General features: G+C 40.1%; 3 protein-coding genes and 1 pseudogene across 4 annotated transcripts in view; 2 read left to right on the top strand and 2 right to left on the bottom strand.

Annotated features, from left to right (window-relative positions):
* LOC131524952 (uncharacterized) overlaps positions 1–174 on the bottom strand; it is a 12,195-nt gene extending 12,021 nt beyond the window's left edge. For both annotated transcript variants that reach the window (XM_058752403.1, XM_058752404.1), the window contains exon 1: positions 1–174. This exon is cut by the window's left edge. The gene's annotated coding sequence lies outside the window, so the exon portion shown is untranslated.
* LOC131524072 (uncharacterized) overlaps positions 1–3,587 on the top strand; it is a 3,634-nt pseudogene extending 47 nt beyond the window's left edge.
* Positions 3,588–5,159: 1,572 nt separating this feature from the next.
* Positions 5,160–5,732, top strand: LOC131524071 (ribonuclease H-like). The gene has a single exon (XM_058750814.1). It carries the CDS (start codon positions 5,160–5,162, stop codon positions 5,730–5,732), a length of 573 nt encoding a protein of 190 aa, XP_058606797.1.
* Positions 5,733–14,549: 8,817 nt separating this feature from the next.
* Positions 14,550–70,105, bottom strand: gas8 (growth arrest-specific 8). The gene is given in 12 exon segments (XM_058751016.1): positions 14,550–14,911; positions 16,487–16,552; positions 16,699–16,908; positions 17,224–17,310; positions 17,431–17,598; positions 18,386–18,591; positions 49,014–49,068; positions 52,029–52,235; positions 56,708–56,729; positions 56,731–56,903; positions 57,055–57,147; positions 69,966–70,105. Coding segments are annotated over 12 exon segments (1,437 nt in total). The 5' UTR covers positions 69,969–70,105; the 3' UTR covers positions 14,550–14,764.
* Positions 70,106–72,089: the final 1,984 nt, after the last annotated feature.

Genomic DNA, 72,089 nt, shown 5'->3' with positions numbered 1-72,089 from the left:
GAGGCCTTAGAATATAATGGAAGATTAAATAGATATATTAATAGCAAGATTCACCTTGATTAATTCAGATCTTTAACAATAAAAATCTTCTTCATCGGCCACTGGGAAGATCTGGAAACATGGCTAAGTGTTGCGACAGACAGCCTCCTCCCTAAGGCTGCTGAAACACTCAAACATCAGACACAGGACCAGGTGGATGACAACATAACAAGTCTCATGGCACAAGACCCAAGTCAAAGCTACACTCACAAAGAATTAGCCAAGATCACTGGCTCCTTAAGTCACACACTCATCGCCACCCTTAAGTTGAGCAACAAGCACGCTGCACAGCTTCAGCAGGAGCTGACACGCACACAACGATGCATCGAGCAGCTGGAACTGGAAGCTCAGGAACGACGGGAAAGGCCTGAGGAGGTGGAACAAGGCGCCAAGGAGGAGATCAATAGGCTAAAAGAGACCCTAGCAGCTATCGTCCAAGAAATGGACCAGCTAACTGGCTCCCTCTGAAGAACTTTACCTCACGACAAAGCTAAAAGAACCGGCTGCAACCAGCCGCAGATCATCACACGGTTTGGACCTAAAAGACCTCAACAAGCTTGCCAGGAACATTGGCAAATTCACCCCAAGTGTGCCAAATAGCCAGGATGTCCAAGTTTATCTGCAAGATATCGATTTCCATCTGGACTATATTTGCTTTGAACAACGTCCAGCTCTGAAGTGCGCAGCTTCCTGGACCGGCAGCCTGCTCACACAAAGACTGATTACCAACTGCTCCAAGAAGCCCTCATTAAAGAATTCAACGACCCTGAGTCCGAACAAGGATTAGTGGCTGCCCTGGAGACAAGACAAAGACGTCATGAACCTCCTCAAGCCTACTACAGCCGACTCAGATGAGCATACTTCGGAACTCGCAACGAACCTGACATGGAAGACGATCTGAACTTCAAAACTCTCTTCCTAAGGAACCTTCATCTTCATTTAGCCAGCAATGCTTTAATGTCCCTCACAGCCAAAAGTTTGCCCATTGTCTCTTCTTCAAACACTCTTATCCATTTTCCAGCGCCCTCATGAATAATCAGGGAGGCGAGTGACTAGCCCCTCGAGGTCCTGTGAACACGTAGGCACTTCTACATCTTGGCGGACTTGCATGTCCACGAACAATGAATGCTCAGCAGTTGCGAGACTTGGTGCAGAAAGCCTACGGCAAACAAAAGATGGCCTCAGAAAAGGGCGCCAAAAGCCCAGCAGTTCTTGACTTCAACACTCAAAGTCAAAGGCTGACTCTAGAGGGCACCCAACGCCAAGACAGCGCCAAGCCACCACACAGAGAGTGGAATGAACCCCCTTCCAACAAAGAACGGGACTCCCACGCTAGTACCCGACTTAAACAGAGGTATGACCGCTGGGATGGACTGCGTGGACAACAACGCTCACCTGGACAGCACTGGGAGAAGTTATAGGACCAGTCAAGGCCTCATGAGAACCATTGGGAGAGATCGTGGAACCAGCCAAGCTCATTTGGAAACTCAAGAGGAAAAAGCTCGTGGGAATCCAACGGAAATTCCAAGGGAAAACGACAAACTCGCCCTGGAGCAACCAGCCCAAGGAATCGACGAAAGAATTCACAAAGATTCCAAGCTGACCGAGCTCAAACCGAGTCCACGCAAGAACAAAAGACACCACCGTGTTTCGACTCACAAGAGCTGATGAAAATGATGGTGAAAGTTCTTCCAACGAAAACAGGAGGATCGGAAGTGGGAAAAGAAAGAGAAACCGGATTCAGCCTGACTAGCAGCAGGACGAGAAGGCAGCGACCAGCTGACCCAACCAGCCACAGAGAACAGCACTCCTTCACCTCACTCTCAGAGAACCGTAACTACCCTAACTTCAGATGGACACTAAATCCCACCTGAAAACCCAGTAACACTAGCTCAACACCTACTGCTCCAGATCACAGCAGCGTCCAACCAACACCTGCTGACGAAGCCTCTCAAGTTCCTGAAAGTGCTGTCTTGGTCGTCTGCCACTCCTCCGACGAACACCACATCAGTCCTGACATCAGTCAGTCCTCCCAAACTCCAGTACCTCAACTCCTAGGCGATCTCATTGAGAAAGGTATAGCAAGAAGGTATTACCTCTCCATCATCACTGAATGACACAGAGTCGAAGCCCTTCTCGATACGGGAGCTGACATTACTCTAATGTCTACCGAACTCCTCAAGGAAGTCCAAGAAAGAACGAAGAGGTCTAACAGAGCCCTCAAACTCCAAAGGTGCGAGCTGAACCTCCAAGCATACTCCTACATGGGCCTACAATTAAAACACGTGGCCCCAATTCACCTAACGGTGGGACCGATGCACCTCGTTCACCCAGTATACGTCTCACCACTTAACACGTATCCAATACTCATTGGGAAAGATCTGCTCAATCGCTTTGAACCTTTAATAGACTTCAAGCACCTAAAGCTGTAGACAAGTCTGTGAGCCTCTGCCCTGCCAGTCAGTAGACCCAAACGAGTCGCAGTGTCAAGCCACAGACACTGCCCCCAATTCACTGACTGATGATGCAGCATCAAAGCCAAGGCCTGGACCAAGCTCCAGCAGCAAGGACCAGGACCCTCTCCTCTGCTCACTGCAGGAGCCCAAATCAAACGCAGGCCCCCTTCGAATCATGACTGCAATAGATGTCCAAGGCACATCAGTGTCCGACGTGGCACTAGCCCTGTGGGCAGAGAACTCAGCCATCAGCCTGAAGCTATTCAGAGCATTGAAGCAAAGACACCAGAGTCTACCACATGTCGCTAAACACAGCTGCTTTCCTCTCAGTCCCTGGTCGACAACCATGGCCACCTCCAAGATCTTCTGCGCTGCGGACATACGATGGAACAACAGACATCTGAGTCACTACTTCCTCATTGTCCCCAACCTGCCTCACAACATCTACATTGGAGCAGATATCATGGTCCGGCTCAATGCTTGCATTGATACTGTGAACGACATCATATGGGCTCCCCCGTCCCACCAACTGACAACTTCACCTTTAATCTGGTCAAACCATGCCAGACGCATGCGCGATGATCACTGAGCAAGAAGACATGATACCTGCCTACAGAGTGTCAGCATCCACCTCAACATGCGACCTGGCCAAACTCTCAACAGTAAGCTAAGCTTCTTCCAACCTTCCAGGACCTGCCTAAAACTCGGACTGACCCTGGAAGCCACACCTCTCATTGAAGTGTCATCTCGTGCTGTGTATGTGTTGTTCAACAACTGTACGGCCAAAAGACATCCACGTTCCCAAAGCTAGTCACTTGGGATGGCTCATCAACCAGGCGTTCCACGACTTTGAACTAATGGTACCTGTCATAGGCCCCATACCAGCCCAGCTCACATCAGACGAATACAATGACACCTTAACATTCACAACACCTCATGAAATCATTGCCCTTACTTCCATTCTGCCGGTGCCCAGAGAAAGCGTCTGCCATTCAGAACTAACAGATGACACTCACCTCACTGTCTATGCTGTCTCAACACAGCCTGTGACAGAATCACCTACACAGGTGACCATCAGGGCCCAAAGCCTCTCAAATGACTCAACTGCGGAGGAACCCTACCCATCTGTTCAATGCACAGATTCAACAGATCCTGAGTGAGGCGGATGCCCTCCACAATGAATTGGATCGCCAAGGACTCAAAGAGGTTCTGCACAAGTACAAGGATGCCTTCGCAAAGGATTCCCTGGATTGTGGTCTGACAACATCCACATGGTGCGCATCCCAACAAACCCAAATGCGCCACCCACATTTGTGCGGCAGTACAAGATTCCAATAGCGTCATACGAGCCAGTGCAAGAAATTGTTGACTCCATGCTGGAAAAGGGGGTCATCCGGCCCTGTAACAGCACATACTCTGCCCCGATATGGCCAATCCTAAAACCCAACGGCAAATGGCAGCCCACCATCGCAAGTTGAACCAGCAAGTACACTTGTCACGATGGCCTAAGACCCAGTTGGACCAAGAAATTCCAAAAATCAAAGGCGCAACAATCCTTTCCACACTGGACGTCGCTTCCAGGGTCTGGACAATCCCCATCCACCCCGATGACCAACACAAGCTGGCATTCACCTTCGGAGCAATCGACAATACACCTTCACACCGTGCCCCTTTGGGGCGAACTCACCAGCAGAATTCAACATCTTCCTGAACAAAGCATGCCCTGACGCCAGAACCAGAGGCATCCTTGTCTACGTAGATGATGCTTTAGTGAAAAGCTGAAGTGTGGAGAACCACCTCAAAGAAATAGATCACATCCTAAACCAGCTGACAACGGCAGGAGCCAAGATCGCCCTTCACAAAGGACAGTGGTGCAAAACTAAGATGAACTATGTCGGCCTGCTCGTTGGACGAAACGGCATCGAACCACAGTCCAACCGCACCCAAGCAATCCAAAGCATAAAGACAATGACTAACATCTATGAGGTGCGAAGCTTCTGGGAGTGTGCAATTACACACGACAGTTCATTGAGAACTACACTGACATCGCACGACCACTACCTTCCCTCCTAAAAAAGAATGAACCCTTCATTTGGACGGAAGCCCAGGACACGGCTATGAGCCAGCTCAAACAGCGTCTGTGCTCTGCTCCGTGCCTGGCCTACCCAGACCCAGGAAAAGAATTCTATCTGGAAGCTGGATTCTCCAAACATTGCCTCAGCGCAGGCCTATACCAGCTCCATGGCAAAGACAAGCGAGTGGTCACTTATGCCAGCAAAACGCTGATTCCCCCAGAATGCAAGTATTCAAACTGCGAAAAGGCTTTGCTTTGCACTGTGTGGGCTATCCAGCGTTTCTCTAGCTACATCCGTGCACAGAAAGTCATCATCGAGACTAGTCACCAGCCAGTCAGCTTCCTCAACAGCCAACGAATCAGGGATGGCATGGTGACCAACGCACACATAGCTACCTGGTTAATGACGCTCCAAGGATGGGACGTCAAGGCAAGATATGCCCAAAACTACAAATCCTCACTCGGAAACGGGCTAGCAGCCTGCCAAAACTGTTCAACGGACACGCTGTACACATCAGCAGAACCCAAAGAACCGCCACAACCACAACTAACGAGTCACAGGTACTTTGAGGAGAAATGTGTGTGAAGGGATGCCCACAGCATATGTCGATGGCTGCTCCTACAATCACAAGGGCAATTTAAAAGCTGGAGCGGGTGTGGTCTGGCTCAACAACGACCCTTGCCCACCACAACAATTCAACTTAGGCCCTCAGTTGTCACAATATGCGGAAATAGCGGCCATCCTCATCACCCTACAACTGGCTGCATCCCACAACATCAAAGAACTCCTCATCTGTACCGACTCAAACTACGCCCGTCTAAGCTTCACCTGCCATTTAGCTGGATGGAAACAGAATGGATTCAAGACAGCTAACAACAAGCCTGTCAAGCATCAGGAACTCTTCCAAGCAGGCGATGCCATTGTCTCCGAACACGACATGATCGTTTATAGGAAAAAGGTTCAAGAACATTCACGTCAACCAGGACAAGACAAAGACTTCAACGACCAAACTGATGCCCTCGCCAAAGCAGGTGCAGTACATGGAGAGTCCTGGACATTTGATGCCCTCCCACCCAACCCATCAGTGGCAGCCGTAACCCGCCTCCAGCACGCCACTGGGAAGTGTGGAAACTCCTTGGTATACAGGCCAAGCTCCATATAAGCCATCACCTAATTTCCTGGGGTCAAGTTGAACAGGCCAATAGGACAGTGGTCAGCATGTTGAAGAAGTATGTGTCTGCCAATCAAAAGGATTGCGATATTAAACTTCCTCTGGTACTGATGGTCGCTCACCCCTCACCGGTCTACCGGAGTACCTCCGTTCACGATGATGATAGGGAGAAGTATGACGCTACCGCTACACCTGCTGTACCAACCCAGTGACATGAATCTAGTCACCGCCTATACTACTCACCAGTACCTGGAAGAGTTGCATCAGCACCTAAGAACAACTTTCGCCTTCGCCCAACAGCAACTCCAAAGAAGCGCGGAAGGTCGTAAAGCCTACTGTGACCAAAAGGCCTCTCACCATGAGCTTAATGTCGTAGACAAAGTGTGGTACTACAGCTTCACCGAACCAAGGCAAAATGCTCCCCATCGCCTGTCAAAGAAGTTCCTACCTCACTGGACAGCACCCCATGAGATAACAGACAAGCTCTCACCTGTCGCCTACCGAATCAAAATCAGACAAGGGCGCAGCGAGCCAGTCCTTCGATGGGTCTATCGAAACCAGACATGTGACACTCGTTTGCGATCTCACCTCATTTGGTGTCCTTGTGTCTCTTTTGTTTTTTTTCCCCCTTGTGTCTCTCTTTGTGTTTTTCCTTTTTCCTCTCTCCCTATAATTTCCTTTCCCTTCTAGTCCCCTCATCAGGGAACTCCCTTAACCGATCCTCAAATCCAGGCTGAAATGGCCCAAATTGTAAGTCGCTTTGGATAAAAGCGTCTGCAAAATGACTAAATGTAAATGTAAATGTAATGCCGGGGATACGACAACAGCTCTTAGTCCAGAGCCACGCCCTACAGACCTTCGGGAAGTCTCTGAACGGCACCATCACAATTCTAAATACCCATAGCACCCTTCTAAACCAAACTATTAAATCCATCAACAAACTATTTTCGGTCATGCAAAACGATTTAGCCCAAACACAACTCCTGCCAACCCTCATGATCGACATGCTACGGGAAGTAAGCTCCTTGATCGATAACTTAGCCATGGGTAGGATTCCACACTACTTGATACCTCTTAGCCTTGTCCAAAACATCCTAACTTCAGCCACTGCGGGCCCTGCTAGTCCCATCCAAACCCATCTCGCCTTTTCCTTGGGTAGCACTATTCCCTTATACGTAGACCCGGAAGCAGGCGACTTGGCCTTTCTCCTCAGTTTGCCCATTATCGACTCCAATAACATTTACCGGCTCAAAGATGTTGTGAATGTGGGATTTTGGCAAGGGAACACCCTTGTCAAAATCCACACTCCTGAAGTCGTTGCGTATCACAATAACAACGAGCAGTTGTATCTGGCCCCAAACCTAAAAATGTGTACGCTCACTAAGGAAATTACCTCTGCCTGAGTAAACCCTTCGTCCGCAATAATACCGAGGGCATCTGCAGCCTAGAATCCATTAGACCCGATACTAGCTGCCCTGCCGAAGCTACACCACGGTCTCAAATTGAGGTAACACAACCTGATTGAGATCACGCCTATACCGCCTCGTCAAACCTCTGTCAATTAAACCAATCAAAATGACCCAGTTACAGATAATCCTAAAGAATGCACCAATATGTCTTCTCAACTTTCTAACCTGATTATTCCCAAATTACCCTGCACCAGGATTCAGTCAGTGATGGAGATGTTGTTTGTGTCTTGTGCGTGCCTGTTCTCCCTCTGCCTCTTGTTCCAGTGCCCGCTGACGTTCGCAATGGGAACCTCACCGAGCAAAAGGGGGATGTGTAGGATCTCTGTAAGAGAGGTAATAATTAACTCAATCAGGAAACAGAGGCCTTTTGTATCAACACTGAAAGAGTCCTTTCGCAAACCCAGAGGAACCTCGTGATTGCGATGTATAGATCAATATATCCAACAGGAAAAGGACATTTAAATCAACGGATGCCTTCGGGCCTGCAACATGGGCTCTGCAATGTGACCGTCTCATGACTCCTGACCAAGTTCAGCTCAGTCTTCAACTTTTCTTCAATGGACAAAGAAACTCAAACTTGCATGAAGATTTCTCAAAAGGACAATCATTTAAAATCATTTAAAGTATTGGAGCAATATGCTTATTAATAATTGTGTTCTATGCCCTTTTATGCGTGATGTGTTTTATATGTGTCTTTGCCTTTATATCTTTTCCCCTTTTAAGCAGATAACCATTGTTTCGTATCGTTGTCATGAGTTGTCAACTCAACTTGAACACAGGTAGCAAGCAAAATCTCCATATCTCTCTTGGCTGGAACTGGTGAATTAATCTTTAAAAGTAAAGATACTCAAGTTCTCTGCTTGTGACTTCCTCAGGTTGAAATTAAAGAATTCTTGGAAACGAGTGTTAGAACTTTGGGAAATTCATGCAAACGCAATGATTCCGAAACCATGTGTATGTGTATATATATGTGTGTGTGTGTGTGTGTTTTCAATAGTTATTCAATAGGTGTGTTTTCGGGGGTTCATGTATTGTAGACTAGCAGTCAGCAAATAAACATGCTTCGTTTATAAAGAATCCTTGTCTTGTGTTGTGTAATTTTAAAGTGAACCTTTGCCCTGATCCTTGTTAACTTGCTCGAAATTTGATAAACTACAAGTGTTTTGTTTGTGTTATCGTTGGCCACATAATAATATAAACAGAATTGTTAAGATATACTGATTTTAACGCTCGCTGGACGAGTCGTTAGTAACGTTTAACTTACAAAGTTGGAATCAGATCAATCTGAAGAAATCAACATCGTATATTTAATAAACAATTCCCCAAAAGGACAAATAAGAGCTAAAATTAATAAAGTCATTACAAACCCCTCCTTCTCAGGAAATATTAAAAGGTTCTTTTTAAGACAAAAAACAAAACAAAAAATGGTTCTAAGTGGTGTGCTCGACTGGTGAGCTAAGTAAATTGTATAATCAGCGATCCTTCCTCCCAGAGCATGTGAGCGGAGCGGGAAGCGAGCGGGGAGCGGAGCGTGCGAAATATAGTCGGAGCGCGCAGCGGGTTTTTATCCAAAGGCCAGAGCAATCGCTCTGTCTCGCTCCGGTTCCGCTCCGATATCGCTCACACCACGAGTCTAGGGCATGCACAAATCCACCCAGAATTCACCTGTGCCTTCAACAATTAACAAAACTGTCAGCCTACACTTCAAAAATCGTTCGTTGTGAAGGAGAGATTGAGTTCTTGAAACATTTCCAAAAGCAAACCGACAGGTCATACAGGTGCACAATTCCTGTCAAAAAACTAGATGATGAACATGAACAGGAATGTGGTGATACGATTTCAGTAAGTAAGGATTCGTATTTTAATCTAAAAAGACACATCATGCGGAAACATGACAGTGTGCTGCGCGAACATGGGGAGGCCAGAGCAAAACGTGAGCATTTTGAATATGGTTGAAATAGGAAATATTGGCTAATAATCAATTAAGTAAGTTTTGTCATACCAATATTTTAATGTAGCCTACTTAACCCTGTCCGTGATTTTTTATTTAATAGAGAAAGAGATAGAGCAGAAGCAGCAACAGAAACAAAGTGAGGAACTTAGAAATTTCTTCACTACAGTCAGAGCCCCAACCATAACTGGGTCGAGAAAAAGAGAACTGGATACAGCCTTCTTTAAAATGATCTATATGGACTATGAACCGCTGAGTGCAGGAGAACGAGAAGGGATGCGACACTTTGCCGGCGCAGCCCAGCCAGGCTACACACCCCCATGCTATAACACTGTGCGGGACACACTCATGCCTCATGCTCTGGAGGAGATGGAGGATAGGCTGGGAAACCTGTTAAAAAAGGGGGATGGGTTTGTTCTGTCAGCAGACAATTGGACCAGTAGAAGAGGGCACAGCTTTCTTGGCATCGTGGCCAGCTTCATTGATGGGACATTCCGGGGTCACACGGTTTTGTTGAGCTGTGACCACATACAGGGGCACCATACCGCAGATCGCATTTACCAGATGTACGAAAGTGTTCTAAAATACTGGAATGTGGAACGACGTGTGATAAGGGTCATCACTGACAGTGCCAGCAACATGGTCAAGGCATTTAACCTCTTCCCTGTGACTGAAGAGGAGGATGAGCTCATTGATGAGGGGACCGCGGGTGCCAGCAGCAGCAGTGCTGAACATGAGGAGGAGGATGGACCACCTGAGCTTTCGCAGATCGAGGTGGAAGAGGTAGCGGCCAATGTCGAAAACATGATCAATCAGTACTTTACTGTATCCAGTTTACATTTGAGGTGTCCCATTCACATGCTTCAGCTGGCAATCAAAGACGCCATTAACGAGCATGACAGCATTAATAGGCTGCTCGTGAAAGTCGGAAACGTGGTGAGAAGTGTGAGGAAAAGCACCCTGAACACTGAACAGACAGACCGTTTAGGTGTCCGCCCCACAACTGCCTGCATCACTAGATGGAGCAGCCAGTTACAAATGATTGATTCGGTCCTTCGACTGTTCCAAAAAGACCCATTGTGGCAAACAAAACTGAAGACCACTGCAGCTCACATCACCCTCAACGAAGTACGGCAGCTGACGGACCTTGTGTGCTTTCACCACTGGCAGACCTCACGAACAATTTACAAAGGGAGTTGGGAAACCTGGAGATGATTCTCCCTGCTGTCAGTGAAATAAAATCCCTACTCACTAATGATGCTGCCCTGCCCATGATGATTGCTGCCTTTGGTGAAACATTGGCCAACAACATCTCATCTCGTTATGACAGATATTATACCTATAAGCATATACTTTTAGCATCGGTATTGGATCCACGTTTCAAAACTGAATGGGTAATTCGTGGCGGGTCTGTGTGCAACAGGCTTGGGGAGATCCGCAACCTCCTTGTGGAGGAAACTGAGCGACTAAACCCTCCCCATGGGACGCCGGACACCGACACCTCAACTGGCTCTGAGTCTGAACCAAAAAGGGCTCGACTGTTTGGTTCATATTTCAGCGAGCAGTTGCGCACACCTGGAGCACCAAAGGTGAGATTGAAAAGTTCCTTTCATCCCCAAGGCAGAACCCAGACGCAGATGTCATACAGTTTTGGAACGAAAACTCCAAGTCATATCCCCATCTGGCCAAAGTAGCTCGCACCATCTTCAGCATCCCTAGTGGCTCTGCAAGTGCCGAGAGGGTGTTTTCTGCTGCCGGCCTGGTGTCCAGAAATCACCGCACTAGTCTGAAGCCTCAAACATTGTCCAGACTTGTTTTCTTGAAGGTGAACTCAAAAGAACTGTAGATAAGGAAAGTTTTTTTTATTTTTTTTTATTATAGGCTAATATAAGGGATGACAATCATTTAATTATTTAGCATTATTAATCATATAGTTATTAAGTTAATGTAATGTTTAAAGTGCGTGAAAGGCCTACGGTTAGTTCGAGGTTGAATCGATAATTTATGTTCCACATGAATGTTGTTTACTGCTAGCCTAAGCCCAGGCTTACTCCCCAATATGTTTCTTTGAAGTCTCATTGTCCAGATTTGTTGTTTTCTTTTGAACTCAAAAGAACTGTAGATAAGGAAAGTATGCCTAATTGTATTTTTTCATTATAGGCTAATGTAAGGGACGACCATCATTTCATTATTATTTATCATTATTAATCATAGGCTATATAATTAGGCTATTAGCCTAAGTTAATATAATGTTTAAAGTGTGTGAAAGGCACATAGCCTAAATTTCTTGTAGGTCTATGGTTGGCTAGTTCGAGGTTGCATCGATAATTTATGTTCAACACATGGATGTTTAGTTTAGCTTTTTAGTTTGTTTGAAGCCTCAGGCTAACATCAGTCCAACTTTTAATTTATGTTCAAAACATTGATGTTCGCTGTTGTGTTTTAAATAAATATATGATCTATTTTGACTGGTGTTGTTGTGAGTTCTTTATAGGATATAGGCTACGTGGTGGATGCGTCGCGGAGCGGGTTTGCTGCGTGTTGATTTTCCTTTCTGCGCCTATATTAACAGATTAGAGCGGCCCCGCGACAGAATAGAAGTGAAGCAGATTTTTTCCGCAGCAGTCACTCAACAAACCCGCTCCAATTCCGCCACGCAGGCAGTGTGTCCCAGGCGTAAGGCTTCGGTTGAAAACTGCAGGTGTTAGGCATGCAGAGGAATTTTACATTTGAGCGAGCGTTGAGCGATTTCACCGGAGCGGGATGAAATAGTAGGTGAGCGGGGAGCGGAATTGAGCGGAGCGGTCTGGTGCGACTTTGAGCGGTGGAGCGGGGAGCGGAAATTCTGACCGCTCAGCTCCGCTCACATGCTCTGCTTCCTCCTGCACCTGCCAAGTAGTCCGGATCTTCTGTACAGACTTCAGAACCTTCACCCTCAAGACTCCTCCGTTTATGTGTCTCCAGACTAAAGACCTGCTCAGTGCTCAAGAGTTCATTGTTCATCAGTGCTTCATGTTCAAGACTGTGAAAAGGATCCAACTCCTTTTTTCCCACTGCAGCATGGCCCAGGTCAACAAGTGAAAGACATTGCAGCCCAGACACAGAACATAAATATACCACTCTTTCCAAACCTCTTTTGAGAGACTGTTGGTATTAGTGTATTGTCAGTTTATGATTATCTAATTTGCATTAGATAAACTACCTGTTTTTAAGGCTTCTCAGTAATCGGCCACTGTTATGATTGGCTAACATCATTGCATAGTAAACCATAAAAATGCCCCCTCGCTATTGCATGTGTGTTTTGAAAACATAATCAAAATAAAACGGTCATTTCCAGACAAATTATTATTAAATCATTTACTTACGGATTGTGATGCAGCTCGCAGTCAGATCTAGTACCGAATCATCTTTCAATTTTTATGTTTCTCTGTGAACTCTCCTTAACACTGTGCCTCATTTATGAAACAAAATGCTCCGATCAGTCCTCTGACACGATCTGAGGTGCCATTAAAAATATACTATCCACTTGTTCCTTATGCTGGGATCCTTCTGATATCTGTACAAAGACGCGAACGAGCTGTTTAAACCAAATGGGTCAAAGCAAACTTTCTTTCACTCCATTTGTCCTGAAGACAGACTCAAGCATGTGGACTGTGTCAGAAAGCAAACATGCATCTGCATACTGTATCCAGTGTAGACAAGACAACGGCAGTTATTGTAATTTCTATTTGCTTTTGACACTACGTGACACTTGCATTCAGCGTGATTAAATATCAAGCTGTTAAGCCTACATCGATGCCTTGGCAGTGTTTGTGCAAATGACTGTGCCCAAGTGACATCACCTTGCCCCTCGGATTCAAAATGAGCCGTTTTTGGAGCTTGATTAAATAAATGCTTTGTTTATAATGAGGAGGACGTTTTAAGCTATAAAACTTGCAGGATGTTTTAATGGTACAAAGACCTCTTATAGACCTTCTTTTTTTTAAGCTAAGCTTATGTTTGCAGAGAGAGGTAATTCACACACAACTTTAATCTCTCTCAAAATGTAGTTTGCATTACTGGATATAGATGTCAGTCATTTAACATTTCTATCGTAAAACAGTTGATAGTAAATAGTTTACTATAATAGTAAATGTTTGCATTTTGCAAATTTACATCTTGCCTCGCTCTGGCATTCGTGCTCCGCTTCTGTGAACAGTAAACCGCACCTACTTTGATTTGATTGGCTATCTCAGTTATTTTGACATTGATGAGCACTGTTAGCCACGCGCATCTGTAGACTATTCTTTTCACACTTTAGTATGTCGGTATGCAGTTTTCCCTATTGGTCACATGCCAGTGATTATCCCTCTGTGTGCCATAGGTAGCCGACCCCTGCATTAGAGTTTGGTTCAAAAGGTTTAATATGGTTACTAGGTTTATTGTGCGTTTCATCATATTATTATGTTATGTGTGTGTTATTTAGCATTTTATTTAATGTGTGATTGTACAGCACATTGTTCAACATTGTTGATTTAAGTGTGCTTTATAAATAAACAAACATAAACAACCAATGATGAAATACCAAATGTTACTTGTTAGTTGATATTACTCAATGGCCTACTATTTTAACTAAACACAGTCAAGTTGAAATACTTATTTTGAGTTGTCAGTACTTAATGTGGATGTAGCATTACTGAGAAATATTAAGTCAGTGAAAGCAGACATTACTTAGAAATATCTCGGCACGGTTAGACAACAGTGCTGAACCGTGCTGGTAAGAGTGCGTGTGCGTGACTTCGCCAATCAGGATCTGTCACTTGTCTGTTGCCTGGCTGCTAGTTTCTCCGTAGCTTGCTAAGCGCACTATTTTGAGCAATGTAAACACAAATTAGTAATAAAATCTAAAGAAATTTCTGATCATCCTCCATAACGCGGTGGTTATTTACACCTCATATCATATGTAAACACTTGTGTTACCACGGCAACGACTGACGCATTTGAATTACATTCCAAAGAGATCCGTTATCAGCCCGGCAGTGGAAAACGAAACCGTATCCGTGCTGACTGGTCCGGATCGGCACGGAACGGAACGGTTAAGCAAAGAGAACCGTTCGGCCCGATAGTGGAAAAGCGGCTTAATATATCCTTTTTTATATATTGTGAAATAAATACAATGAGTAACTAAATATGTGTAGTATAAAATACTAATACTACGTTTGTACAATTAAGAAATTGATTTAAAAAAATATAGTATAACATTTCGTGGAACGTATAACGTAAGGTAAGGTGAAATAAAAGGAATTCACAAAGTAAAAAAAAAAAAGAAACATGACATCTGTCATATTAAGTATGATAAAAACATTATCATTACCTTTTCATGAGAAAAAAAAAAAAAAAAAGGTTTTTTTGACCCTCACAAACTGACATAGTGGACAAAGTGACTTCCATTTACACTGAAAATGATTTATACAGAGAATCTCATGCATATCCATAACATATAATGAATTATACATACAAACCTTAAAGAATATGTCTTTAGTGTATTAGAATTTCATAAGTGTCTGTGCATGTGGACGTTATATGTATCACAAGTTTTAAGGGTGTATATTTTCCCTTTCTTGCTAATTTGAAGCATAAACGAGGGCAGCAGGGCTCTGGCCAAGACTCTGTCCAGAACTGCTTTCGAGTGGCTTAAAGCCGAGTTCTTCCACAGGGATCCCAAATGCCTGCAGCTTTGCTACAGAAGTCTTCAGGAGGTCATTATGGGCCTGTGGATGGAAACAGACAGCTACACTTAATCACGACAGGGTGTCGTCCATATATATTGTATTATATTTTTAAACTGACATGCTATTTTTAAACTAATAACAATAAATGTTTTATTTGGTAGTGTGCCTGTGTCATATGATCAACATTTAGTCAAATTTTAAGATTAATTTAAGTTTCCATTTCAACATCCATTCACAGAGACACATAAGCATTCTGTCATGCTATTCTAACATATTTATTCTAGTTTCAGCCCAATTTACACATTAACATTGATTTTAAGGATAACACTTTACAATAAGGTGTCATTTGCTAATATGAACAAACAATGAACAATACATTTATTACACTATTTATTCATCTTTGTTAATAGTTAATAAAAATAGAGTTGTTCATTGTTAGTTCATGTTAGTTCACAGTACATTAACTAATGTTAAAAAGCACAACTCGTGATTTTAATAATGCATTAGTAAATGCTGAAATTAACATTAACTAAGATTAATAAATGCTGTAGAAGTATCGTTCATTCTTAGTTCATGTTAACTAATGTTGTTAACTAATGAACCTTATTGTAAAGTGTTACCATTTTGAGACTGTGAATTTGGGCATAATGTCTTATGTGTGTGCCTAGTTTGTGTATGTGTCATAAGTAAGGTGTTGTCTAAGTGGTCTGCTTTTTACATTGGTTTGTATAATATGTACTGTTTGAGAATTCCATACTATACAGGTATGTGTGATTACTTCACATTTGTGTATACCAGTGCTTCATGTATTTATGTGCAAATAAAGATTTAAATCAGGGGATTTAAATCAAGTGCCCTTTAATAAGCACTTTAAATGCATGCAGTACGTAATCACATAATCATATTTAAATTGTTCAGATAAAAAAATATGTAATTATTTTCATGCATATAGTGCAGAATCTTAAATATTTCTGAAGCAATTTTCAGAAAGTTTTTTAAACTTTTCAAAATCATAATGGTTTCTTAGTGTGACAAGGCAAATTGTAAATTAAAACGTAAATATTCAGTTTAATTCTATATTAATGCGCTGCTTTAATTGACGTGCACACTCACACAGATAACAGCGCACACATGGAAACATTCAAGAGCACATCACTGGATATAGCTGTCAGACATTTAACATTTCTATCGTAAAACAGTTGACTAATAGTAAATGATTTGCATTTTGCAAATTTAGCAAATTACCTCGCTCTCTTTCAACGTTAAACTGACGTTTCGTGCTGACATTCACACTCTGCTTCTGTGAACAGTAAACCCCACCTACTTTGATTGATAGGCCATCTCAATTATTTTGACATTGATGAGCGCTGTTAGCCACGCGCCTCTGTAGACTAGTGCAGGTTAATTCTCACACTTTAATAGCATTTATAGCTCCTAACTGGCTGTGTGACCATGAGGAATGATTACCTCAAAATGTACGTCAGTATACAGTTTTCCCTTTTGGTCGCGTGCCAATGATTATCCCTCTGTGTGCCAATGTTAGCACACGTGTCATAGGTTGCTGACCCCTGATTTAAACCCTTAATGGAGACTTATACAGGAACCGTTTCTTACCTTGCAAACTCGTGCCACTTCATACTGTAGGTCTCTGATAGTATGATTTTTGGACTCCAAAACTTCCTAGACAAAAATAGAACTCATGATTGTAGAGACACATTAACAAACACTTCTGTAAAACTGACTTTTATATTTCTAATTCTGTCATATATTATTATAGATGTCCTCTGCAAATGCTTGTATGTAACTATGTACGCACAGAAATGTACCTCTAGTTTATGGGTGACCATGTTTAGGGTGCTGGGGTCCAGGTTGGAAGCAGACAGCACCTCACTGAGCTGTGCTTCCTTCTTCTTCAGTGTGTCATTGAGTGCACTCAGTTTGCACTCCAGTAGCAGGTTTTTAAAGCCACTTTTCTGCTGAACCTCCTGGATGACTTTAGTGAACTTCATGTACAGCTCGTCTCGCTCCAACTGAACCTACAAAACAAAGTGTCTTCAGTTCTTAGACATGCAGCAGTCCTAATGGATCAATATGAACACATTAAAAAAAATCTGAACGATAACTGTTAAGCAATATAATAATGTTGTAGAAAAATACAATAAAACAAATTAAAAATGATCTGGCTGGCATGTAATACTATAATGTGTACACAGAACAGAGATTATTTTCATGTCATGGCAGACATGTTATCAAGATGAAGATAAAACATTTTTTTCTACTAAGCTGTCATTAGACCATTAAGGCTACTAGTTCAGTGTGTTATAAAGGTCTGATGCTGTTCCTCCCATCACCTTAGTAAATCTCTGTTCCAACACTTCATGCACCCACTTAAGCTCCTTCATTTCACTTTCAGATATTTTGAGACGAGCTCTTGTTCTCTGACAGCAAAACAAAGAACAAAAATTCCATACATTACTAAGATTTATTAAAACCATTGATATAGTTAACATTTAACACTATCATAGTTCAGTGTCTGCTATGGTAGACCCTGAACATACAGCTAGAGCACTCCTGTCCTTCTCATAGTTGGCGAGCCGTTTCTGAAGTTCTGCAACTTCCTCTTTGGCCTTTTGTGGAGACTCTCTAAGGTCCTTATTCTCCTCAAGCACTTCAGCCATCTCTTTATTTCTCTTCTCCTCCTTCCTTTTCATCTCCTTTAACTCTTCCTGTATACATTTCACCAGAGAAGAAAATGAGTAAGAACTGACAAATAAATCATACAAACATACTTAAATATAGTTTATTTGCCAGATACATAAACGTAGATATAATAATTGTGAAGATGCAATGATGACTATGAACAAAGTTCCTAAAAACAGCCTAATGAGAGAAACTCTGTAATTTGATTTATAATTAGGGCTGTCAGTCGATTAAAATTTTTAATCTAATAAATTACATGATGTGTCGATTAATAAATCTAATTAATCGCAAATTAAAAAAATAAAAATACCCCCAAAATATTATTTAAAGCTATTTTTGAGTTAAATGAGAAAGTATTTAGTATTAAGTAGGCTAGATATTACAAATAGTAGCTTTAGAAAGAAATATTTTATTTGATTCAACATACAATTTATTACACAAACGTTTAGGCCTAATATAAACTATGGGATATAAAAGAAGATAATTTGAGAAACGTTTTTTTTTTTTTTTTCCATTCATGCAATGTAAGTCGTTGATAACCAAAACAGCTTTGTTACCAACAGTCTTCAAAATACCTTATTTTATGTTCCACAAAAGAAAGTGGCCTAAGTCATTCAGGTTTGAGTAAATTATGACATGATTTTTTGGGGGTGAATTATCCCTTTTTTCTTTAAAGTTTCTTATTTGAATCGAGTTATTTTTTCATAACTAATTAATTAAGTTAACGCGTTAAACTGACAGCCCTATTTATAATTACAGACAAAACATGCATGAATGCGCTCACGTTAACATCCAGCAGCATTTTGTTTTCACCTTGAGTGAAGTTATAATGTCCAGATTCTTGTAGACAATGTCACTGAAGTAGTTCCTGATGTCTCTGAAAGCTTTCTCATGATTCATCATCAGCATGTTGATGTGACTGTTCTTTCGTTCCTCGATCTCATGAATCTCTGTTTTGCGTCTTAGTTGTTCCTCCTGCCGTAGTTTCTGCATCCTTTTCTTGTATTTGGACTCAATTTCTGTGACAATATTTTCACTTCCATGTTAAATCATTAAAGCAAATTGTTACTGCCTTTACTTCCCTTCCCCTTTTATTTTATGCCACATTATCCTGTGTTACAGTATGTTGACCATCATTAGTTGACCTGTGTGCACTTGAGATGACTATTTTCATAAACCCCATGTAATGCTTAATTGGGAAATGCTACAGCCATGAATACCGATGTCCTGGGGCCCGTTTCAATAAGGAGGTTCAACCAACTCTGAGTTAGAACTTGAACTACCCTGAGATGGGAAACTCTTTGTTTTCGGTTTAAAAACAGCTGAGTTAGTTCATTCAACTCTGAGTATGCTGACTCTGAGTTAAGCGCGTCCACCACGACTATAAAAAGCCATGATCAAAGGAGCTTCAAAATTACGATTCACCATGGCAACAGTACCCAACAAAGAGAGGTCTGCATTCCTCTTTGCTGTCAACGTGTAAGTTTAATTCTTAATCACTGTTATAATATCAGAGGTGAAAACTGGCAGAACGGTAAGTTACTGAATTAAAATTCATTTATTTTCATGGTATCCCACAGGCAAAAAATAAATAAATAAATAAATAAAAATAAGATTGTAGCAGCAGCTAAAAGTTTGAAAACATAATTCAATCAGGTAAAGCTTTAAGCATAAAAGCTTCATGCGTGTAGCCTACATGACTTTACAAACATTTGACATATTAACAGCTTTTTCCTCATTGTCTAATGTTCTCTAAACATTCTCTAATCCATCGTGTTACATTTCTTAATTAGGGAAATTAAATTAACACTTGGCTTCTACTCAGCCAACAGCAACAGCAACAGGGGCAGAGGCTCACAAAATGGGAGGAGGACCTGCACCAGCACCACTGACAGATGAAGAGGAGACAGCCACAGACAAATATAGAGATGCATATAGAACCTCCTAGTTGTAGGGTGGAGGAGGGATGCCAGAAAACTGTCATGGGACAGAGGCAAGTTGACTGTGGTCAGAGACGAAAAGGGTGTTTCAAGCATCAAAAAAAATAAAAATAAAAATAAAATTGTAATGCAGCTTTAAATTTAGTTTTTTCCCCATAGATTAGAATGTATCCTGTTTAACTTTATATTTGTCCATGCTTGACAGAAGATGCACACTAAAATGTCATTCAGTGTAACAATATTTTATACCAAATAATCTTGTTAGCCATATTTAAAACATGAATCATTTGATGACATATTATAAGACTCTATTTAAGCATCACAGTGCAGCCCTCAAATTTAAATTATCTTTCATTTTTAAATCTTTGTACTTTGCTAATGTCCATCAAAACACTAGGCTTTTTACAAAGATTTTGTAAGGAAGTAAAAGTCATTTAAAATATAAAAAAAAATAGTATGATCACATAGGCTATTCTTTTTTGTATTTTAATAAGTACAGGTCAGAATAAGTATATTGTTTCATTTTTACACAAATATATGTTACGCTAAATGACCATGGTTTGTTACTCAGAATGACGATTTGCCAAAAGAGAGATAATATTGCCATTGTTCCCATAACTAAAATGTTTTTGTATTAGTCTGTGTCATTAAATTAGTTTTAATAATATTCCTGAGTAAATGACTCAGAAGCAAATGTTGAAATATAAGCATTTTACTGATGCTCCCCTGCCATGCTTACTTGGCTTGTCACTTTGTTTCTGACCTGCTTGGCCTTAAAAAAATAAAATAATAATAATAATAATAATAATATATATATATATATATATATATATATATATATATATATACATACAGGTGCTGGTCATATAATTAGAATATCATCAAAAGTTAATTTATTTCACTAATTCCATTCAAAAAGTGAAACTTGTATATTATATTCATTCATTACACACAGACTGATATATTTCAAATGTTTATTTCTTTTAATTTTGATGATTAGAGTTTACAGCTCATGAAAGTCAAAAATCAGTATCTCAAAATATTAGAATATTTACATTTGAGTTTGAATAAATGACCATCCCTACAGTATAAATGCTGGGTATCTCTTGTTCTTTGAAACCACAATAATGGGGAAGACTGCTGACTTGGCAATGATCCAGAAGACAAACATTGACACCCTCCACAAAGAGGGTAAGTCAGAAGGTCATTACTGAAAGGTGTGGCTGTTTACAGAGTGCTGTATCAAAGCATATTAAATGCAAAGTTGACTGGAAGGAAGAATTTGGGTAGGAAAAGGTGCACAAGCAACAGGGATGACCGCAAGCTTGAGAATACAGTCAAGCAAAGCCGATTCAAACACTTGGGAGAGCTTCACAAGGAGTGGACTGTGCATCAAGAGTCACCACGCTCAGACGTCTTCAGGAAAAGGGCTACCAAGCCACTTCTGAACCAGAGACAACGTCAGAAGCATCTTACCTGGGCTGTGGAGAAAAAGAACTGGACTGTTGCTCAGTGGTCCAAAGTCCTCTTTTCAGATGAAAGTAAATTTTACATTTCATTTGGAAATCAAGGTCCCAGAGTCTGAAGGAAGAGTGGAGAGGCACAGAATCCATGTTGCTTGAAGTCCAGTGTGAAGTTTCCACAGTCAGTGATGATTTGGGCTGCCATGTCATCTGCTGGTGTTGGTCCACTGTATTTTCTGATGTCCACAGTCAACGCAGCCATCTACCAGGAAATTTTAGAGCACTCCATTCTTCCTTCTGTTGACAAGCTTTATGGAGATGCTGATTTCATTTTCCAGCAGGACTTGGCACCTTCCCACACTGCCAAAGGTACCAAAAGCTGGTTCAATGACCATAGTGTTACTGTGCTTGATTGGCCAGCAAACTCGCTGACCTGAACCCCATAGAGAATCTGTGGGGTATTGTCAAGAGGAAGATGAGAGACACCAGACCCAACAATGCAGATGAGCTGAAGGCCACTATCAGAGCAACCTGGGCTCTCATAACACCTGAGCAGTGCCACAGACTGATCGACTCCATGCCACGCCGCATTGCTGCAGTAATTCAGGCAAAAGGAGCCCCAACTAAGTATCGAGTGCTGTACATGCTCATACTTTTCATTTTCATACTTTTCAGTTGGCCAAGATTTCTAAAAATCCTTTCTTTGTATTGGTCTTAAGTAATATTCTAATATTTTGAGATACTGATTTTTGACTTTCATGAGCTGTAAGCTCTAATCATCAAAATTAAAAGAAATAAACATTTGAAATATATCAGTCTGTGTGTAATGAATGAATATAATATACAAGTTTCACTTTTTGAATGGAATTAGTGAAATAAATCAACTTTTTGATGATATTCTAATTATATGACCAGCACCTGTATATAGTCAAGTCAAGTCAAGTCAAGTTGAGCTTTATTGTCATTCCGCTACATGCGGGGGCATACAGTGGAACGAAATGTCGTGCCTCACAGGATCACGGTGCTACATAAATACAGGAATACAGCAGTGAAGTAAAACAATATAAACCTATACACAACTATCCTACTGATAGATTTGACTATAAATATGCTATATATAAAATAATTTTTTACCTATACATAAACTAAAAAATACAAACAATACAAACTATACGAGTGCTTCAGATAAATACTGTACATGTGCGAAGAGAAACATTGTGAGTCAGCAGCTGGCTGGGGAATAGTGCAGGATGATTTGTAGTGCATGAGCATGTAAACATATGTATATTACTGAGTCTTTTGTGGATTTGTATACACACAGCAGTGTGTGTGAAAAGTGACTAGTGCGCATAGAGGAGGAGAGTGTGCTACTACAGGTGGTTTGTACAGGCCCACTCACCTGTGTGTAGCACACTTCGATTGCACAAAAAAAAGTTCCATAAGTTTCAGATGGTCCATGTTTCAGGAGGTAGGGGGTTTGTATGGGGGTTCAGAGAGGGGCGGGGTGATTTGAGTTCAGGGCTCTCACAGCCTGGGGGAAAAAGCTGTTGAGCAGTCTGGCAGAGCGGGCTCTGATGCTCCGGTACCGTCTTCCTGATGGTAGGAGCTGGAAGAGACTGTGGAAGGGATGTGTGGAGTCCTTCACGATACTATTTGCTTTGCTGGAGCATCGTGTAAGGAAAATGTCCAGGATGGAGGGGAGAGGTGCACTGATGATCCTTGCAGCTGTGTTCACTGTCCGCTGGAGGGTCTTGAGGTCTGCTGCGGTACAGTTCCCGTACCAGACAGTGATGCAGCTGGTCAGCACACTCTCAATAGTGCCCCTGTAGAAAGTGGTGAGGATGGGTGGAGGGAGATTTGCTCTTTTCAGCCGGCGGAGGAAGTGTAGGCGCTGTTGTGCCTTCTTGGAGAGTGACATGGTGTTGGTGGTCCAGGTGAGATCCTCTGTGATGTGCACCCCCAGGAATTTAGTGCTGCTGACTCTCTCCACAGGCGAGCTGTCGATGGTCAGTGGGGGGTGATCACCGGAGTTCCTTCTGAAGTCCATCACAACCTCCTTTGTCTTACTCACATTGAGGGACAGGTTGTTAGTGCCACACCATTCAGCCAGCTGTGCCACTTCCTCTCTGTAGTGCGTTTCATCATTGTTGCTGATGAGACCTCCCACTGTTGTGTCGTCAGCAAACTTGATGATGTGGTTGGAGCTGGACTTTGGCAGTGCAGTCGTGGGTCAGCAGCGTGAAGAGCAGCGGGCTGAGCACACAGCCTTGTGGGGCACCTGTGCTCAGTGTGGTAGTGCTCGAGGTGTTGTGGCCGACACGGACTGACTGAGGTCTTCCGGTTAGAAAGTCCAGAATCCAATTACAGAGGGAGTTGTTAAGGCCCAGCAGGTTTAGTTTATTTATGAGCTGTTGTGGAATTATTGTGTTGAATGCTGGGCTGAAGTCAATGAACAGCATTCTAACATAACAGTCTTTGTTTTTTAGGTGGGTAAGAGCCAGGTGGAGGGTGGAGGAGATTGCATCGTCCGTAGAGCGGTTTGGACGGTATGCAAACTGGAGCGGGTCGAGTGTGTTGGGGAGGCTGGTTTTGATGTTGTGCATGACTAACCTCTCAAAGCACTTCATTATGATTGGAGTCAGTGCTATGGGACGGTAGTCATTTAGACAGGACACAGGTGATTTCTTTGGTACCGGTATGATTGTTGTGGATTTGAGACATGTGGGGACGACTGCCTGGCTCAGCGAGGTGTTGAAGATATCTGTTAGGACATCTGTCAGCTGTTCAGCACAGTCTTTCAGTACACGGCCAGGTATGTTGTCGGGACCCGCAGCCTTGCGTGGGTTGATCCTAGATAGGGTCTTCCTTACGTCAGCTGGAGACAGACAGAGCGCCTGGTTGTTGGGAGGTGTGGGCAGTTTTTGTGCAGGTGTGTCATTCTGCATTTCAAACCGTGAATAAAAGTGGTTGAGTGTATCTGGGAGGGATGTGTCATCATCACAGGCCTGTGGCGGGGGCTTGTAGTCTGTGATGGTCTGAATGGCTTTCCAGAGACTCCGTGTGTCTCTGCTGTCTGTGAAGTGATTATTGATTTTTTGAGCATATGACCGTTTTCCATTTTTGATGCTTTGGGACAGATTGGCTCTTGCTGTTTTGAGGACTGCTTTATCTCCTGATCTGAAAGCTTCATCTCTGGTCTTTGGCAGCCCGCGGACCTCTGCTGTCATCCATGGCTTCTGGTTGGCGAGTGTGGTGATGGTCTTGGTGACTGTCACATCATCAGTGCACTTTTTGATGTAAGCAGTCACAGTTTCAGTGTACTCCTGCAGGTCTGCGTGGTTGTTGTAGGTGGCCGCCTCTTTAAACATGTTCCAGTCTTTGTCCTGGAAGCAGTCCTGCAGTGCTGAGGTAGCATTTTCTGGCCATACCGTGATCTGTTTTTGAACCGGTTTGGCAAGTTTGAGAAGTGGTCTGTATGCTGGGATTAGCATAACAGAGATGTGGTCGGAGTACCCGAGGTGGGGGCGGGGTTCGGCTTTGTAAGCGTTCTTTTCTGTTGTGTAAACAAAGTCCAGTGTGTTATTTCCCCTTGTTGCAAAGTTCACATGTTGGTAGAACTTTGGCAAAACTGTCTTTAAGTTTGCGTGGTTGAAGTCACCGGCTATGATGAAAAAGCCGTCGGGGTTATTTGTTTGTTGTTCGCTGATGGCGCTGTACAGTTCGCGAAGCGCGTCCTTAGCGTTTGCACACGGGGGAATGTAAACCGTGACAATAACAGTGGCCGTGAACTCCCGCGGCAGATAGAACGGTCAACACTTCACAACCATAAACTCCACCAGCGATGAACAGTGTTTTGATACTAACGCAGCATTGTTACACCATTCTTTGTTGATATACACACACAAGCCACCGCCGCGAGTCTTACCAGACAGTGATGAATCTCTGTCCGCTCGGTAGCAGGTTAGCCCGTGCAGCTGAATGGCGGAGTCCGGGATGTTGTCGTTTAGCCATGTTTCAGTGAAAACAGACACACAACAATCCCTTGCCTCATGGTGTGTAGACCGACTGAGTTGAATTAAGTCCAGTTTGTTTTCCAGAGACCGAACGTTTGAGAGCATGAGTGTTGGAAGAGTCGGTCTTGTGGGGTTAGCTCTTAGCCTAGCTCGTATACCTCCGCGCTTACCGTGCTTCCGTCCTCTCTCACACCGCTTGCGACGCCGCCTTGTGCGGGTAGTGTCAGTAGGCGAGGCAGCGGTCTCGAGGTCCGGCTCCAGCAGTAAACAAAGGCCTCGTAGCTTCTCAGTAGCCGCCGGCGAGAGTTTGTGTTTGTATGTGTTGTTGATATCCAAAAGGCTTTGGCGATCATAGATGTGATCTCCCGATGAATTAGCGGTAAATTGACATTGTTTGGAGACGAACAGACGACATTAAAAGACATAAAAGCACCGTCTTTGGGACCCGGAGAAGCCGCTGCGTCTGAGCGCGCCGCCATCTTGGACCTATAATATATTTATTATTATTTATTAATACTTTCTGCTTTCAAACACAAATGACATTATCAGGATGAATATTTGGGGTGTAGAATCCCCTCAGTGACCTCTCTTGAACAACTCTTGTGAAAAACTCTTGAAGTGAGGGGGAACTCTCTGTCTCAGCCCAGAAATATTATTCGAGCAATTACAATCCTGAATAACTTTCTATTTTCCTGGCTAAATGCACATTCACACCAAGTACGATAATGATAATGATGATAAAGATAAAGTTGAAAAAAATCATTCTATATCAAATAATAGCAGATTCCACAGCACAACTAAGGATAACTGCACAGAGAAACAATACTGTTGGAATCTCAGATTTTTTTTTTTTTTCAGCTGATGAATCATAAAAGCATTGACAGAATCCATTCCAAAAGCCAATCAGAATCCATTCAACTTTAAAGAGCTTGAGCATTTAAAGCAGCAGATGATAAACCTGCAGCGCATGCTTAGAATGAACAATGCTATTGTTCATTGGTGTGGAGGCTAGCATAGGTACTGTTATAGTTATCTTTATTGTTTTTGTTCTTGGTGTGAACAGGCTTTAAGGCCGCGTGTCCACCAAAGCGTTTTTAACCAGCTGAAAACTGAGAGCGCTTGAGAACACAGAGTTTTTATCCGATAATATGGAATGCCAATCCTGCCATAATTAGAAATAAATAAATTAATAAATAAATGTACAAAGAAATGTAAAAAAAACTAAATAAATATATAAATAAATATACAAAGAAAAGTAAAAAAGCAAAAATAAATAATTATTTATAATTTTATTTCCTTATGTATGTTTTTATTTTTTTTCCACATTTATTTATTTTTTACTTATACATTTATTTATTTCCACTTTTATTTATTTTCACATTTATGTATTTATTTATGTCCACATTTATATATTTCCACATGTATTTATTTCTACATTTATTTATTTCTACATTTCTTTGTCTGTAGGGTAATGAGGGTCGAGGGGTAAGCTTTGAGGCCACAGTGACACCTTGTGGTGCCCAAACAATGTACAAGAAGTGTAGACTACATGATGCGCCTGTTGATAGTGTGGGATGAATGACTTAGATGGGCGATATGGCCAAAATCTTATATCACGGTTATTATTTCAGTTTCACGTGGGGGGTTGTTTCGGCTGGGAAGCGTGCAATCTGTGATCGCGTACATGTGCTGAAGCTAGCGAAAGCGTGCAATTGCTCTCTTATGCGCGCTGTTTTTTGTCCTGTCTGTTGTGCTGCTGAGAGGTTTGCGATTGCAGCTCTGTGTAGCTTCGCTTTTTATTGACTCTCTACCTTACTTTCACTCCCTGTTGTTTAACTCCCTGTGAGTAATGGCTTCTTCTCCTGCTATTGTTGTTTGCACTGTTTGCCACATGTACAGTTTATCTCTCTCTGTCAGCAGCGAGAGATTCACATGTGATAAATGCAGGGAAATAGTTAGGCTGACAGAGAAGGTTTTAGAACTAGAGACACGCATCCAAACTTTAGCTGAGGATAGTAAGAATGTGAGGACTGTAGATACTGCTTTGGATGCGACTAGCTCAGGGAGTCCTAAAACCAGATGATTACATTACTTTAAACGAGTTTACACCCCAAGATTACTATTATAAACATGAACCGCATCCAAAAGGTAAAGGGGGAGGTGTTACTACTATTTAAAGTAATATTTTCAGTATTTCTCAGAGGTTGGGTTTCAAGTATAATTCGTTTGAAGTAATGGTGCTTCATATAACGTTATCCAAAGAAACAAGTGTTTATGATAAATCCCCTGTGATGTTTGTACTGGCTACTGTATACAGGCCACCAGGGCACCATACAGACTTTATTAAAGAACTTGCTGATTTTCTATCGGAGTTAGTGCTGGCTGCAGATAAAGTCCTAATTGTTGGTGATTTTAATATCCATGTTGATAATGAAAAAGATTTGTTTGGATCAGCATTTATAGACATTCTAAACTCTATTGTTGTTAAACAACACATGTCAGGACCCACTCATTGTCGAAATCATATTCTAGATTTAATACTGTCACATGGAATTGATGTCAGTGGCACTGAAATTTTGCAGCAGAGCGATGATATCTCAGATCATTATCTAGTTTCCTGTATATTCCATATAGCTAAAGCTGTAAAGCCAACTCCTTGTTACAAATATGGTAGAACCATCACTTCTACGACAAAAGACTGCTTTATAAATAATCTTCTGACTTATCTCAGTTTCTCAGCATATCCAATAGCTCAGAACAACTTGATGATGTAACAGAAACTATGGACTCTCTCTTCTCTAGCACTTTAGATACGGTTGCTCCTTTACGCTTAAGGAAGATTAAGGATAAGACTCCAACACCGTGGTATAATGAGCACACTCACGCCCTAAAGAGAGCAGCCCAGAAAATGGAGCGCAGCTGGAGGAAAACAAAACTAGAGGTATTTCGTATAGCTTGGCGGGAAAGTACCTTATCCTATAGAAAAGCATTAAAAACTGCTAGATCTGATTACGTTTCTTCTCTTCTAGAAGAAAACAAACATAACCCCCGGTATTAATTCAATACAGTGACTAAATTAACGAAAAATGAAGCATCAACAGGCTTTTGGCATTTCCCAACAGCACAGCAGTAATGACTTTATGAACTACTTTACTTCCAAGATCGATACTATCAGAGATAAAATTGTAACCATGCAGCCATCAGCTACAGTATCACATCAGATCATCATCTAAACCAACAACATGTATGTTAGACCCTATTCCATCTAAACTACTAAAAGAGCTGCTTCCAGAAGTCATAGATCCTCTTTTGGCTATTATTAATTCATCATTGTCATTAGGAAATGTCCCCAAAACCTTCAAATTGGCTGTTATTAAGCCTCTCATTAAAAAAAAACAACTTGACCCCAAAGATCTAGTTAATTACAGACAGATCTCAAACCTCCCTTTCCTGTCAAAGATACTAGAAAAGGTAGTATCCTCACAATTATATTCCTTCTTAGAGAAAAATTGTATCTGTGAGGAATTCCAGTCAGGATTTAGACCGTATCATAGTACTGAGACTGCTCTCATTACACTGTAAAAAAAATTTCGTAAAATTTACGGTAAAAAACAAGTGGCTGCGGTTGCCGGAATTCTACCGTAAAATATACGGTAGCAACATTTTAGGTTTTAACTTAAATTTATAGTTAAATACCGTAATTTCATTAACTGATATAATGTTAATATACCAACCTATTGAAGTACTGAAATCTGTTTTGTACCTTTGAAATACACTGATAACCACCAAATACAGAAGGTGATGAGAAAGTCACATGATGAACCAAAGCCCATCACAAGTAGCTTTTAAATAATAACATATATAGAAGGTGCGCAGTGTCATTCATTCTATTACAGCTTTTCAATGCTGATGATACTCAGCTCTATATTTCTTTGCGGCCCAGTGTAACACACCAAATTGAGAAACTAACGGAATGCATAGTCGATATAAAAAACTGGATGACGAGTAATTTCTTACTGCTAAATTCTGAAAAAAAACTGAGTTGTTAATTATCGGACCTAAAAACCCCACATGTAATAACCTAGAACACTATCTAACACTTGACGGCTGCTCTGTCAATTCTTCTTCATTAGTCAGGAACCTAGGTGTGCTGTTTGATAGCAATTTTTCATTTGAAAGCCATGTTTCTAGCATCTATAAAACTGCGTTTTTCCATCTCAAAAACCTATCTAAATTGCGACCTATGCTCTCAACATCAAAGGCAGAAATACTAATTCATGCGTTTATAACCTCAAGGTTAGACTATTGTAATGCTTTATTGGGTGGTTGTTCTGCACGCTTGATCAGCAAACTATAGTTGGTCCAAAATGCAGCAGTTAGAGCTTACTAGAACCAGGAAGTATGACCATATTAGCCCGGTTCTGTCAACACTGCACTGGCTCCCTATCAAACATCGGATAGATTTTAAAATCTTGTTAATTACTTATAAAGCCCTGAATGGCTTAGCTCCTCAGTACTTGAGCGAGCTCTTATCACATTATAGTCCTCCACGTCCACTGCGTTCTCAAAACTCTGGCCGTTTGATAATACCTAGAATATCAAAATCGACTGCGGGCAGCAGATCCTTTTCATATTTAGCACCCAAACTCTGGAACAATCTACCTAACACTCTTCGGGAGGCAGACACACTCTGTCAGTTTAAATCTAGATTAAAGACCCATCTCTTTAACCTGGTTTACACATAACACACTAATACACTTATATTATTCAAATCCATTAAAGGATTGTTAGGCTGCATTAATTAGATCAACCAGAACCGGGAACACTCCCCAAAACACACGATGTACTCGTTACATCGTAAGAAGAATGGCATCTACGCTAATATTTGTCCGTTTCTTTCTTATTCTGTTTCTCAGTCCGTATCCGATCAGATGGTGGATCAGCACCAAAAGATGATGTCTGCAGCCCTGATCATCAGTGGAGACCAGGACACCTAGATGAGCCCCAGAGACTTAAATTTAAATTATAATAAGCAAACAAATATATATTATAAAAGATCAAGAAACAATAAATGCATTAAACTATACATTGCAATTATAGCAAATGAATAAATCATATAAATGAAAAACTTCAAATAATGAATAAAACACAAATATAACAAATACATTAAATTATAAATTAAAATGCTCCATTGGGACAAGACCACGGGAATCAGATAAGCCCTTTACACAATCTGACATGGCTGAGGTTGGAATTGAACAGCGGGTTTCGTCTGGCCAGAGGAGAACTGGCCCCCCGACTGAGCCTGGTTTCTCCCAAGGTTTTTTTATCCATTCTGTCACAGAGGGAGTTTTGGTCCCTTGCCGCTGTCGCCTCTGGCTTGCTCAGTTGGGGACACTTAATTTCTAGCGATTATTGTCGATTTGATTGCACAGATACTATTTAAACTAAACTGAGCTAGACAATGACATCTCTGAATTCAATAATGAAATGCCTTTAACTGAAAATCATTATACATTACCGACACTCTATCCTCCAATTTGATACTGTTAAGTGCTTTGACACAATCTGTATTGTTAAAAGCGCTATATAAATAAAGGTGACTTAACTTGACTTGACTTGACAAGAAAGAACCACTGTTTTCACAGTGTTTTTTCACTGGTGGAAGTGTCGGTAAAAGGACAAAAAAGAAATGTTGTACTGGCATTAACTCGACAAAAAGGCTAGTATATTATTTCTGTTTTATGGAAAACTGAGATATTTTAAGATGTTTTCACTTGTTTACAGTTAACATTATCCATCATGTCGTTTTTCATGTCGGGAGTTGGAGCCACTGATCTATAATGTTCTCTATTATAGATCAGTGCTTGGAGCCTTTTTTTTTCTGATTGATGGTCGGAATGCCGCCATAATGGTGATAACGTCTACTGGTGAGTAAGTTAAGGTCACTTATACTAGTCGAAATAAACTTTAGTTAAACCAATAAACACATTATAGTTCTACTGTCCTGTAATGCAAGTTAACTAATCTGGCGAGTCGTTAACCTTAACAGCGAACTAACGTGAAATACTGAGGTAAAGTGTGTTAGGCAACACCACTGTTTCAGTGCAGATTTTAAACAGTATTTTCAAGTACTTCTTTTGTTTGTTATTTTCAAGTTTCTAGTCTGAATGTCGTCTGCAACGTTGGAGGTGTATTTTGGATCCTCTTCTTGTGAATGCCACTGTATCGATGATAACATCAACTGCTAAGTTAATGTCAGTTAGCCAAAGTTAACTAACTTAGTTGAACACAAAGAAGCATAATAACTTTTGTGCACTGCCTCTTTATTGCAAGTAAGGTAATTCTCTTCTAATGCTATTTAAGTTAGAAACGTGCACCAATGTCGTATGTAACGTTAGAGACAGTCCCTAAATTCAGTGACAGACGTAACGTAACATAAACCAGCCAGCTAACATGAAATACTGAGGAAAACTGAGTTAAGAACACCACTGTTAAGAACGTCTTTTGTATTTTATTTTCAAGTTTCTGGTCTTGTGGTCATCTCGTCTGCACCGGAGGTGTTTTGGAGTCTTTTCTTGTGATTGCCGTCTTAGCGTAGCGGTGCTAACAACAGGTGAGCTTCCATCAACTTAACTAAAGTTACTAAAATAGCCAAATTAGCTCCACTAACTCACAGAACATGTTGACTTTTTAAAGAGAGGAACGGGCTAGCAATATCTTAATATATCAAGTTTTGCTAAGAAATATGCTTTTATTAAACATGTAAATTCTATTCTGTTGATTAGAGTGATCAGGTTTTAGATTTTTAATGTTTTGTTTGTATGACTATGTAATGATGCTGGAAAGCACTTTGGGCAGTTGTTTTAAATGTGCTATAGAAATAAAATTTGTATTGTATTATTGTACAGTAGTTTTTTTCTGATCATAATCTATAACAACATAAAAAGGGTGTTGTGACTATGTCTGTTACAGGAGATTTCTCCAATCAAAAACAGGATGCTGACTATGAGGGGCAGAATCATCATACAGCCAGCTGTCCATTATACAGAAATGCAGAATTATGTAACCTAAAATACATTTTGTTTTACAATGCATTTACATTCATGCATTTGCCAGATGTTTTTATCCAAAGCAAGTTACATTGTATTTAAAGAACACATTTTATTGAGCTATCCATTCCCTGGGAATTAAACAGGCTGGGTGGCGCTAGGGGTGGTTAAGGGGGCTGAAGCCTCAAATGTTTTTATTACCTTGTCTTGTGCGCATCAGGATTGAGTTTTCATGTGCATTAAAATTATTTCACTCAAAAATGGAAATTCTTTCATTAATTAATTCATCTTCAGAACACAAATTAAGGTGTTATTGATGAAATCCGAGCGCTTTCTGACCCTGCATGGACAGCAACACAACTGAAATGTTTCTAAGCCCAAACGTAGCAAGGACATCGACAAAATAGTCCAAGTGATACAGTGGTTCAATTGTACTGATAAGCTACAAGAATACTTTTTGTGTGCAAAGAAAACAAAAATAACTTTATTCAACAATTCTTCTCCTCCTCACACCATCTGCAGCAGTGCGCCGCCATTGTTGAGAGAGTATCACGACGCATACGCTTGCTTCCACTTGATGTAAACAACGTATGTGTCACGAATCCAGTATGTGCACTTCCGTTCGTTCACCACCAGAGGTCACTCGCTCATCATATTGACTTTCACACCACACATCACATGGACTGTATTTCCCATCAGCCATCTCACCAATCACACGCACACAGCTGTCACCAATCACTCATTGCACTAATCACACGCACACCTGATCACACAGCATCACTAATCACACACACTATTTCAACCCTGGACATTTTCTCCCTCGTTGCTGAGTATTGTACGCATTATTGCTGCCCTACAGAGCCCTATTAGTTTTCCTAGCCTAGCCTTGCCTTGCCTAGCCTTTGTCGGATTGTGTTTTCCCCTGCCTGGACTATCGTTTTGGATTACCGCTCTTGTCTAGCCCTCTTGATACTGTTCGCTGTCGCCTGACCCACGCCTGTTTCAGATAACTCTTTGCATTGCCTTTATATACCTGTTTGCCATTGTTTGACCCTGCCTGTTTGACCACGTCTCTGTTGCCAATAAAAGTCTGCAAATGGATCCGCACGCCTCTCGTCTCGTCAGCCCTGTTACAGAATACTCGGCCGCACAAGGATCCAGTGGCTTTTCTAGTGGACATTTGCCAGGTATGGACGCAGCGATCTTGTTGCTAGCCCTCAAGCAGGGTACGCGATCACTCGAGGGTTACATAACGGAATATTTGGCTTTGGCTAATGGCTCCGAATTACCGGACCATATGTTAATAGATTTTTTCTGTGAGGGTATTAACCAGCCACTCAGATCTCGACTAACCCTTGAAGCTCCCCGTTCGTCTCTAAGTGACTTTATGGAGTACGCTTTAATGACTATTGGTTCAGCGTTTACTGTGGGTATCGCGGAGGAACGTGACACCGCATTCAATTGTATGATCACAGCCGCGCTAGAGCACGCTCACAAAATGGCAGTCACAACAACACCCCGTCATGTCATTGCTGCCATTCATGAGCCAAGTCAAGTCGCCGTTGATCATCACGAATCAAGCCAAGTCAAAGCTGATCTTCACGAGTCAAACCAAGTCAAAGCTGATCTTCACAAGCTAAGTCAAGTCACCGTTGATCTTCACGAATCAAGCCAAGTCACAGCTGATCTTCACAAGCTAAGTCAAGTCACCGTTGATCATCACAAATCAAGCCAAGTCACAGCTGATCTTCACAAGCTAAGTCAAGTCACCGTTGATCTTCCCGAATCAGGCCAAGTCACAGCTGATCTTCACAAGCTAAGCCAAGTCACCGTTGATCGTCACGAATCAAGTCAAGTCACCGTTGATCTTCACGAATCAAGCCAAGTCAAAGCTGATCTTCAAGAACTAAGTCAAGTCACGGTTGATGTCAGAGAGTCGAGCCAAGTCACAGTTGGTCGTCATCAACTGAGTCACATCTCCGCTGATCATCCAGAGTCCCTTCACGTCTCAGCTGATCTCCCAAAGTCAAGTCACGTCACGGCTGTCCGTCCAGAGTCACATCACGGCTGTCCGTCCAGAGTCACGTCACGTCACGTCACGGCTGTCCGTCCAGAGTCACGTCACGTCACGGCTGTCCGTCCAGAGTCACGTCACGTCACAGCTGTCCGTCCAGAGTCACGTCACGTCACAGCTGTCCGTCCAGAGTCACGTCACCGCTGACCTTCCAGAGTCACAGCGTCACGTCTCCGCTGACCTTCCAGAGTCACAGCGTCACGTCTCCGCTGACCTTCCAGAGTCGGGTCACGTCCGGGCTGACACACCCAGATCATCAAGGTCAGTCTTTCATTATCCCAGTCTGATATCCAGTGTGAGGGATTCACCGCTGGTGTCTGCACGCACAGCTGGTATCCCCAAACCCAATCACTCTAGCCCTCCTGTTCCTGAACTAATTCCCCTGTCTGAAACGCTTCCCCTGATGGGGATTGCATTTTGGTGTGTTTGGGCTGCATACACCACCACAGAACTCCCAGAGGTGGCGGCGTCCACTATGATGTCTCTAGAGGTGGCGGCTGATGCTGCAGAACCTCCTGAGGTAGTGGCGCTCACTGCTGTGTTCCCTGAAGTGATGGTGCCCGCTGCAGTTTCTCCAGATGTGGGGGTACATGCTGCAGAACCTCCCGACTCGGCGGTGCTCACTTCAGCTCCTCGTATGGTGGTGGCGCCCAGCAATGAACTCTCAGCCTGTTGTGTTGCGGTCGAAGAGACCATTACTGTACTCTCCCTGTGTCCTGTGTTTACCACTGTAGAACCTCCAGAGGTGGCGGCAACCGCCCCAGAACCTCCAGAGGTGTCAGCGGTATCTGTCAATGAACTCTCATTCTGTTGTGTTACGGTCGAAGAGACCATTACTGAACTCTCCCTGTGTCCTGTGTTTACCACTGTAGAACCTCCAGAGGTGGCGGCAACCACCGCAGAACCTCCAGAGGTGTCAGCGGTATCAGTCAATGAACTCTCGTTCTGTCCTGTCACGGCTATGGAGGCCATCAATGAACTCTCGTTCTGTCCTGTCATGGCTAGGGAGGCCGTCAATGAACTCTCGTTCTGTCCTGTCACGGCTAGGGAGGCCATCAGTGAACTCTCGTTCTGTCCTGTCACAGCTATGGAGACCTATTATGAGCTTTCTGTGTTCCCTGCCTCTATCCTTGGGTCTGTGCATGTTCTGTTTTCTCCTTGTGTCTCCGTTCTCCCTAGTTCCCAGGCTCTGCTGTGGGTTCCTGATCCGTCGTGGTGGGCTCCTGCTCTATCTGCTCCACCGTGGTGGTCTTCGGGTCCGTCTGCTCCGCTCTGGTGGTCTTCTGTTCCACCTGCTCCGCTGTGGTGGTCCACTATCTGGCTCTGGTGGTCTTCTGCGCCGCCGTGGTGGTCTGCTGTCTGGCTCTGGTGGTCTTCTGCACCGCAGTGGAGATCTTCTGTCCCGTCTGGTCTGCCCTGGTGGGCTCAAGTCCGTGGGCATTCAGCAGTGTTTCATTACTGAATGAATTTACCTTTTTTGAACACCTTGAAAAAGCGATTCACTGACCCATTCATAAAAACAGTTTCTTACTTCCTTCCTGAATGAATCAGCAGTTTTAAATTAATTGATTGAATAAATGACTGACTCAGTCATTAGGTAGTGGTTTGCTGCCACCTACTGGTAATTTTAGTATAATTTTTAGAAGTATCATTCTATTTTTTTTTTGTCATTTCATATTTCTGTGTTCTAAATTTTATATTTAAAGCATTAATTTCATAATATTTATGCAATTTGTAAGTACAAATTATAATTAATTATACTTGTCTCTTAAAGAAAAAAATAAGCCACTTAGCCAATGTAACTTTTCAGCATAGCCTATTTTATTTGAAGTGTATCCTGTGTATCTCTGTGCTAAACCATGGATATCCACTCACTCTGCCCCTGGAATCAAACGCATTAGTTTGGTATTCTAGCACTTTGCTCTACTGATTGAGAATGCATTGTAAAAATGGAGCTTTAATAATTTGAATGTGATGGATTATCAACTAATTATGTACATTACTTGTAGGTGCGTTCAGATGTAGTATATAACATTTTTATTAATGTCAAAGTGCATACAGCACCAATTTTGGCAGTTGAGGCTTTTTTTATTTTTCTTGTGCTTGCAGGTTCATTCACACCATCAACCTTTGTGGCACCAAATGCACTGAAAGTCACAGATCAGATGGAATTCTGGAAAGAGGGTGCAAAGAAAAAGCATCAACCTGAATCCCCTCTTGGTGTTTCTCATCAGAGTGCTTGTCAACTTTGACTGACAAAATTACTGAAATTTAACACAACACAAACAAATTTTTACTGTATTATTTTATTTTATTTACTTTATTATTATTTTATTTTTTTGTAAGGCCGGTTTTGTTTTTTAGTATGTGTACAGTATGTCTTGCCCAGGGGACTGTGGTGATGCCATTTTCTCAGCTAGTGCATCCTAGAGGTCAAGATTTGTAATTTGTACTTTTAAAAAGAAAATGTTCAACAATTAAAGAATATTATCAGAACTAATTCTCATGAGTTATTGTCATTTTTATGGGGTTGGGGTGGTAAAAATCTGTAAGGCAATTGGATTGTTTTTTTTTCATGTAAAAAATGTTTAAAATAAATTAAAATAAACTCTACAGTACTGATACGGTAATAATACTGTAAATGGAAATACAGTAAGGACATTATAGTACTGCAAATGAAAATACAGTAATCATACTGTAACCACTTTTACAGCAATCTCTTTACCGTGTAGCCTATATCCAAAATAAAATTAAGGCAGCGGCTATTTGCACTAAGTGTAAATAGCGATAGATGCTATTCACACTAAGTGAATCCGTAACACTCAATGCGCCTATCAAAGCTTGACGTGGGTCTACGGTAAGCTATAGGCAGTGTAGCCTAACTGTAAACCGACAGTAAGAATTATAATTTGATTAAACCAGGGGTGGCAAAAGTCAAGATCTAGGGTTAAAGCCAGGCAGGTGTGTTTTTAATGTTGGAGCTAAACTCTGCAGGATTGTGCTCTCCACGACCGGTTAAACGGTTTAAAAAGTAATTGTTTTTTTTTTGTTATCAACATTTTTTTATTTTTCATACATATCCAAAAAAAAAAAAAAAAACACAACAGACACATACTCAATATCTCAAAGTCCAGTCAAAGGGAGGGAGAGAGGGAAGGACAAGAAAAACACAAAAGTCACTCCTTTATACAGTCACGTATATCAAAGAGAAAGCACTGCCAAGCATCAATGGTAGAAGGCTTGGCCCATTGTTTCATGCTGTTGTACATTCACAAGTCACTATTTGCAGAAGGCTACGGATCCAATATGTTTTTCCACACATGTGCGGTGTAAACCAGTTTTGTATTATTGTCTTCTTCGCAGCTGTAAAACCAGCAAACAACATTCTCTTTTGCATTGAACTTATACAGAGACCAGAATCATCATTAAGAAGACACAAACTTGGATTAACAGACCAATCAATTTGCAGTAAGGATGATAAAACCAGGTTTACATGTGCCCATAAACTGATGATGACAGGACATTCCCAAAACATATGCAGAAAAGTACCTGATAATGTAGTATTACATATATGGCAGTTGAGATTCGGTTGTAGTTTCATTTTAAATCTTTTGTAAGGAGTTATGTTTGCTCTGTGAATGACTTTGAAGTGAATAAGACGATGAGCCAGATTTTTAGATGTTAAACTGAGATTAGACCACACTCTCTCCCAGTCGACAGATAAATCAAGGTCAGATAATTCCCTATTCCAAATAGTTTTAATAGAAAGAGGTTTTGTAATGCAATCAATAATCTTATTATATATTAAAGAAACAGATGGCCGACCAACAGATGGCGCATCCTGCATAGGATGAGAGGGGATGGGAGATGCCCGAGGAACTCCATACGCTTTGAGAGCAGAACGTAATTGAAGAAAGACAAAATATGCAGATGCTGGTAGACAAAATTTGGTTCTTAATGTCTGAAATTAACATAGGCCCTGGTTATCATATATATCACCGCACGTGTTTACACCTAAAGAGGACCAAGAGGGTTGGACAAATGGACGATTTCCGCATACAAAATTAAAAGGTGTACTGTTACAAAATTTGAAGGTTCCTCCTATCCGACGTTCCACCGTTTTCCAGATTTTAATAGAGTTGGCCATAACCGGACCAAATTTATAATTATCCCCTTTTTTTCCTGTGCCAGTAAATAAAATATCTTGGAGTCTATTTGGTTTAACCTTATCAGCTTCAATCACTCTCCAAGAAACTGTAGATTGAGGATCAACCCAATTATGAAGAACCTTAAGCTGGAACGACCAATAATAAAGTTCAAAATTTGGTACAGCCAGTCCTCCTGCGCTATTAGGATGTTGTAATGTGGTAAGTTTAATTCTGGGGCATTTATCATTCCAGATAAATTTAGAAATTATGGAGTTGATCTCCTTAAAGTAACCTGGAGGGGGAGAAAGTGGTAGCATAGAGAAAAAAAAAATTAAATCGAGGTAACAAATTCATCTTAACAGTGGAGATTCTTCCTTGAAGAGAGACTTTAAGATTCTTCCATATTTGAATGTCATTTTTGACCTTAACTAAAATATTATTAAAATTGTCTCTGGAAATCTTATGAATGTTTTTATATATGGTAATGCCCAAATAGATGAAAGATTCCTTAATAGGGATAAATGAGGGAACAGAAGAATTAACTTTAACATTGTTAATTGGCATTAAAGCAGATTTGCTCCAAATTATTTTATATCCTGATAAGCTACTAAAATTATCAAATCAGATTTCCTGATAGCTTGTGCTAAGGGTTCAAGAGATAGACAAAACAATTAGGTGGGAAAGCGGACATCCTTGCCTTGTTCCCCGCTGCAAAGGGAACGGTGGGAAATAATATTACCAGTTATGACTGATGCTGCAGGTGAGTGGTATAATGTCTTGATCATAGAAATTAAGTGTTCACCGAAGCCGAAACATTGCAGAACTGCCCACATATAATTCCACTCTAGCCTGTCAAAGGCTTTTTCTGCATCAAGTGAAAAGACCGCACAAGGGGTCGGGTGGGAGTCTGCAAAGTCAAGAATATGAAGGAGTCGACGCATATTGTCAGATGCATTGCGCCCCTTGATGAAACCAGTTTGGTCCTCCTTGATCAGACTATGAATTACCTTCTCCATACGAGAAGCAAAAACTTTAGCATAGATTTTTAGATCACATGGGATAAGCGAAATCGGTCTGTAGCTGGAACAATCTAATGGATCTTTCCCTTTTTTAAGAAGTAATGAAATCAGTGATGTTTTTTGATCTCTATGAAATACCCCATGTTCAATTGCATCTTTATACAGATTCATGTAAAAACCTTTATGTCATTAATTGCCACAGGTTTCGTGGTGACCTGATCATCCGATGATTTTATTGCGCTAATATATGCCTTAGACTTGCATTCTTTCAACCTAAGGGCCAATAAATGACTAGGTCTCTCTGATTCAAAATAATATTTTTGCCTAGTCCTATGTAAAATAAATTCCTCCTTTGAGTGTGAAAGTAAATCATATTCTTTTTTTTAAAGAGGACAACTGTGTAGCCTGTTGCTCAGTAAAATGTTGTTTTTGTAGGTTTTGTAATGATTGGATTTTATTTTCTAATTGTGTAAACTGGTGAGTTTTCGCTTTGGCAAGAGTAGAAGAGAAAGATATACAGAAACCTCGTATAGCACACTTAGTCGATTCCCACATTATTTGAGGATCCACATCAGAGGGCATATTGATTTCAAGAAATTCCTTAATATATTCTTTTAGTGAAGTAATGAAAGTCTGATTACTTAATAATGATATGTTAAAGCGCCATCTAGGGGACTTGGCTTTAACATCGGAAAGAGGAACACTGCACAACACAGCAGAATGATCAGATAATAAAATTGGTAATATAGAGATGGAGGAATTAGAAGAAATTAAAGATGGGCTGAGAAATATGTAGTCTATCCTAGAGAAAGTCTTATGTCTATTAGAAAAAAAAGTGAAGTCCTTAGCTTTAGTATTCTGAATTCTCCAAAGATCGATTAAGTTGAGCTCTGTGATAAATTTATTCAGTAATTTAGAGCAGTGTTTCCCAACCACTGTGCCGCGGCACACTAGTGTGCCGTGACGGGTTGTCGGGTGTGCCGTGGAAAATTATCTAAAACTTCCATATCTCTATTATATTTTGTTATTATTATTTTAAATCAGTGCTATTGGTCATCATTATGTCTGTTTGTGGGGTTTACAAATATTTAACCAATGAAAAGCATTCAAAAGAGCTTGTGACTAAACCTCGTAATGCCATTGGATCCTCAAATTGTCAGTCAAACCTCATAACTCCACCCCGCCTCCATTCAGAATGAAGCGCCTTGCTTGAAGACAGACGTCTACTTCTTCACAATACAAGGGTAAATAACTGATGTTTGAATAAGAGCAGCTTTTCCTTTACTCAAGAAACGCTGTCTATAAAGGCTAATGTTTTGGTATGTTTAAAGAGCAGTCTGTCTTAGCATTTGCTGTCTAGTTGTAGCCAATACACTTTTGTACGTTTTAAATATCCTGTGCATAGCGGTTCCTCTTTTATACCGTGAGATTTTGGTCAAATGTATTAAACAACAAGAGAAACTGAGTGCCCATATAGCTACAATAAAATATAAAACTGCAAACTAATGAAAACGTGATGCTCAGATGCGGTGGTTCTAATGATGGACAAAACACAGATCTCTGTCAATCGGTCGTCAAAAACCTTGTTAACCCCATTTGAGTTTGATTTTAAGAAATTAAGTGCAAGTGTCTGATCATATATAAAGCCAAAATACCAACTCTGAAACTTTCCCCCTTTCTATATATATATATTGTGACGGATCTGTGGCCCTCCCCCTCATCATCATCACCACCCTGTCCCTTATTCGCCGCCCTTCACCAGGCTCCCGACTGGAGTGGGTGGATGAGAGGAGGGGCGTGGGATCAACGCGGGCTGGCGGCGTGTGATGAGGCACAGCTGGACTGAGTGAAGCCTCATCACCGCCGCTGTTAAATGCCCAGCGCGCCTCTCCTCGAGAGACCGGTCTCTTCCCCCGTGCATGCACGCTGGTGTCCTCGTGGGTCCAGGAAGGGTGCGTAGAGGGACATCGCGCCACCGGAGATGTGAGCTGCAGAACCCGCGGTCCGGGAGAACGCCGCACCCGTATTACGGCCGTCGGGCCAGGATGCCGGGCCGATCAAGTCCCGCCAAAGGCCGAGGAAGAAGAGGAAGAGCCGCCGCCCCTCGTAAACCGGACCAGAGCGGGAGCGCGTGCGGCCACCGGACTCCGCCCCTTCCCTGGACCCTCCCCCTTTGGAACACTGCCCTCCTTCACGAGCCCCGCAGCACAACGAGGACACCAGATCCCCCCGTTTTGTTGGACACTTCTTCCCCTGGACACTTTATTTTAGTAATTTTGTTTAATAAAAGCCTCTCCGAGGCCTGACGCCACACCCACTGTGTCTGTCGTTGGCTCCTCCCGTCACTTATATATATATATATATATAGTGCTTAATTTGTAAATTTTGAGGTCCCGGAACAAAGCGGGGTGACGGATCCGGCATGTGATTAGAGGAGGAAGAGGTAACGGAGCATTCAGCCGATCGCAATGGTTGGCCAGTTTAAGTGATTAACAGCGTGCATGCATCAGTTGCTTTTATTAGGGTTCGTACATAAAAACCCCCCTGAAAAAGCCATGAAATTTTGAAACAGCATTTTCCAGGTCTGGAAAAAAATAAAAATAATGGAATTTTATTTCACAAATCTCTGTAATAGAGTTATAATTAATCCTTTCCAGAATTTCGTGGGGGATTGTGTGTATATAGCATTTTACTCATCCCCGCAGCTTTCAACTTTATAATGAGGGAAATTCCTGCAAACATTTATTCAATATAGCAAGTAGGTTATATGAGTAAATAAATCCACTCAAACTAGCAGATTAAATCAGCCATTTGATTCAACTGGACCGCGCCTTCTCTCTTTCACTCTCTCAAAGCGGCTTCACATCAGCTCATCTCGTCTGCAATACAACGAGCTGCTGTACGCTGACGCTGATCCAAGACTTTCGCTCGCATTTCGGGACAGTTGACGGATTTGTCACTTGCTTAATCGGGTCATTGTTGCATTGTCACAAAATTGCACGTCTTTAGCTAATCGGTACTCGCGCGCTCCAGAGGCGGTCTCAAGGCTGAGCGCTCACAGTCACATCCAAAGCCGCCTAGCGAGTATCATATTGAGTTATTTTTCGTAGTTTGTTGTTGAGCCTAAGTGGCCAAATACACACAAAATTACGCAAAAATGGCCGTCCTGGCGAATATCCAGGTTTCTTAAGTAAATGTGAACAGTTGAGAAAGAAAATGCACGCGTAGGCTATTGGAACCGTGCATGTCTTGTGAGAGCAGAGAAGTTCACATGTCGGTCATTATGGAGGATTTTTCATATATTTTTGCATATCAAAACTGTGCCGCGGCAGAAAAAAAGGTTGGGAAACACTGATTTAGAGGATGGATTGGCTGTTGTATCAGATTGAGATTTATCTAAAGCAGCATTAAAATCACCACCCACCACTAATGGGCAGTCAGTCTGCTCAAGTAATGTTTTGGAAATCTGTGTAAGGAACGCACTGTCTCATTCAGACCATAAATAGAGACCAATGCTAACCTATTATATATTTTGCATCGGATAAAAACAAATCTACCCTTCTCATCACTACCAAGGTGTTCAATTGTTAAGTTTAACTTTCGGTTAACAAGGATAAGCACCCCCTTAGTTTTATTTTGAGCGCAGGAAAAAGCCGCTAATTTATAATATTTATTCTGAAAACGTGCCACGTCAGATTGTTTTAAATGTGTCTCTTGAATTAGGGCACAGGAAATAGATTTACGGTGTAAATATTCTAACACACGGGTTCCTTTAACAGCAGAATTTAAACCATTCACATTCAGTGATAAAATATTTAGAGTATGCATTGAATATTCATAATCCCAAGATTGTATTCAATAAATGGAAAAAAAACAGAAGCACTTCCATTCTGTAAATAGCATGTAAACGCTGATGTGCATTTTAGATACCAAACCTCCTAGATGAAAAATCCCTTTAAAAATAAGGTAAAATAAATAAAAGTATAAATGTCTGTTGTAAAAAGTAAAAACAACATGAACAACCAAAAACCATAAACAAGGAACAACTCAGACCGCACATTACCGAGAACATAGGTCTGACTGAGCAACAAAAATAGTGATGGTTCGTGACCGATCCACTCCAACGCAAGATATGTCTCCCGAAAAGGCCCACAGAGCCAAAAAATATTTTTAATTAAACCTACTCTCAATTAGTCCCCTCCAAAAAAAAAAAAAAAAAAAAAAAAGAGTGTCAGTCTTACCAGCAACGAGATCGTTGTACCGGATATATAGGGACAATATCTCGGTAGTAGAGAGGAGAGAAAAAAAAGCAAAAAAATAAATTTAGCCAGCGTCCATGTCCATCCTACCCTCATCCCCTACTAGGGCAGCTAGAACCATGTCCATCCCGGCCATCAAGTTCCTCCCGCTGGGCGGGAGAGACAGTGGCCGCTGTTCCCCCGTCGCCGCCCCGCAGAGCCGCGGCATATGTCTTCTGCTGAGACAGGGAGCTGATAAAATCCTCCGCTTTCTGAGGGGAATCAAAGCTTTTCTGTTCCCCTTTGTGCCGTAGTTTAAGTACCGCCGGATAGATGAGGAAGGGCTGGAGGCCAAGTGCTGTCATCTTCTTCAAAACCGGACCAAATGCCTTTCTCCTGATCGCTGTAGCTGGACTAAAGTCGGGAAAAAATAGTAGTGTGACATTGTTCTGTGCGCATTTCACCGCATAAGCCTGCCGAGCACCCTTCAGGATATCTGATCTGTCATGCCATCTCAGTACACGGAAGATAAGAGAGCGCGGCCGATCGGAGCCTCTCCCTCCAACATACACGCGGTGCGCCCGGTCAATCTCAAAGTCACGGCCCCTCAAGGAAGGAATCCACTTGGGAAGATTAACCCTGAGAAAACCAGCCGCGTCGGATCCCTCAGCCCCCTCTGGCAGCCCCACCAGTCGTACGTTGTTCCTCCTGCACCTGTCCTCCATATCTGTCATCTTCTCGGTGAGTCGCTCCAGTTGATTTCTTACATCCGTACCTGCCCTCCTATCCTCACGTGCATCTGCTTGAACAGAATCAACGCGGTCACGTGTCTGCTTCGCCGCGGTAGTTATGGCCTCAAACTCCTCTCTTAGCTCTTTAACAGACTTGTTGGTCGCTTGTATGTCCTCACGCAGAGTCCATCGCATCTCTTATTGCCGAATTCACAACCGAATTCAGAGTGCTTTGCTGCTCTTTAAATGCTAGTTCAATACGGCTAGCAATAGCATCGTCGAGATCTTCTCTGGAGATGGCGGAATCTCTGAATTTTTTCTTCATTGGCGATTGCTCAATCTCTCTTTTCCGATCCCCTTTGTCTGCCTTAGCACTCATGATGGGTCCAATGCAGAGTGGTTCAAATTTTACTGACAGGATCATATAATATGTGGCAAAGTGAGCAGAGCGAAAGACTAAGCTTGCATCGCCGTCGAAGGGTCACGTGATCCCCCCCCAATTGGTTATTTTTAAGGAATAGCCTAAGTGATAACCATGTTGTGTGTGCATGAGACGCCAGCGCGATTTGAACTGTTTAACCGTGGAACAGCTTTTTCTTTCGTTTGGTTAATTAGGCCCCCATGTAAAATATATTTTGAGTATTTATTCCTTTTGTATGTAGCCAATGAATTTATCCTGGGTTTTATTTTTTCGTTCAAAAAAGCGCAGGTGCGTGATGTGATGTGTGAATCTTGTTCTTTTGTGTATCATATTTACACATGTAGGCCTAAAACTAAAGTAAAAAAAAAAAAAATAATAATAATTATTATTACAGACTCTTATCCATTCTTAAGCCTAATTTAATTCAAATGTATTGTAATCTTGTAGACTAATGATCGGTTAACGAGCTTCGGTTACAGAGCAGGTATATAAAATGCAGAGGAGAAAGAACTGAGACCAAGCGGGAAATAAAATGAATAGGCTAGCCTACAAAATGTAGGCTAATCCAAAATAATAGCCCACGTGAATGGATTTAAAAGACATTGGGATGAGATTAATATTTTAGCTTGAATATTCTTTTAACATTTTGTTTTGAATTTAAGAAAGTGCAGAAATTAGGCTATATATTAGGGTACCTACAGGTGCTGGTCATATAATTAGAATATCATCAAAAAGTTTATTTATTTCACTAATTCCATTCAAAAAGTGAAACTTGTATATTATATTCATTCATTACACACAGACTGATATATTTCAAATGTTTATTTCTTTTAATTTTGATTATTAGAGCTTACAGCTCATGAAAGTCAAAAATCAGTATCTCAAAATATTAGAATATTTACATTTGAGTTTGAATAAATGACCATCCCTACAGTATAAATTCTGGGTATATTTTGTTCTTTGAAACCACAATAATGGTTAAGACTGCTGACTTAGCAATGATCCAGAAGACGAACATTGACACCCTCCACAAAGAGGGTAAGTCACAGAAGGTCATTACTGAAAGGTGTGGCTGTTTACAGAGTGCTGTATCGTATTATAAGCATATTAAATGCAAAGTTGACTGGAAGGAAGAATTTGGGTAGGAAAAGGTGCACAAGCAACAGGGATGACCGCAAGCTTGAGAATACAGTCAAGCAAAGCCGATTCAAACACTTGGGAGAGCTTCACAAGGAGAGAACTGAAGCTGGAGTCAGTGCATCAAGAGTCACCACGCTCAGACGTCTTCAGGAAAAGGGCTACCAAGCCACATCTGAACCAGAGACAACGTCAGAAGCATCTTACCTGGGCTGTGGAGAAAAAGAACTGGACTGTTGCTCAGTGGTCCAAAGTCCTCTTTTCAGATGAAAGTAAATTTTACATTTCATTTGGAAATCAATGTCCAGAGTCTGAAGGAAGAGTGGAGAGGCACAGAATCCATGTTGCTTGAAGTCCAGTGTGAAGTTTCCATAGTTAGTGATGATTTGGGCTGCCATGTCATCTGCTGGTGTTGGTCCACTGTGTTTTCTGATGTCCACAGTCAACGCAGCCATCTACCAGGACATTTTAGAGCACTTCATGCTTCCTTCTGTTGACAAACTTCATGGAGATGCTGATTTCATTTTCCAGCAGGACTTGGCATCTGCCCACACTGCCAAAGGAACCAAAAGCTGGTTCAATGACCATAGTGTTACTGTGCTTAATTGGCCAGCAAACTCGCCTGACCTGAACCCCATAGAGAATCTATGGGGTATTGTCAAGAGGAAGATGAGAGACACCAGACCCAACAATGCAGATGAGCTGAAGGCCACTATCAGAGCAACCTGGGCTCTCATAACACCTGAGCAGTGCCACAGACTGATCGACTCCATGCCACGCCGCATTGCTGCAGTAATTCAGGCAAAAGGAGCCCCAACTAAGTATTGAGTGCTGTACATGCTCATACTTTTCATTTTCATACTTTTCAGGTGGCCAAGATTTCTAAAAATCCTTTCTTTGTATTGGTCTTAAGTAATATTCTAATATTTTGAGATACTGATTTTTGACTTTCATGAGCTGTAAGCTCTAATCATCAAAATTAAAAGAAATAAACATTTGAAATATATCAGTCTGTGTGTAATGAATTAATATAATATACAAGTTTCACTTTTTGAATGGAATTAGTCAAATAAATCAACTTTTTGATGATATTCTAATTATATGACCAGCACCTGTATATTCTTCTTCTTCTTATTATTATTATTAGCATATAACTAGGTTTACTAGGCTATCAAAAAATAATAAATAAATAAATAAAATAAATAAAAATTATAGCCTAGGCCTAGCCTATGTTAAATTCCCGCACAGAGAACCCATAACATTCCTGTAATTTAATAAAGAAAGAAAGAAATGATAACTGAATGGATTTAAAAAGCTGGATGGATGGGAAAGATAATAATGTTTTTCTAGGCATGTCACGTTTTATTTTTAAATGCATTGATTATAACAAGGACTGTGGACTGCATATATCTGCAACATATCACACGCACAATGTACAGGTAGGTTAATATAATATTTTCTTAATTCTGCGCTTTATTAAATTCAAAACATTTTTTTTTTATGTATTCGTAATATCAGTTTCTGAATATCCAAGGTTGCTATGGTCACGCAGGTTCGTGCATTAAACAGATAGCCACGAGAAATAAATGTCGTTCTCTCAACATAAGATGTCGTGCTCCCCCGATCATGTCCCCTACCTGCCATCTTTTTGATCATTCTGTCATGAAAAGATTTTTTATTTTTTTAAATAACACATTAGGCCTACATGTAATTATCACAGAAACAAATCCACAGCTGAACCGCGGAAACAAGTGGTGTTTTCGTAAATCAGCGTAACCTATTTGAAGGAATCAGGATTGAACTCACTCGTTAAGACAGTGACTTGGCGCCACCTAGTGTCTGTTTTAGTTTCATATTAAACGTATCATTTAATTGAATGACATATTTCTGCCTTCAAATTTTAATACATTAATTTCATTACATTTTATGCATTTGTAGGCTAATTGCAGTGTAAATGCATTCAGTAATGATGTCTCTGATGGATTTTGTTGACACTGATTGGATTTTTACTAGTAACAGCACTTTATTATTTTAACTGAATTTATCGATTAGAATTAAGAACGTGGCATTCCATATTCATGATGCATGACCCTTAAATGTACTACCCGGACCCGAGCATTATTCGAAAGTTGGACCCGAACCCGTCACGGTCAGTGACGGATGACTAATGCAACTTCGCAGTTCTTTTTTTGTTTTTTTTTTCCATCTCGAGTCAACTTCGACTGTTGCGTTTACGCAACAATAACGATACTTTTTGTTGGTTGTAACTGCGTGCGTGTTCAATAACAGGTGCGTCTCTTCAGTTTTGTTTCAGCTTTTTTCCCCAAAATCACTCATGAAGGAATCCATGATCACTGTCCGCTTGCAATAGGCTACATTAACTCCGCCCGCGCTCTGCTTCTGGCGGCTCGAGGTAACACATGTTTTTTTTTTTTTTTTTTCACCTGCTCACAATTTTCTCATCCTAATTTTACAAACTGCAAGTTACAAAACACACGCATGCTGACTAACACTGATCACTGGCAGGCGCGGTGTTCTCCGATCGACTCGGGTAGGCCATTACACACAATGTTAAACAGACCCAGGACCCGAAGTAATAGATTGGGACCCGACCCGGACCCGGCTGACCATTTCAAATATAGACTCGAACCCGTACGGGTCCCGGGTCCCGGGTCCTCGGGTCCTCCGTGAAGACACACACATACGTTATAGAACAAACTTTTGTAATCGTCACAAAATTATTTCTTCTTCAAATGTATTACCTACTCACATAACGAAACACCTGATTTAACTCAACTCATTAGTAGAGACTTATTTTCTTGTGAAAAACATTTGACTTGATTTCAAATCAAATACACTGCGTGAAATACGCTGCACATCCATTGAAATTAACTAAAATAGTGTGCTTTAAAGAAAGAGAGTAAAACAGTCAAGCATGCAGTGTTCAAAATGAGTTAAGGCAAGTTAAATATCTGTGCTAAATTTATAGTTAGCTTCTAACTCAAACTGGCGAGTGAAATCTAACAATTTATTAGCCAATGGCTAATGATAGACATTATTTGGTTGTTTAGCATGGAAAGTTAGTTGCATATGTAAGTGATTTACTTGTATTATAGAGGATTGATATAGTGCTCAAAATTAGTTCTATGCAACAAGTTGTTGTAAAATTCTAGCCAATTCAAATCTATAAAGACAGAGACTTTACCTCGTACTTGTCTGGCAAAATCATTTCTCAGAACAGTCATTTCCTCATCATGTTTCTGTTGAAAGACAATTTTGTTTAATTTCATTTCATTTGAGATCTAAAGCAAAGTGCAACTGTCATTGTAAATGTACTCATTATAGCCAGGGTGCAAATTATGGGGAGGGAGGGGGCAGTGTACTTGTAATATAAAGTTTACTCATACAGGTGCATCTCAATAAATTAGAATGTCGTGGAAAAGTTAATTTATTTCAGTAATTCAACTCAAATTGTGAAACTCGTGTATTAAATAAATTCAATGCACACATACTGAAGTAGTTAAAGTCTTTGGTTCTTTTAGTTGTGATGATTTTGGCTCACATTTAACAAAAACCCACCAATTCACTATCTCAACAAATTAGAATATGGCGAAATGCCAATCAGCTAATCAACTCAAAACACCTGCAAAGGTTTCCTGAGCCTTCAAAATGGTCTTTCAGTTTGGTTCACTAGGCTGCACAATCATGGGGAAGACTGCTGATCTGACAGTTGTCCTGAAGACAATCATTGACACCCTTCACAAGGAGGGTAAGCCACAAACATTCATTGCCAAAGAAGCTGGCTGTTCACAGAGTGCTGTATCCAAGCATGTTAACAGAAAGTTGAGTGGAAGGAAAAAGTGTGGAAGAAAAAGATGCACAACCAACCAAGAGAACCGCAGGCTTATGAGGATTGTCAAGCAAAATCGATTCAAGAATTTGGGTGAACTTCACAAGGAATGGACTGAGGCTGGGGTCAAGGCATCAAGAGCCACCACACACAGACGTGTCAAGGAATTTGGCTACAGTTGTCGTATTCCTCTTGTTAAGCCACTCCTGAACCACAGACAACGTCAGAGGTGTCTTACCTGGGCTAAGGAGAAGAAGAACTGGACTGTTGCCCAGTGGTCCAAAGTCCTCTTTTCAGATGTGAGCAAGTTTTGTATTTCATTTGGAAACCAAGGTCCTAGAGTCTGGAGGAAGGGTGGAGAAGCTCATAGCCCAAGTTGCTTGAAGTCCAGTGTTAAGTTTCCACAGTCTGTGAGGATTTAGGGTGCAATGTCATCTGCTGGTGTTGGTCCATTGTGTTTTTTGAAAACCAAAGTCACTGCACCCGTTTACCAAGAAATATTGGAGCACTTCATGCTTCCTTCTGCTGACCAGCTTTTTAAAGATGCTGATTTCATTTTCCAGCAGGATTTGGCACCTGCCCACACTGCCAAAAGCAGTGGTTAAAAGTTAACCAAAGTTGGTTAAATGACTATTGTTTTGGTGTGCTTGACTGGCCAGCAAACTCACCAGACCTGAATATCTATGGGGTATTGTCAAGAGGAAAATGAGAAACAAGAGACCAAAAAAATGCAGATGAGCTGAAGGCCACTGTCAAAGAAACCTGGGCTTCCATACCACCTCAGCAGTGCCACAAACTGATCACCTCCATGCCACGCCGAACTGAGGCAGTAATTAAAACAAAAGGAGCCCCTACCAAGTATTGAGTATATATACAGTAAATTAACATACTTTCCAGAAGGCCAACAATTCACTAAAAATTTTTTTTTTATTTTTTTTTTTTATTGGTCTTATGAAGTATTCTAATTTGTTGAGATAGTGAATTGGTGGGTTTTTGTTAAATGTGAGCCAAAATCATCACATTTAAAAGAACCAAAGACTTAAACTACTTCAGTCTGTGTGCACTGAATTTATTTAAAGGTCCCATGACATGCTGCTTTTTGGATGCTTTTATATAGGCCTAAGTGGTCCCTAATACTGTATCTGAAGTCTGTTTCCCGAAATTCAGCCTTGGTGCAGAATTTCAGCCACTATGAGCCAGTCCCACAATGAGCTTTCCTTAGGACGTGCCATTTCTGTGTCTGTAGCTTTAAGGATGAGAGAGGCGGGGCAAGGTGGAGGGTGGGTGTGTGGCCTTAACCAGCTTGCGCTACCATGCGCTAATGTTGACAGTGGATGTATCTCAATGGCTCATAGACACGCAGTCATTCAAGCTTTTCAGTTAGACCCAGAATCTGATCTGGATGGAGAAGCACCGGATGAAGAAGTTGCAACTCAGCGGCTACAGCAGGACGTCTCCGAATGGTTAGTTTAAAATATTGTGTCTGGATATGGTACTTTAGTTGGTTTGTTTATGTATGCTGTTACAGTTATTATCATGTAGCTAATGCTATCCATAGGCTCGGATGAAGGAACTAAAAAAATACTTTGGTGTTCATTTGTACATCCAAACACTGAGCAACTATCATGCTTCGCTCGTTTGCAAGACATGATGTCTCTCGAGGAAAAAAAATATTGCGCTCGCCTCGCACGGTAGTAGCTAATTTTCTCATGGGCAGGCAACGCAGAGAAAGGGGAGGTAACCTTTCCCCGTATGACGACATGAAGGGAAGATTCCAGATTGGGCCATCTGAGCTTTAATTTTCTCAAAGGCGAAGCAGAATACCCAGGGCTCGGTTTACACCTATCGCCATTTCTAGCCACTGGGGGACCATAGGCAGGCTAGGAGAATTCATATTAATGTTAAAAAACCTCATAAAGTGAAATTTTCATGCCATGGGACCTTTAATACACGAGTTTCACAATTTGAGTTGAATTGCTGAAATAAATGAACTTTTCCACGGCATTCTAATTTATTGAGATGCACCTGTATAGCATAATGGTCTTTTCTGGCCCCATAAGCCTGAATATAGAAAACGTTAAGATGGGTGTGTCTACTGCACACTGACAGCACAGGTTATTGACCTAACACAAAATATTTTTCTTTATGTCTGTAAATATGCAGGGAAGAAAGCAGACATATCTGAGATTCAGGTATACAATAAATATTACCATACAAGCCTCTGTTCCCAAACTGCCCTATATTATATTAAAAATCTAAGTTAATCATGCAATATTTACAACATGATCAAAAATCTATTAATGTTTGTCCCTTCCTCTCACACTGTGTAACTTGCATCCTAATTATATCGTATTATAATCATACTCATACCAGATGAAGGTTCTTGATCACATTCTCACTGGACAGCTCCTGCTCTTTCACATCTACTTTCAAGCAGCACATGTCCTTCCGCAGCTGATCCTCAAGGTCAGCATGCTCCTTCTGCAGCAGTTTAGTGCTGACAACACTTTCAGCCTTTAGCTCAGAGAGCATGTTCTGCTGTTCATACAATAAGTGCTTCACCTTCTGCTTATAAACCTGAACAAAAACAGATTCACATCACACAAAGTGTTATGTTCATTATGAGCCAAAACATAATTAATTAATTCTGAGAATATATATATATATATATATATATATATATATATATATATATAGATAGATAGATATTTACACACTGTATATTAGAATTAATTAAGGTAATTAATATAATTAATTATGAAATTACTAATTAATTATGAAATTATGTGAAATGACACTGTGTGTGTATGCATGTATGTATGTATGTATGTGTATATATATATATATAATTAGTGCTGTCAATCGATTAAAATTTTTATCGCGTTAATCACAGTCATGGACTGTGATTAATCATGATTGATAACAATTTTAAAATACTAGGATTTACCTGTAAATGTGTTGAAAAAGAAATGCATGACAAACTAGGAAGGAAACAGAACCTTTCACACTTCCGCCAGGTATGAGACATAATCCTTATTATTCTTTTAACATTATTCTTTTGTTTTTATTAAGTCATTATCAGCCTTTAAACTGGCAATAAAACGTTTACCAAGCCACATCGCTTCAATCCCAGTATACATTTACCCAACTATTATCAAAAGTATTTCTAAATAGATACAACAAAACATTTCTTGCGACCTTACGTTAAGTATTATGACACAATGCATTATAAAGAAGAATTGGACCTGTTCTGCAGGTGCATTAGAGCTAATATTAGCATCATGCTACATAAGACAATTTATGAGATTAATAGTGCACTTTTACACAGAACTCACTTTAAACCACCATCGAGTTTGTAATAACTTCCTTTTGCGATCACATGTGGATATGCTATTTATAGCCTTATATCGCTGCACAAATTAGCATTTCAGATGTACACTCATCTCCAGAAACACATACAGACCATATCCTATCGTAATCGTGTGTTTATTATCTTATATAATCTATAGTTGCTGTTGTCATGTTTATTTCTGCTGTGTAAAAGCCTTAACATGTATGCTCTGGTTGAAACTCATGTTGTTTGTGATGTTACAACCGCCTCTCCATTCTTAAGTTGCCAGAGATACATTCCAGGTATAATACACATTAGTAAAAGGATCTATTTTCATTTTTATTTGTCTATATACACTTTGGGAGGGCGCTGTACATTATAAAAGTAGCCCAAAAAACCGCAACCCACAGATCTGTAATTTTTTCCCGTGACTGTATTTTCAAAATAGCCCACTTGTGCTGCTAACGTTACCCTGGCAACACTGGTTCGCTGTACCCTCATCACACAATGATAGATAACCTTCTGCGCTGCGATGACGGGAAGAAGTTGGGGTCAAACCTTATCAAACGATTAATTTGCGTTAAAAAAAATATTAACGCTTTAAAAAAATTTTATTAATCGCATGCGTTAACGTTGACACCCCTAATATATATATATGGGCGTTTCTTCAACTAGGGGCACTTTTAGCCTTGTGAAGTTGAATAAAAAAAAACTTGTTCAAAAGTCATGTGTAACAGTCTCATAAGTTTAAATAATTTGTCTAGTTTTAAGGTCTGTAAGAGGACAAACTTAGATTACAAGAAAAAGTGTTAATATTTTAATTTTTTTCCAACCTGCAATGAACAAATGTCATTTCCACATCTCAATATACAGCTGTTATTTAAAAATAGAATAACTTATGTCACTCAAGAATTGTCTAAGATCATTTTTGTAACTAGTTTTAACAGTTTTTCCACAATGTACAATAATTATACATTTGTCAATGAGATACATTAACTGCCCTTAGGGACCAAATGCTGAACTGTATACCTGTCACACTCTGAAATGTAATATTGGTTTGGGTAAGAGCTTATTAGAAAATAAATATAACTTGCATAACTTGAATTTTTATATTAAGTAGAGCATGATCTCATAAATTGTGGATACATTTTTAATGTGTAATGAGAACTTTTTAAATATTTAAAAAAAAATATGTGTGGTGATGGAAATGACAGGGTGGTGGTGGAAATGACAATGAATTAACGTGAATGTAGAGAAACAGTAGAGATATTTATTAGAAAAAGTCTTAAACTTATCACAGTCATAAAACTCAACTCACAAAGTCGTTAAACATATCAATTGTACTTTGTAACCATAAATGTCATTTCCACCACAAAGGGCAGTGTGACGTAGAATAAATATTAACTGATCAAGCAATATTTACCTTGATTTTCTTCATTTGTTGTTGATGAAAATTAAAATTTCCTCCATGTCCAACATGTGCTCTGATGTCACTGAACATTTCCATAGAAACCACTTTTTAAAAACTTTTTAAAGGGACATTACAGTGTTGTGGTGGAAATTACGCCAATACTGTGCGACAGCTATATTTTGTATAAAAATTAATATTGATAGTGGTCTCTCATTAAATACTATAATGTATTTTAATTCTTTTACTAGTGCTTAATTCAGGTACATTAATAGTTACCAGATAAGTCATATTTTAAAACTGTATTTTCATTGTTGAAGTTAAAAGTCTGGGTGTGCGACAAGGAGAAAACAGTGATTTTTATACCTATAAGGAGGTTGAAAAGTAAGAAAAAATCATAATAGAAAAGGTAGTTTTCAAAAGGTAGTTAGAAAAGATTTTAAGTTGGTTTTATTGTTAGTTTGACAAAGAAAGAGGAATTTGTCCAAAATATGTATTTTTAAAAATATGACCAAAGAACATAAAAGTGCCCATAGTCTAAGAATCACCCATATATGCATGTGTATATAGTAATCAACATTTGAAGTGGATCAAAACCTTTCATCAAAGCTAAAATCAAAATGCATTCTTGTCTTAGGACAACTTTGATGAACTTTGATCCACTTCAAATGTTGACTACTGTGTGTGTGTATTCATATGTGTTTTGCCCCCATTTTTCATGAGCTGAACTCAAAGATCTAAAACTTTTTCTATGTACACAAAAGGCCTATTTCTCTCAAATATTGTTCACAAATCTGTCTAAATCTGTGTTTGTGAGCACTTCTCCTTTGCCGAGATAATCCATCCACCTCACAGGTGTGGCATATCAAGATGCTGATTAGACAGCATGATTGTTGCACAGGTGTGCCTTAGGCTGGCCACAATAAAAGGCCACTCTAAAATGTGCAGTTTTATCACACAGCACAATGCCACAGATGTCGCAAGTTTTGAGGGAGGTGCAATTGGCATGCTGACTGCAGGAATGTCCACCAGAGCTGTTGCCCGTGAATTGAATGTTCATTTCTCTACCATAAGCCGTTTCCAAAGGCGTTTCAGAGAATTTGGCAGTACATCCAACTGGCCTCACAACCGCAGACCACGTGTAACCACACCAGCCCAGGACCTCCGCATCTTCACCTCCAAGATCGTCTGAGACCAGTCACCCGGACAGCTGCTGCAACAATCGGTTTGCATAACCAAAGAATTTCTGCACAAACTGTCAGAAACTGTCTCAGGGAAGCTCATCTGCATGCTCGTCATCCTCATCGGGGTCTCGACCTGACTGCAGTTCGTCGTCGTAACCGACTTGAGTGGGCAAATGCTCACATTCAATGGTGTCTGGCACTTTGGAGAGGTGTTCTGTTCACGTTTGAATCCCGGTTTTCACTGTACAGGGCAGATGGCAGACAGTGTGTATGGCGTCGTGTGGGTGAGCGGTATGGGCAGACGTATGTTATTGACAATGAGCACAGGTGCATTTTATTGATGGCATTTTGAATGCACAGAGATACCGTGACGAGATCCTGAGGCCCATTGTTGTGCCATTCATCCACGACCATTACCTCATGTTGCAGCATGATAATGCACGGCCCCATGTTGCAAGGATCTGTACACAATTCCTGGAAGCTGAAAACATCCCAGTTCTTGCATGGCCAGCATACTCACCGGACATGTCGCCCATTGTGCATGTTTGGGATGCTCTGGATCGGTGTATATGACAGCGTGTTCCAGATCCTGCCAATATCAAGCAACTTCGCACAGCCATTGAAGAGTAGTGGACCAACATTCCACAGGCCACAGTCAACAACCTGATCAGCTCTATGCGAAGGAGATGTGTTGCACTGCATGAGGCAAATGGTGGTCACACCAGATACTGACTGGTTTTCAGACCCCCAATACAGTAAAACTGCACATTTTAGAGTGGCCTTTTATTGTGGCCAGCCTAAGGCACACCTGTGCAATAATCATGCTGTCTAATCAGCATCTTGATATGCCACACCTGTGAGGTGGATGGAGTATCTCGGCAAAGGAAAAGTGCTCACTAACACAGATTTAGACAGATTTGTGAACAATATTTGAGAGAAATAGGCCTTTTGTGTAAATAGAAAAAGTCTTAGATCTTTGAGTTCAGCTCATGAAAAATGGGGGCAAAAACAAAAGTGTTTATAATTTTGTTCAGTGTGTGTGTATATATATATATATATATATATATATATATATATATATATTCAGAATACATTATTAATAAGTTATGAAAATTATTTTCAACACCTTTATTTCCACTTGGTGGCGCCTCGCCCTCCTCCAGTTCACGCTCTCTGTTTCTCAGTTCACACTTTTTCTCTTCCAGTTGTCTTTTGGTGATTTCCCAAAACGTGTGGATTTTGTCCCTCTCTAATTGGAAATAGTTGCGTTCCTCCCGTTCTCTGTCCAGCTCCTCTCGCAGACGCACAATGTGCTCCTCCAACTACAAGACACTCATGAGTCAATGGCAGATTGTTCAAATTAAAAAAAAATTAAAAAAATTAAAAAAATAAAATAAATGGCTGCCATTAACAATGTGTTCTTGGTTTCATTATTATTAGTGGTAGAAAACTACACACATGAGAAAATCATACCTGCTCTTTAGACATCTCATCTGTGGACAAACCATCCACTACTGTTGGAGTTTTACCCTTTGGGGACTTGTTGGAAGATTTTCTTTTTGGTGGCTGGAAAATGGACAGATAAACAGGTAAAGTTTAACAAAGGTGAGGTCTATTGTGCTGGATACTGTATTATATTATATTTACATATTTATATTGTGCATTATATATTTCTATTTTCCCTTTCCCTTATGGAAATTAACCATGGATGGTTTTATTAAAGTAAAAGTGTAGCAACCATGATTTTTTTTTTTTTTTTTTTTTTTTTTAATTACCATTTGTATAACCACAATTTTATTACAAATACCATGGTTACAACCAGGGATGTACTGGCCATTGGGAGCACCGAGAGGATTCCCGGTGGGCCGGTCTGTTTTTTGGGCCGTGGTTTTGTCATGCCACTGGGGTTGAAATATGCTGTCCCTATAGGCTGCCTGCACTCACAGTAGCGCCACTCTTTTTTTATTTATAATTTTCTTGCAGCCCCACTCAGAGTGCAGCATGCAGGTTAATGATGCTAGGGTTGCAAACCTTTCCATATATTACGGAATCTTCCCGTATTTAAGGCATCAAAGAAGCATCCCGTATGAAAGCTAAAGCCTACGGAATGCAGTTTGTCCTGAATTCGCAGGCATACGGCGTATGACCACCAGACCATATGAATAACAAATTCTCAATTGATAACTAATCATTCTTTTTGCACAAATCATTGTTTTGTTTGTGAACATAGCCGTTTGAGGAAGGCTTTAAGACCAAGCAAAATCCTCGGCCGGCTTGCTCCTGCTTCACAGCAAGCAGAATTCTCACTAATGGCAATTCCCCTTCAGGAACTCATGCTGCATCGAAACGCTTTGGGAACGCATTTGCGTGACCACACTCTAAATCACATGTGAAATCGGTCCAATAGAATGGCGAGACGTCACAGCCGGGGTGACATAGAGACCAGGAAGCTTAAAAGCGTATCCAAAACAAGCAGCGTTAGCTTCTGTGTTTTCAGCAAACGCTTTTTGTGTGTGTCAGTCTTATTTACTGTTGTTTGTAAAAACAGTGCACAATCACTTCTATATGGCGAGCTAAACAGACAACACTTTAGACCCTGTGTGTTCTTCTCTGCCCACGTTTAACTTTACGAGTGTGAATATACAAGATTGTTGTGTTGTTGGTTTGGGAGCGGAGGACGTACAGTCAGCTCTCGAGGGGGCTGATTGTGCATCGTGCTTCCACCGTGTGTACACCTCATTATACGGTGCCCGTCACTCCTCAGTGCCCTTAGGAGATCAGTCTGTCAACCCTGCCACTCCCGGTGCTTCAGAGCACAGTGGTCTCCAGCAAGCTACGTAGACACGGTGTTATATACTGAGGTTTTAATTACATCATTTTAATATAGTCAGTCATGAACTAAAGTGGGCCGGTCTGAGGCATGAAACTTCAGGGCTGAAAATAGGTGTTTTCGACTTGAAGTGCCGCTGTGCAGAATGATCAGTGTATGACATCAAAGTACCGCGAGAGCAATTCAAAAGCATAAGGATCCATCTGCTCTCTTATCGCTCTCGCGGTACTTTGATGTCATACACTGATCATTCTGCACAGCGCCACTTCAAGTCGAACACACCAAATGAGTCCCTGTCCCCCACATTAGGTGTTGTTTTGAAATTACAGTGAACTGCAAAAAGCAAGTACTCCAAAAGTGAGAAGCGGCGCTGCGATGCATCCACCAGCTGCATGCAAAAGCAGAGCACAGCGCTGCGCTGCGCTTCCGCCACAATGTAAAGTGATAAACAGCGCAAGTCGCTTGATCCATTCAGATGTCAAATCTCGCTTCGCTTCATGTCATCTTTCCACTCATTAGGGCTGGACGATATGGCCAAAATTGATATCACAATATATTTCTTAATTTCGGTCGATACAAACTATAAACTAACAAACACTTACCAGTCAAAGGTTTTTGAACAGTAAGATTTTAGTTTTTTAAAGAATTCTCTTCTGCTCACCAAGCCTGCATTTATTTGATCCAAAATACAGGGAAAACAGTAACATTTTGAAATATAAATAAGTTATTCCTGTGATTTCAAAGCTGAATTTTTAGCATCATTTCTCCAATCACATGATCCTTCAGAAATCATTCTAATATTCTGATTTTCTGCTCAAAAAACATTTATTATGTTAAAAACAGCAGAGTAGAATCTGATTCTCTGCCAGTAGGAGGCGCTTTGACACCGGTAGAACTAGCGGTTTCCCCAGTTATGGCTGTAATCTAAGCAGCTCCGCTCATGAACGCTACTTTACCAGATAAAATGAAAATGCCATCAAAACTATTCTGAAGACAGTATGTTCCCTTCAGAGATACATTCATATAAATCACCTGCTTTTTGAAACGTGCAGTGGGAAACACTGGTAATGTATATCAAAATATCGGAAATGTATTTAAAAATCATATCACCGTTATTGAAAAAAAATTATACCGCGATACATATTGATATTGAATTATTGTCCAGCCCTACCACTCATCAAACTATGACAGGTCCTTTACTGCAAAAAGACACTGTCACTGCGACACTCTAAAGTCATGAAACTATGTGCCATGTGCCTTTTAAAACCATTTTCCTAGGTTTCACTTTATATTGTTGGCTCAGAAAATATGTAAATAAGCATGCCCAGTAGCCACAGCAGTATCCCTTCCAGTTTTAAGCCCTGAACACGCTGCACGATTTTCGGCTGTCCCAGACGAAAGATTGGCATCGTGAAACAATCGTGGTGATTTCTGTGATCGTGGCTCCTAATCGGTGATCTTGTGTCGTACAGTGAGAGCGATTCAAAGAGAGCTGTTATCACGGTCTTGCGACCAAAGATAGCCTATGCTACAGCTTGATCATCGCACAGTGTGTTTGCTGGTACGATTCACGTTTACTGACCAGCCAATAAAAATGCGACATGGTGCTAAAACATAAAACTGCTTGTCTTATCTCATCCCTTCCTCTTCCGCCGCTTCCATTTTTTTTCAGCACACATAAAAAAATTCAACTGCTAAAGTGTGATTTATCGTGCTCTTTTTGTTTACCACTAGCGCATGCTGATGCTGTTTATTCTTTTATAGTAACATGCGTTGTATCGTACGAGTCAATAGGTGTCATCATCTTACAGTCTACACACATGTCGTGGCCAAGTTTATTAGATCCATGTCGCTCAGTGTGACACTAATTAGGTCAACCGGAACCGGGAACATTTCCCAAAACACCCGATGTACTTGTTACATCGTTAGAAGAATGGTATCTACGCTAATATTAGTCTGTTTCTTTCTTATTCCGAGGTCACCGCAGCCACCCAGATCCAGACTGTATCCAGATCAGATGGTCACTGCAGCCACCCGGATCCAGATCAGATGGTGGATCAGCACCTAGAGATGACCTCTACAGCCCTGAACGTCAGCAGAGACCAGGACAACTAGATGAGCCCCAGAGACTGATCCCCAGTGAAGACCCTGTCTCCTAGACAGCCATCGGGACAAGACCACAGGAACCAGATGAGTCCTCTGCACAATCTGACTCTGCTTTAGCCTAGATTTAAACTGCTGATTTTGTCTGGCCAGAGGAGAATGACACTATTTCGACACACTATTTCCCCGTCTAAATACTGTAAAGCTGATATAAAGCCACCCAGCTTTATATCAACATGATGCAAAGCCGCTTTGACACAATTTGCATTGTTAAAAGCGCTATACAAATAATAGTGACTTGACTTGACATGCAGTGATCTTATAGGATTGCTAAAATCGTGCAGTGTGTTTTGGGCTTTAACCACAAATCAGACAGGAGAGCAGATTAACTTCAGTGGACTTAAACTTGAAAAATGGTGTTCCGCAGTTGAAATAAAATTCTTTCTGATGTTTATTTATGTTAATTTCGTGTTTAAGTAAATATGAAAAGATGATCGATTCACGTGTTTGAACTGAGACAATACAGTGATCTGTCACGACACATTGAAGAGCCACAAAACGGTATTTATTGTTTGAATTTCTTTAAAAATTACCTAATTTGAAAGCAGAGAGTCCTGAGACCTTGTTTCATATCAGAAGTAACCTGCTCTGTATTGTCTGTCTGCACGTTGTCAGTTTCCTCTCTGCTCTGCAATGTATTTTTCCCTGCGTGAGAACATGATTTGTAGTGTGAGAGTGGCATTGTTTGTAGGGGACAGCAACAGTAACTAAGGAGGGTGGGTCTTTGCGAACGGTCAATTCAGCACCATAGTACTTTAACTTGCAGTTATTAACACTGTACAAACAGCCTATGTTTTTTTTTTGGGGCAGAAATGCATTTATTATAAATTTTACTGTTATTATGTATATGAAATATTGGTAAAATAACTTTACTTTTATGTAAGATGTTTTGTAGTTTATATATGTTTAGTTTTCTCTTTTTTATTTTTTTACAAATTTCATAGTTTATTATTGCTTTTTGTTTATTTTAAAAACCGTCTCTCTCTCTCTCTCTCTCTCTCGACCACCATCTTACTAATACTAATTCTAAGCAAGAACTTTTTTCTCTTTAGATGGTTAGTTCAATTTTAATTGATGTAAAATGTTAATTCAGTAAGAGCCTGATTAAAGATAAATATCAGTGTCTTATATACATTAGGTGTTTACTATTTACAAATATTAAAGTTCTTAAAGTTTAATTCCACCTAACATTAACATTTAAAAAAAAAAAATTTCATTGCAATAATTTCACATTCAATCCTTAAATTAATGTACAAACAACAAAGACAGTATATTTTTAATATTTGTATAATGGCATCTTTTTTTTATGACTGAAGGCCAGTATCACTGATATCAATGCTGCTGATGTCTCTGGGAAATTGTTTTCCCCCCCCAATATTTGCCCATTGACTAGCCATTCAACATTACAGTATAATTGAGCGCTATCAATTTTAACATTTACAGGTGCATCTCAATAAATTAGAATGTCGTGGAAAAGTTCGTTTATTTCAGTAATTCAACTCAAATTGTGAAACTCATGTATTAAATAAATTCAATGCACACAGACTGAAGTAGTTTAAGTCTTTGGTTCTTTTAATTGTGATGATTTTGGCTCACATTTAACAAAAACCCACTAATTCAGTATCTCAACAAATATATTCAAACGTGAAATAAAGAATATTTCATAAGACCAATAAAAAAAACATTTTTAGTGAATTGTTGGCCTTCTGGAAAGTATGTTCATTTACTGTATATGTACTCAATACTTGGTAGGGGCTCCTTTTGCTTTAGTTACTGCCTCAATTCGGCGTGGCATGGAGGTGATCAGTTTGTGGCACTGCTGAGGTGGTATGGAAGCCCAGGATTTTTGACAGTGGCCTTCAGCTCATCTGCATTTTTTGCTTTCCTGTTTCTCATTTTCCTCTTGACAATACCCCATAGATTCTCTATGGGGTTCAGGTCTGGTGAGTTTGCTGGCCAGTAAAGCACACCAATGCCATGGTCATTTAGTGCCAAATCCTGCTGGAAAATGAAATCAGCATCTTTAAAAAGCTGGTCAGCAGAAGGAAGCATGAAGTGCTCCAAAATTTCTTGGTAAACGGTTGCAGTGACTTTGGTTTTCAAAGAACACAATGGACCAACACCAGCAGATGACATTGCACCCCAAATCATCACAGACTGTGGAAACTTAACACTGGACTTCAAGCAACTTGGGCTATGAGCTTCTCCACCCTTCCTCCAGACTCTAGGACCTTGGTTTCCAAATGAAATACAAAACTTGCTCTTATCTGAAAAGAGGATTTTGGACCACTGGGAAACAGTCCAGTTCTTCTTCTCCTTTGCCCAGGTAAGACGCCTCTGACGTTGTCTGTGGTTCAGGAGTGGCTTAACAAGAGGAATACGACAACTGTAGCCAAATTTCTTGACACGTCTGTGTGTGGTGGCTCTTGATGCCTTGACCCCAGACTCAGTCCATTCCTTGTGAAGTTCACCCAAATTCTTGAATCAATTTTGCTCGACAATCCCCATAAGGCTGCGGTTCTCTCGGTTGGTTTTGCATCTTTTCCTTCCACTCAACTTTCTGTTAACATGCTTGGATACAGCACTCTGTGAACAGCCAGCTTCTTTGGCAATGAATGTTTGTGGCTTACCCTCCTTGTGAAGGGTGTCAATGATTGTCTTCAGGACAACTGTCAGATCAGCAGTCTTCCCCATGATTGTGCAGCCTAGTGAACCAAACTGAGAGACCATTTTGAAGGCTCAGGAAACCTTTGCAGGTGTTTTGAGTTGATTAGCTGATTGGCATGTCACCATATTCTAATTTGTTGAGATAGTGAATTGGTGGGTTTTTGTTACATGTGAGCCAAAATCATCACAATTAAAAGAACCAAAGACTTAAACTACTTCAGTCTGTGTGCATTGAATTTATTTAATACACGAGTTTCAATTGAAAATTGAATAAAGGTCTTTAAAGTACTTTACTTAACATTGTCATTCCAAACCTGTATTTAAATTGCTTTCCTCTGTGGAACATAAAAGAAGATAGTTTGAGACTTCCGGTTATGGCGGAGCTAGAGTGAGACACGGTGCACGGAGCTCCCGAATCATTTAATTTAAAAAACCCTCCATAAAGACATTTATTACGACGAAAGTACGTTATATAAAATAGTAACCTCGAATATTCTGATAAATATGCCAAATCCAAAGAAGACGGACAATAAAAAAGAAGAAACTCAGGAAACGAGACTGCCATTATCTGACCCGCCGCCGTGGTTCCATGCAGAAATGGAAAAAGGTTTCCTCAGAATTCAGGAGTTAATCGACGGACGCCTGAGTAAATTCGCAGAATCCTTGGAGAAAATGGGAAACAAATTGCAGTCAATAAATTCGAGAATGGTGGATGTAGAAACCAAGCAGTTGGAGACGGAAGAGGCGGTAACGGGCCTTCACAAAGATGTCGCGGATGTCAAATTGGCTGTTGACGACAAAATTAAACAGCTAAAAGATAAAATTCATGAACTTGAGAATCAATCTCGTCGTCAGAATTTACGCCTGGTCGGTTTTCCAGAGGGAGTGGAAGGTAGAAATGCTGTGGCTTTTTTAAAGGAATGGCTACCTAAGATCCTGGAACAGGAGGACGAGGTCTACGAAATTGAAAGAGCTCACCTCACCTTGCAACGACGACCAGTGGAGAATGGCAAACCACGGGCCATTCTGATTCGTCTACTTCGGTATGGAGACACACTTAAGATCTTCAATGCGGCCAGAGAAAGGGGCAAGCTTACCTAGGCAACTCCACTTTCATGATATTTCGGGACATGTCATCAACCTTGTTCAGAAAGCGACAAGAATTCAGTGCACTAAAAAGACAGCTATGCAACAACGACGTGTCCTATGCGATGCTTCATCCCGTGACGCTGAGGATTCAGCTACCAGAGGGACAAAGATCCTTCAACTCCAAAGCATCGGCAGAGACTTATCTTCGACAACATCATCCGCACTTGATTGCCGGATAAGACACTAGGAAATCGCATATCAACTAACTCAGGGGTTTGTAAAATATACTAAAGCAATCATCCATAAAGTATGTAAGAATATTTGTACCGAAGTAAGAGGGGTGAGCTAATTTTTTTTATTTTATTTTATTTTCATTTTTGTATTATTTCTTTTTTCTCTCTTGGATGAACATTAATGACTTAATTCTGTCAAGAGTGGACTTTATACCCAAAATCTAATGTGAGAAGAATGCGATTTTCTTTTTGTTGAATTGTTTACGAAAAGGTGTGAATTTTGGGTATGTTACTAGGAATGTTCGAAGTGAATAATACGTTTGTTTGAAAGTACATAATATAAGTATTTGTTGGGATTGACAGAAATTGCACGGGAGTTAGTTAGTTAGGATAAGGTAGAGGAAGTCAAGTTCGACTGTATGTTGTGGTGCATAATCAGTCATGGGGGTTTAAAGTTTCACACTTCATTTGGGGAAGTGGTGGGAGTGGTAGGGGGGTTGGACAGAAGCACAGAACACGTTCAATTTATTTAATTAGCGAGCTGATTGGAGAAGTTTTTAAAGTGCTCTAACTATATATTAATTGTTTTATTTCCATCTTAGTGTCAAGTACACTGAAATATAAGTATGTCACTTGGAATGTCAATGGGTTAAATCAAAGACTTAAAAGGAAAAAGGTAATTCTGTATCTCAGAAAACATAGCATTGGGATTGCCTTGTTACAAGAAACACACTTCAGAATCTTAAAAAACAGTGGCCTGGACAGGTTTTCTTTTCTTCATTTACATCACAATCCAGAGGGGTGGCTATACTTATTGATATAAATAAACCCTTTCAAATGGAATCTGTTGATAAAGACAAATCCGGTAGATATATTATTTTAAGAGGAACGATTTCGATGCAAAGATGACCCTAGTAAATCTATACCGTCCAGAAATGGAGGGTGCTGATTTTATTCATAATATATTCTTAAAATTTGCATGCCCTATTACAGAGCTAATAATTGGAGGAGACTTTAATGTAGTCTTAGACCCAGTATTAGATAGATCGTCCACTAAAGTGTCACCTCTAAGTCAAGTTGCCAAAGCCTTAAAATACGAACTCTGAAGTTATAACTTAATAGATATGGAGATTTAAGAATAAAACAAAAAAAGAATATTCTTTCTATTCACATAGGCATAATAATTACTCCAGAATTGACTATTTTTTTGTTCCAAAAGCGAAGGATTATTTGATTGAATTATGTGATTATTTACCAAGAATACTGTCAGATCATGCTCCTTTACTTATTTCAGTGCATCAATCTCCGGAATTGCCAAATTGTAAACTTTGGCGATTTAGTGACCAACTCTGAAGCGTTGAATTTTATAAATAATAATATAGATAACTTTATGATTACATATACAAACTCTGCTTCTTCAGGTATAATTTGCGAGGCTATGAAGGCATTCTTACGAGGTCAAATCATTAATTATTCTTCTAGTAAGAAAAAACAATATCAATATCAAAAACAATCACAATTACTTGAAAAAGACATTTCAACAATGGAAAGACAACATTCCAAAACTAAGGATGCTCAGCTGTTTCAACAATTGCAGTCAAAAAAATTGGAATATAATATTTTGTCATCCAAAGAAGCAGAAAATGCACTTCTCAGATCACGGCAGAGGTATTACGAACACGGAGACAAAATTGGAAAAGTGTTAGCATGGCAAATAAGAAAAGAAGAAATTAGTAAGTCTATAACTATAATACGTTCTTCAGACAATAAAAATATTGAACACCCAAAATTAATTAATGAAGAATTCTTAGATTTTTATAAATTGCTGTATAAGTCTCAAGGAGTAGAGGAAGCTGAAATCCAAAACTTTCTAAGCAAATTGGATATACCAGTCTTATGTGATAATGACCGAGAAGAACTTGAAAAAGAAATCTCGAAAGAAGAGATTCAATTGGCAGTTGCTGCACTAGCGGGGGGTAAAACACCTGGTTTGGATGGTTTCTCGATGGATTTTTATAAAACTTTTTTTTAAATTAGCCAATCCGTTGCTTTCAATGTATATGGAGGCAATTCATAAAAAAGAATTACCAGAGACTCTAAATCAAGCTTTAATTACAGTTCTGCTGAAACCTGGCAAAGACCCTAATCTATGTACCTCATATCGGCCGATCTCACTACTTAATTCTGATTATAAAATTTTTACTAAAATGATTGCGTTACGTTTAGAGCGGGTTTTGCCTAGTTTAATTCATATGGATCAAACTGGATTCATTAAAAATAGATCCTCCTTCAATAATATACAGAGGTTAATGAATATTATTTACTCGGCAAAACAAATGGATTCTCCAGTGATTGCTCTTTCTTTAGATGCAGAAAAAGCTTTTGACCGAGTAGAATGGCCTTATTTGATAGCTGTTTTGCATAAAATGAATTTTGGTCCAAAATTTATTGATATGATTCGAATGTTGTATGGAAATCCATCGGCAACCGTTCGTACTAACTCTGATCTATCTTCACACTTTAATTTATCAAGGGGAACCAGACAGGGATGTCCTCTGTCTCCACAACTTTTTGCGTTAGCAGTGGAACCCCTAGCCATAACAATACGGACAAACGAATCACTCTCTGGGCTAGAGATAGGAGGCGATGTACACAAAATATCATTGTATGCGGATGATGTAATGTTATATTTAACTAATCCTAAATCATCTCTGCTTATCTCAATTGTTGGAAAACTTTAGAGACATATCTGGTTATAAAATGAATATTAATAAAAGTGTTATGATGCCACTGAACTTGGCTGCGGAGAAAATGCCCTTAAATGACATCCCTTTTCTATGGAATTCAGGAAAGATAGTTTACTTAGGATTAAATATTCCTTCGAAGTTGGAAGAGACATACCATGAACGTTCTTCCTAAATTTTTATATTTATTTCAAACTCTTCCCATTTCTAGTCCACAAAAGTTTTTTAATAATCTCAATAGCTCAATTAGAAAATTTATTTGGAATAATAAAACCCCGAGGGTTAAACTTAAGACATTACAAATGGCATCTAAAAAAGGTGGATTACAACTTCCAGATTTTATGTTTTATTTTTGGGCAGCACAAATGAGAGCGGTATGGTTTTGGCAGAGGAATAGTACTTTTCCACCTGCATGGATACAAATTGAAAGATATCGTGCAGGGGAAATACCTTTGGATAAGGCCCTATTCATCCCCCTGGCTTGTGTTACGAAGGCGTTTAATAACCCATTCATTAGACAAACTTGCAAATTGGCGTTTGAGATCAGGAAAAAATATAATTGGCTACCATCATATGACAACACTCCATTTCACTGTAACCCATCTCTTCCTGAGGCATTAAGAGATGGGATAACACAATTTTGGTATAAAAAGGGAATACAAGTGTTTGGAGATTTATATGAGGAAGACATTCTAAAGACATTTGAACAATTGAGAACAAAGTTTTCTCTTCCTGTTAAACATTTCTTCAAATATTTTCAGGTGAGAAATTATATTAATACAATACAAGGAGGTAATTTAAGGTCCCTCTCTTCACTTCCAATATATAATACTATTAGAGAGAAAAAAGGATCTAAAGGGTTTGTGTCTTACATGTATGTTAATTTCACTGAATTGTATGGGGAGGACACATCATCTTCAAGACTTAAATGGGAAAAAGATCTGGAATGTAACTTTGAACAAGATACTTGGGAACTTATTGAACTGCATTAATCTATGCCTACTGTTAAATGAAAACGATGAAGCACTTTCACATATATTATACATAGGGTATATTATACACCTGATAGATTGCACAAGATCAGCATTTCATATTCAGAATGTTGCCCTAGGTGTAAAACAGAGGTTGGTACATTATTGCATATGTTTTGGAGTTGTTCTGAACTTGAAACTTATTGGAGAAATATAATACAAACTATTGACAAAATTGTTAATGTTAGGCTTCCATCTGACACGAGATTTATGTTATTGGGTGATGAATCAATTCTTCAACTTGATCAAAGGAAGAATTTACGTTTAGTTAAGATGGCTCTGATAGCAGCAAAGAAATGTATAGCTATACAATGGAAATCAGAAGAACCACCAAGTCATATTTTATGGCTTAGAGAACTTTCGTCCTATGTGCCTGTTGAAAAAATAATGATTAATCTGAAAAAAAAGTCATCAATGTTTGAAAAGATTTGGGGCAGATTTATTGCATACATGAATAATTTGGATGTTACATTGGCTGAAAATGCGGACGTGATAATGTAACCCTTCTTGACTTTATTTTTTCCTTATTGATTACTACTACTGGTATTTATTTCTATTATTAAGGTTTTTTTTCTTTTTTTTTTTTTCTTTCCTTTTATCTTACATACCAGCTCAGTGCCTCGCAATAATGTCCAACTATGTGTTCTGTCTAATGAGGATGGTATAGGGGAGGAAGGGTGGTTAGAAAAGAATGTCTACTTGTAAACTGTACGGAATTTGTAAATTGCTGATGTGAAAATAATAAATATTTGATAAAAAAAAAGAAGATAGTTTGAGAAATTCAATCATTTTTGTCCAAACAGTAGAAATCAAGGGTAGCCAAAATGTTTTGGTAACATTCTACAAAATATCTTTTGTGTTTCACAGAAGAAAGTAAGTCATACAGGTTTGGAATGACATGAGGTGAGGAAATAATGAAATAATTTTTAAGCAATCAATTTCTTGCATTCTAGCTCAAAATCAATGCTTTACTGTCAAGTGCATTTCTATGTGACAAAAATGCATTATTACGTTTGTTACAATTGCCGGGACTTCAGTAATATCTATCATTGTCCTGTTTTATTTATTCATTTATTTACTCCAATTGAAGGCCCTATAACCCAGCAAAACATTTACAGGGGAATTCATGGGCTGGATTTGTCCAAGGCCGAATTTTAACCCCAGTCCAGCCCTGGTTACAACATTAACAAAAATCTGTTAATGTTTGTCCCTTCCTTAGCAAAACCATGGACAATTTCTAGTTACCATGGTTTAACTACAATAACCATGGTTTGTTTGTATTTTATTTTTATTTTATTTTATTAAGGTATTTATTTGGAATAAAGGCATGGTTAAATTTCGTAAGGGAAATAGATATTCATATAAATTACTATATACTATTACACGGATGGACACAAGAAAATTAATATACTGTAGGTGATACATTCTCTATTTTGTGGAAATAACATCAGACTTTAGCTTCTAGTAGGCTATATTATTAATCGATACGCTTGCGTCTCACACTTGAACCAACAACAGCAATACTGAGCCACATTCATTTATCCCCGCTGATAGTTCATCTGACAATAAATGCACAGACGACATGATTTTATAAATATTATAAATGATTTTATAAGTATTTTCTTACCATTATTTGTGAGTGCGTTATCACCTCAAATGAAAATAAAGTGGCTTCTCGCGTCCCACGCTGATACTACTAAACAACGGTTTCCTAGCAACATGAGATCTCTTCTTCTGCTGCTGCTGCTGCTGCCGCTTCTTCTTTTTTTTTTATGGTGGTTCAGAAACAAAAAGCGCATTACCGCCACCTATCTCCCAAATGGACCATTGACGCTCATCATACATGAATAAGCGGTTGACACGGTCCATCGAATTGGCAAAAAATAATTAACTCGTTCGCGCCAGTTCATCATGCAGTTTTCAAAGAGAATATACAGAGACCAGATTTGGGCACTGTCCAAGGGATCAACCGTGTGCAAGGAGGCAGGCTGTCATTTCGCTGTGGACTTAAACAAAGAGGACAGAGAGGCGAAGCAAGTGCTTTGGCCACGCATTAAACAAGCTCGAGCAGAAGGGAAAGTGGCGTAACTTACTTTCGGAGTCCTTTTGCATTCATTGAGGGAAAACAATTTTTTTTCCAGGATGATGAAAATTCGGAAATATTGATTTATGAGAGACTCTTTTTGTGATGGATTTATTCTTCAGATCACTGACATTTTCTGTTTGCTAACTGTTCTAGTGGCTTATGTTTTCACTAAAATGTCGTTTATCTTTTTGTTCATTAATTGCAAGGGGACTAAAAAACTAAGTAAAACGCAAAGGTGTATTTTTGTTTTGTAAAGGGCAGAAGTCACATTTCGTTTTTCTACAAGAGACTCACTCTACTGAAGAAGATGCAGCATTTTGTAAGATGCAGTGGGGAGTCTAGTCATGGCTCCAGTCGATCAGCAGGTGTCGCCATATGCCTTAACAATTGCCCTGGGTAGGTTGTGACATTTCAGTCTGACGCTCATGGACATTGGCTTTCTGCTGTGGTTAACTTTGAAGGTATTTTTTGATATTTTCGTTAATGTTTATGGCCATAACAGTAGTGGGCAAAATCAGATTTTATTGTCTAATATTACTACTGTTGTTACACAATTTAAATCGAAATTTCATACAAATTTTGTACTAATTGGAGGTGACTTTAATTTGTCATCCGATGAGTGGCGGGACAGATCTAGTTATACAAGCCACCATTTCAATAACATTATTCAGGAGTTTTGCCATTTAAATTCCCTTACAGATATATGGAGGGTTAAGCATCCTACTGCTAGTCAGTTCTCTTGGGCCAAACCTAATGGCTCCTCTGTGTCACGGATAGATTTTTGGCTCATCACTGAGGAATTTTCTGAGCTTGCTACTAATGTTTCAATAACTGCTGCAACATTGACAGATGATCATTGCATCATATTCATCATATTCAGAAAGAATGGTAAGGAATTTCTCGAAAGGTTTAAAGGTTTTATCCCACAGATTGATATTGAATTTAAAGGGTAAAAAAATGCCTTTTGGTAAATCTCCTGGTTAAGGATGGTTTGACTTCTAATTTTTACATATTCTTAAGGGAGGATATAAAAGATTTATTTAAAGCATTAAATGGGTGTTTTGAATCTAACTCTTTACTTCCAACTATGAAATGGGTTAATTATTCTCATTCCAAAGTCAAACAAAGACAAAAGTATTAAATTTAAATCGAGTCAAGTTATAAGTGAAACTCAGTCTGGTTTTATTAAAGGGTTACTCCACCCCAAAATTAAAATTTTGTCATTAATCACTTACCCCATGTTGTTCCAAACCTGTAAAAGCTTCGTTCATCTTCAGAACACAATTTAAGATATTTTGGATGAAAACCAGGAAGCTTGTGACTGTCCCATCGACTGCCAAGTAAATAACACTGTCAAGGCCCAGAAAAGTATGAAAAGCATAATCAAAATAGTCCATCTGCCATCAGTCAAGTCAAGTCACCTTTATTTATATAGCGCTTTTATCAATACAGATTGTGTCAAAGCAAATTTCTAAATTTTTTAATTGAATTGAATTCAGTGATACCATCATCCAGCTCAGTTCAGTTTAAATGGTATCTGTGCAATCAAGTCGACGATATCACTGGAAATTAAGTGTCCCCAACTAAGCAAGCCAGAGGTGACAGCGGCAAGGAAATTTGCTTCTCCAAGGAACTCCATCGGTGACAGAATGGAGAAAAAAACTT

This window comes from Onychostoma macrolepis, chromosome 18 (assembly GCF_012432095.1).
Source record: "Onychostoma macrolepis isolate SWU-2019 chromosome 18, ASM1243209v1, whole genome shotgun sequence".
In the NCBI taxonomy this organism is placed as follows: Eukaryota; Metazoa; Chordata; class Actinopteri; order Cypriniformes; family Cyprinidae; genus Onychostoma; species Onychostoma macrolepis.
This window is presented reverse-complemented; position numbering and strand designations above follow the sequence as displayed.

Bases quoted from the DNA above. Each gene is read 5' to 3' on its own strand.
- LOC131524071 (XM_058750814.1), top strand. From the start codon at position 5,160: ATGCCCACAGCATATGTCGATGGCTGCTCCTACAATCACAAGGGCAAT.